Source organism: Drosophila rhopaloa, unplaced genomic scaffold (genome assembly GCF_018152115.1).
Source record: "Drosophila rhopaloa isolate 14029-0021.01 unplaced genomic scaffold, ASM1815211v1 contig_203, whole genome shotgun sequence".
NCBI classification, from domain to species: domain Eukaryota; kingdom Metazoa; phylum Arthropoda; class Insecta; order Diptera; family Drosophilidae; genus Drosophila; species Drosophila rhopaloa.
The window spans coordinates 329,346-401,434 of NW_025335088.1; the positions used below are offsets into that span (position 1 = coordinate 329,346).

Consider the following 72,089-nt stretch of genomic DNA (forward strand, 5'->3'; position numbering starts at 1 on the left):
CTCATACACAAGGAGTTAAGGAGTTACGCTAGGGTTAGTAAAAATAGAAAAGTTAGCTCAGGCAGAGCTGGCGCTGTCCGTGAACATCAAGTGGCTTAGCGACTCAAGTGGTACGCTAACAGTATTAATGACGTAATAAATAATATAGCAAATCTTAAAGCAAAAGGAATGCAAGTTATAGCCGCGTTATAATTTTGATAGTGCATATATAGGGTTCATAATTAAATTTCTAGAAAAAAGAGTTTTAGTAAGTAATAACCAAGAAATAGTTGAAAGCAAAGGTGTATGTCAAGGTAGTTGTCTGAGTCCCATTCTTTTTATACCCTTGCAGAGGGTATTATAATTTTGGTCAAAAGTGTGCAACGCAGTGAAGGAGACATCTCCAACCCTATAAAGTATATATATTCTTGATCAGGATCACCTCCTGAGTTGATATAGCCATGTCCGTCTGTCCGTCTGTTCGTCTGTCTGTTTCTACGCAAACTAGTCTCTCAGTTTTAAAGCTATCGAATTGAAACTTTGCACACACCCTTCTTTCCTTTGCACGCAGTATATATGTCGGAACGGCCGGGATCGGCCAACTATATCCTATAGCCGCCATATAACTGATTGATCGGAAATGCCATAACTTTGGTGTTTTTAATGTTAGGAAGTTGGGATTTTATATGGGTTTTATATTTGGCCAATCAATCCGACCTACCAAACTTCATAAGGATCGGCCGACTATATCCTATAGCTGCTATATAACTGAACGATTGGAAATGCCATAACTTTGGTGTTTTTAAAGTTAGGAAGTTGGGATTTTGTATGAGTATTAAGAATGCATCATATGAATAATTTTGGAGAATATAATTTACAGAGTATTCTGCAAGGGTATATCAACTTCGGCTCCGCCCGAAGTTAGCTTTCTTTTCTTGTTAATATTTATACTATAGTTTTTCATTCCATCAATGACGAAAACTGTATACTCTTTCAGTATGCAGATGATTTCTTTTTAGTGTGTTATGATAGACAGTTTGCAAAAGCTAGAGATATTTTAGAACTTAAAATAATTGCTTTCAATAACTTATGCAATATCAACAATCTTACTTTTAATTCCAATAAATCATCAATCATACATTTCAATAAAAGAAGACAGCCTGCAAACATAGTCTGTGATAATATTGCAATATCAGAAGTAGAAAAAATCAACTATTTAGGTAGAATTATTAAGGCTAATAATTCCTCAGCCAATCATATTGATCAGATTATTTCCAAAGCCAATAAAACTAATATATTTCTGCAAATGCTCAGTGGTTGTCATTTTGGTGTTCACCCAAATAAATCGCTTTTATTTTATAAAGCCTTTGTACGCTCTAAATTAGAGTATTCATGTTCATCATTTGCTAATATTTCTACTGTTGTTTCTAAAAAGATAAAAGTGCATATAAATTTTTATTTGCGACGTGCTCTATGTCATCAACTCCTATAAATATAATTTATAATTTAGCGTCTGAACTCCCCCGGAGTTCAGACAAAAATTTATAACTGCTAAAGAGTTAGCCAAAACTTTTGCATACGATTTACCTGTAGCCTCTTTTGTCTAACTCTTTTATTGCTAACAAGAAAGGAAAGCTAACTTCGGGCGGAGCCGAAGTTGATATACCCTTGCAGAATACTCTGTAAATTATATTCTCCAAAATTATTCATATGATGCATTCTTAATACTCATAAAAAATCCCAACTTTCTAACTTTAAAAACACCAAAGTTATGGCATTTGCAATCGGCAGCTATATGATATAGTCGGCCGATCCTTATGAAATTTGATAGGTCGGATTGATTGTCCAAAAATAAAACGCATAGAAAATCCCAACTTCCTAAAGTAACAAACACCAAAGTTATGGCATTTCCGATCAACCAGTTATATGGCAGCTATAGGATATAGTCGGCCGATCCTTATGAAATTTGGTACGTCGGATTGATTAATCAAAAATAAAAAACCAATAGAAAATCCCAGCTTCCTAACTTTACAAACATCAAAGTTATGGCATTTCCGATTTATATGGCAGCTATAGGATATAGTCGGCCGATCCCGGCCGTTCCGACATATATACTGCGTGCAAAGGAAAGAAGGGTGTGGGCAAAGTTTCAGTTCGATATCTTTAAAACTGATAGACTAGTTTGCGTAGAAACAGACAGACGGACAGACAGACGGACAGACGGACATGGCTATATCAACTCAGGAGGTGATCCTGATCAAGAATATATATACTTTATAGGGTCGGAGATGTCTCCTTCACTGCGTTGCACACTTTTGACCAAAATTATAATACCCTCTGCAAGGGTATAAAAACACAAGCTATGCTAGAATATATTCGGAATTTAAATACATCTTTGACGCCATCGTGCCTTTGGACACAGACTTTTTAAAGTCTCTTGTTTAAATAAAAAATCAGCAAATGCTACCCTAATAAATTCGCTTATCCAGGAAAAAAATTAATTATCTATTGTCCAAAAAATTTTAATTATTTTATACTGACGGCTCTGTAAATGAAAATTTTACAGGTTGCGCTCTTGTTCATAAAAGCTCAGAAGCCATTAAAAGTTTTTTTTACAAACAAAAAATGATCTTCACTCACAGCTGAATTAATCGTCATAGATAAAGCATTGATAACCAATACTTTAAAATTGCTATTTTAACTGATAGTCTCAATGGGGTTTTATCGTTGAAAAAATCTCATCCAGATAACTACATCGCTAAGCGAATCATAAAAAAAAACGAATCCCAACTTCCTTACTTTACAAACACCAAAGTTATCGCATTTCCGATCAATCAGTTATAAGGCAGCTATAGGCTATAGTCGGCCGATCCCGGCCGATCCCGGTCGTTCCGACTTATATACTGCGTGCAAAGGAAAGAAGGGTGTGTGCAAAGTTTCAATTCGATATCTATAAAACTGAGAGACTAGTTCGCGTAGAAACAGACAGACGGATAGACAGGCCAGCCAGCCTTGCGAATCAATGCTTCACGGCAGTCCCGCAAGCCTGGATTTCATATATATATTTATTTGGTCTATGTATGTAATTTATGAATAAAAAAAAAAAAGAATATATATACTTTATAGGGACGGAGATGTCTCCTTCACTGCGTTGCACATTTTTTGACCAAAATTATAATACCCTCTGCAAGGGTATAAAAAGCGATTTTTATTTTAATATATAACGGAGTCTTTATTGGTAAAGTTCTTTTAAGTTAGATCCCCAATCTTAAACTGATTTTACAAAATGCATTATTCTTATAACTAAGGCTTCTACCGGTGACAGCGCGCGATCAGCGAAAGTGGACTTTGATTAGATAATTTTCATTGGTCAAAACTGTGGCCTGATGGGATGGTTTCTAGGCTGCATCTTTTGTTTAATTAATTTGGATTGGCCAAAGTTTTTATGCTGACGAATCGGTTCTCAGGCTGGACCCTTTGTTTAAAGGTCTGAATATTGTTTATGTCTGCCGTCGTCGATAAAGGCGTTTAAAGTGTTTATAATTCGGGTGCCGCCGATCGAAGGCGTGAGAAAGATTTATGTCTGAGGGGTTAAATGTTTATGTCGGATTGATTTGAATAACTGCAATAGTAGGCTCTGGACGTATGTTATTGACAATTGGAATAATGGGTATCTCTGGATATACAGGTTGTATGTTGGGTGTGGAAGCTAGGGTATTTGCGTATACGTCACTTATATACAATCAAATTCACATGGAATGGGAAAATGAATATAATTATACTGCAGCGGAAGGGGTAAAGGTTTCACTCGCCTTTTTCCATATGTTACTTCAAAGCCTTGGTTTAAGGATACAAAATGTGACCTCAATCGGTTAAAAATTAAGCAAATCAACCGTCTGTTGAGCGGTCATGGCTTTGACAAATGCTAACAATAATCTATGCGACACATGCAACGTACCAGAAGATGCATCTCACCTTATTTTTAATTGTCACTAAAGCCTAGTATTCAGATCGACAAACGAGTATGCTAGCGTAAAAACTTTAATCTTTCCAGTGTGACCAACATTTCGAGAGTTCATCAGATTTAAGCGTGCTACGGTCTTACTGTCAATCAGCTCTGTTTCCAAGCAGCTGGGTTCGTTGACAAGCAGTTAAAATTCAAATATCGTATTTGCAGGAAAGAGCCTTTAAAAGATATTATCAAATACCTTGGCAAGACAAGTCTGCCGCTGTACAAAGAAATAAAAAACAAAACAATTTAAATTTAACAGTTGTTTTTTTTTAATTTACTGATAATTATTTGCCAATTTAAAGTTCATAGCTGCACTTTTATTGTGTTTTTTCGTACATTCTTGACCTTAAAAACATTTTGCTCTGACAAGAGGCAACCCAGATAGTATTAATGTTATTTTGTCCTCACATGTAAACTCCTGCAATCGACTTTTGCGAGTCTTTTGAGTTTTTCCCTCCATTTTTTATAATGTTCAGTGAGAGGCGCACGCCAAAAGATTAAATCTTTTCGCTAGGGTTCACCCAAAGTTCATTTCCGCAGATGGAATTTTCTGGTATTTTTTTCGTCGATCTGTGGACCGACGTGAAAAAAAGGGCCGACGAAAAGTGAACGCCAGCTGTTTGCCTCTCGCTCTCTCTCATGACTGGCGTACGGTTATCGTCGATCTGGATACTAGGCTTTACTCATTAAACATCATCACTAAAACTTATCAACATGTTTAATTGAACCAATCATTCGATACTCTTACTCATTAAACATCATCACTAAAATTCATCAACTTGTTTAATACAAACAATCATTCGATATTCATCGCCTACAATTGTTTTCACCACGCACGAGGAGGCCAAATAATTCTCTCAGCTGCTCGAGGTTGAGAGTAACTTAATACCAAAAAAAAAAAAAACAAGAAAGGAAAGCTAACTTCGGGCGGAGCCGAAGTTTATATACCCTTGCAGAATACTCTGTAAATTATATTCTCCAAAATTATTGATATGATGCATTCTTAATACTCATAAAAAATCACAACTTCCTAACTTTAAAAACACCAAAGTTATGGCATTTCCAATCGTTCAGTTATATGACAGCTATAGGATATAGTCGGCCGATCCTTATGAAATATGGTAGATCGGATTGATTGGCCAAATATAAAACCCATAGGAAATCCCAGCTTCCTAACTTTACAAACACCAAAGTTATGGCATTTCCGATCGTTCAGTTATATGGCAGCTATAGGATATAGTCGGCCGATCCTTATGAAATTTGGTAGGTCGGATTGATTGGCCAAATATAAAACCCATAGTAAATCCCAGCTTCCTAACTTTACAAACACCAAAGTTATGGCATTTCCGATCAATCAGTTATATGGCAGCTATAGGATATAGTCGGCCGATCCTTATGAAATTTGGTAGGTCGGATTGATTGGCCAAATATAAAACCCATAGAAAATTTCAACTTCCTAACTTTACAAACACCAAAGTTATGGCATTTCCGATCAATCAGTTATATGGCAGCTATAGGATATAGTCGGCCGATCCCGGCCGTTCCGACATATATACTGCGTGCAAAGGAAAGAAGGGTGTGTGCAAAGTTTCAACTCGATAGCTTTAAAACTGAGAGACTAGTTTGCGTAGAAACAGACAGACGGACAGACGGACAGACGGACATGGCTATATCAACTCAGGAGGTGATCCTGATCAAGAATATATATACTTTATAGGGTCGGAGATGTCTCCTTCACTGCGTTGCACACTTTTGACCAAAATTATAATACCCTCTGCAAGGGTATAAAAACTTGCAAAGCTTGTCCGGCTTTTTTATTTCGCCTTCAACACCCTTACGACTCCGCCGGGATGCGGTAGAGGACGCTGTCCGCCGTTTGCTGACTCCGGGCACAACGACTGCCGGGCTAATTTCCTTGGTGACGGCAATGGCGGCAGTTCCGGCGGTGCCTGTGGCGACGGCGGCGGCAAAGACTGTGGTGGTGGTGGCGAAGACTGTGGCGGCAAAGACTGTGGTGGTGGTGGCGAAGACTGTGGTGGCGGAGACTGCGGCGGCGGCGGTGGCGGTGGCGGTGGCGGTGGCGGCGGTGTTAACTGCGGAGACTGCTGCGGCGGCGGCGATGACTGCTCCTGTGGGTCCGGCTGCGCCCATAATAAGGCCTCTTCGGCCTCTGCCTGGTCCAGCCGTTTCTGCCACTCTCTGGCCGCGGCGGCTGCCCATGCCACCGCCCGCTGGGCGAACACCATCCGCACAACGTCGGAGAAAAACTGTCGAAAAAAATCCGCCGAGAAAATCCGTCGAAGCTCCTCCGGCCTGCCCGACGGCGTCTCGTCGCCCAACCGGATCCGCCCGAATCCGGCTGCGGCCCTCCGGATCCTCCGGAACGACAACCTACAGAGCGATGCCTTCGGTCTCGGCTTCCTGGCCTGCCAGCCGGACGCCGGCCTCATCCTCCGATGCCAACTTGACGTCGGTAATGCGTCCCTCGTCTTCCGTCTCCAGGGCAGGTGACGGGGATCGCAACACCATCGGGGACGCCAGCAGCTGGATTGCGGAACCTCCATTTCGCCGCTGGCTGTTGCCCAGTGCCGCTTCCCCCTACCTCTCCCCTTGACGACTTACTGCTGCAGCTTGCGTTCATTTTGGCGACTTGAATTGAATAGAACCGTCTTGTGCCGGTTTCCGTGCCTCCTTTTTTCCGTTGTCCGCGGTGGCCTTTGGACTCTCCCTTGCTACTGGGCTCCGACGGGTCCTCTCTTCTGTGTGCGTTACCCGGTAACGATATCCGCATCCTATGACCCTCCCTCTCCTGTTCTCCTAATGCATCTGTGTGCGTTCGATACCACGTATCGTCCTCTCCCTCTTTTTGGATGAGGTACTGTGTGCCCCCGCTGAGTTCAGCTTCGCTTTCCGGGTCTGGCCACCAATGCTTTGCGGTTTTAACTGCCTAATGTGGGCGGTTTTTTCCTTGCCTGTATTTCAATGCCGCAAATTGCATATCACTGCCGAATTACAATTTATTATTTTAAACGGCCCATCGTATTTTGGTGCCAATTTCGCCGCAAATCCTTCTGCTGCCTTGGACAGATGGTGTTCTTTGGCCCAGACTGTGTCCCCGATGTTTGGTGTCCATGGGCGTCTACGGAGATTGTGGTGGCGTGCCTGATCCTGCGCTGCCTTTTCCATGTTCCGCCTCACCAGCTCGAAGATTTTCTTCAGCTTCTGTGCGTTTTCGGCCGGAGTTTGAGTTTGCCTTCCGGTGCCGATTGTTTCTTCGTCGTACAGTTGGGTAACCTGGGCTCTCTTCCTTGGGTGACGAAAGCTGGCGAATATCCCGTGGATTCAGCCTCGCTTGTATTCACGGCCAACTGCAATTCTGGCCATTTTTCGTCCCAAGACCTCCGGTCTGCCCCGGTGAATTGGGCGATCATTGTTGGCTCTCTCCATCGGGTTTTCTTGGGGCGTGTATGGGGCCGTGAACTGGTGTCGGACGCCTAACTCACCCAGGAATTTTTTTAACGCCGACGAAATCTCATTAAACATCATCACTAAAATTCATCAACTTGTTTAATACAAACAATCATTCGATATTCATCGCCTACAATTGTTTTCACCACGCACGAGGAGGCCAAATAATTCTCTCAGCTGCTCGAGGTTGAGAGTAACTTAATACAAAAAAAAAAAAAAAAACTTGCAAAGCTTGTCCGGCTTTTTTATTTCGCCTTCAACACCCTTACGACTCCGCCGGGATGCGGTAGCGGACGCTGTCCGCCGTTTGCTGACTCCGGGCACAACGACTGCCGGGCTAATTTCCTTGGTGACGGCAATGGCGGCAGTTCCGGCGGTGCCTGTGGCGACGGCGGCGGCAAAGACTGTGGTGGTGGTGGCGAAGACTGTGGCGGCAAAGACTGTGGTGGTGATGGCGAAGACTGTGGTGGCGGAGACTGCGGCGGCGGCGGTGGCGGTGGCGGTGGCGGTGGCGGTGGCGGTGGCGGTGGCGGTGGCGGTGGCGGTGGCGGTGGCGGCGGTGTTAACTGCGGAGACTGCTGCGGCGGCGGCGATGACTGCTCCTGTGGGTCCGGCTGCGCCCATAATAAGGCCTCTTCGGCCTCTGCCTGGTCCAGCCGTTTCTGCCACTCTCTGGCCGCGGCGGCTGCCCATGCCACCGCCCGCTGGGCGAACACCATCCGCACAACATCGGAGAAAATCTGTCGAAAAAATCCGCCGAGAAAATCCGTCGAAGCTCCTCCGGCCTGCCCGACGGCGTCTCGTCGCCCAACCGGTCCCGCCCGAATCCGGCTGCGGCCCTCCGGATCCTCCGGAACGACAACCTACAGAGCGATGCCTTCGGTCTCGGCTTCCTGGCCTGCCAGCCGGACGCCGGCCTTATCCTCCGATGCCAACTTGACGTCGGTAATGCGTCCCTCGTCTTCCGTCTCCAGGGCAGGTGACGGGGATCGCAACACCATCGGGGACGCCAGCAGCTGGATTGCGGAACCTCCATTTCGCCGCTGGCTGTTGCCCAGTGCCGCTTCCCCCTACCTCTCCCCTTGACGACTTACTGCTGCAGCTTGCGTTCATTTTGGCGACTTGAATTGAATAGAACCGTCTTGTGCCGGTTTCCGTGCCTCCTTTTTCCGTTGTCCGCGGTGGCATTTGGACTCTCCCTTGCTACTGGGCTCCGACGGGTCCTCTCTTCTGTGTGCGTTACCCGGTAACGATATCCGCATCCTATGACCCTCCCTCTCCTGTTCTCCTAATGCATCTCCCTCTTTTTGGATGAGGTACTGTGTGCCCCCGCTGAGTTCAGCTTCGCTTTCCGGGTCTGGCCACCAATGCTTTGCGGTTTTAACTGCCTAATGTGGGCGGTTTTTTCCTTGCCTGTATTTCAATGCCGCAAATTGCATATCACTGCCGAATTACAATTTATTATTTTAAACGGCCCATCGTATTTTGGTGCCAATTTCGCCGCAAATCCTTCTGCTGCCTTGGACAGATGGTGTTCTTTGGCCCAGACTGTGTCCCCGATGTTTGGTGTCCATGGGCGTCGACGGAGATTGTGGTGGCGTGCCTGATCCTGCGCTGCCTTTTCCATGTTCCGCCTCACCAGCTCGAAGATTTTCTTCAGCTTCTGTGCGTTTTCGGCCGGAGTTTGAGTTTGCCTTCCGGTGCCGATTGTTTCTTCGTCGTACAGTTGGGTAACCTGGGCTCTCTTCCTTGGGTGACGAAAGCTGGCGAATATCCCGTGGATTCAGCCTCGCTTGTATTCACGGCCAACTGCAATTCTGGCCATTTTTCGTCCCAAGACCTCCGGTCTGCCCCGGTGAATTGGGCGATCATTGTTGGCTCTCTCCATCGGGTTTTCTTGGGGCGTGTATGGGGCCGTGAACTGGTGTCGGACGCCTAACTCACCCAGGAATTTTTTTAACGCCGACGAAATCTGCGCATACGATGGCCCACGGCTCCTCCGGTACTTGTTAGCATTTTTCCGGCCGCCTGTAGTTGGCTTGGCTTATACCGCAGGCAGCTCTCGCAGTTTTGCACATATTTCCTTATGTCGCGGTGCATTCCCGGCCAATGGTATCTGGCTGCAACCCTGGCGATTGTCTTCCGACTGCCTATGTGACCGGCTGTCGGTAAGTCGTGGTTCTCCGGTTGGGCTCTCGATGCTATTCAACCACTTCAGTGCCATGTGATCCGTTATCACTTTGAAGTGGTAGCCCTCCAAGTATGGCCTTAACTTCTGTATGGCCCACACGATTGCCAGGCATTCCTTCTCAGTCGCTGAGAAATTTCTCTCTGATTCATTCAGGGACCGGCTGGAATACGAGCTCACCCTCTCGTCTTGGTAGGAACTGTGTGTGAGAATAGAATCGATCTGCAGCACAAACGTCTTCGAAAAATCGGGGCACGTTAAGATTGGGTCTGCGATTAACCTGGCCTTGACGGCTTCAAAAGCCTGTTGATGGTTATCTGTCCACTCCCATTTTGTGCTCTTTCGGAGCAGGCTGTTCAACGGTTGGACCAACGTTGCAAAATCTGGCACAAAACGCCTGTACCACGACGCCAGCTCCTTAACGTTAGCCGGGGGTTTTATTAATGCAATAGCCGATACCTTCTATGGGTCTGTTCCGATGCCTTGGTCTGTTACGCGAGCCCCAAGTATTGCAGCTCATTTCTGAAAAACTTGCACTTTTCAGCGTTAACTTTTAGGTGGCTGCCAACCTCCTGAACACTTCCCTTACGTTTTCCATGTGCTCTTCTAGCGTCCGTCCGATGACGATAATGTCGTCCTGATACGCGAAAGCGTACGTGGATCAATGATTCCACTATTGCCACCGACAGTTTCTCCTCCAGCCATCCTCCTCGTCTATCCTTTGCCGGTATCGACGCTCTGTGTCCTGCGCACTCGACTTCGGCCCCGATTCTGGTGAGGAAATTCCATCCCAACACCAGGGCGTCGATCAGTCAGCAGAACGTAAGCCGTTGATTTCGGCATTCCTTAGCCCAGTGATCTGGACCCCCGCCTCTGCGGCAGGCCTGGGTAGGATTCGCTACGTATCCGCCGTGATTGTTTGTTGGTTCGTGGCCGCACGGCGTATTTCTTGGTTGTGCGTCCGGGTCCTCATGGCACCACCTGCACACCGCACCCTGGTCTGTTCTTGGCCTTGGTACTGGATGGCTCTGCACTTGCTACTTACGGGGATTGTCGTCTGCCAGCGCCATCAAGGTGTCCAAATGTCGACATTCGTACGGGCGAATGAACATTCGGAGTGCCGGCGTGCTGCTTTCTTTTATCCTTTCCAGGGTTTCCTTGGTCGACATATTTTAGTGGCCGCATCAGGGTCTGCATGTAAACCATGAAATCTTTAAAACTTTCTCCGTAGGCTTGCTTCCTTTGTCTGACCTGGTCCGCCAGCTTCGCCATGTATTTTCGGGGAAGGAAGTAATTTTGGAAGCTGTAGATAAAGTCTCCCGAGGTCTCCCAGTGCCGATTGTTGGCGATGAACCACTTCAAGGCTCTACCTTGTAGTAGCTCCGGTATTGCTCGTGGGATCAGGTTTATGTCGAGACCGTAAGTCACGACTGACCACTCTACTTGCTCCAAAAATTCCAAGGGCTTGTCGTTTCCGTCGTAGCGGAAATTCAACTCCCGGACTTGCTTGGCTACCTTTGCGTAGTCCTGAGTGTGCGTCCCGGTGCTCTCCTTCCTTTCATGGCTACTCTCCCGCTGACGGCCGATGCTACCAAGTCTTCGATGTCCGGCTACTCTGCCGTCTGGTCTACGAAGTCTCCCAGAGTCTTCCTCATCGACTCGACTGAGCCCTCAAGTTCTACTCCCAGAACTTGGCTCACCTCGTCGAGGACTTCCCCATCTCGGAACTTTTTGTTTTCTTGGTCAGGACATTCACTCTTGTGCGCCAGATGTAACGACCTTATTCTTAGTTTTGTTCCACCAAATTTATATTGAGTGACTGTCCGTGACCAAAGGATAACGCCAGAAAGGATTAGGTTAGTGCTTAAATATAGCCTTATTGCTACTGTTTTGCTGCCCGTTGTCGCTGTCTTCTGCTGCGTTGCTCCTGGCTTGCTGCTGCGTCGCTCCTGGCTTGCCGCTGCGTCGCTCCTGGCTTACTGCTGCGTCGCTCCTAGCCTGCTATTGCGTTGCTTCGGCTTGCTGCTCCGGGTGACTGAGATCGGGACGGCTTCACCAAAACCCTGGTTGTTATGAGACCTCTCTACCGGGGCCGGCAAGGTGTATCGCCTAGCAGGTGAAACCAAGTTTCGCCTTATCGCCTAGCCACCTTTATCGCCTGGCTCCCGGAGTTCAGCCTGGACTTTGTCGGCAAGGTCTATCGCCTAGCAGGTAGAACAAAGTTCTCCCTTATCGTCTAACCACCTTTATCGCCTGACACCGCGCAAGGACTCCCTAAGTTTGATTTGACCCGACCTACCACCGTTGGATCTCAGCGTTGCAGCCTCAGCCTTGTAGACTTGTCGTCGCTCGGCGTCTCGACTTTGCGATCTTGATCTTGGGCACTTCGGTTTCGATTTACTTATTCCGCGTTCACGCACTCGCTCTGATTCTCGCACTCGTACTGTCCCGAGTTGCGCTTGCGCCGTCCTTTTATAGGCGCTGTAGGTGCCGTTATTTCATTCGCCGAGCTCGGGTCCAAGGTTTACTGAAGTACTGGACACGGTGTGTCCTCTTTATCCGGGTCCGAATTCAGCCAATTAACCGTATGACCTCGTTGCCCTTGCCGGGCGCGGGTCTAAGGTCCATCGAGGTACCGTTAATTCACGGTGTGTCCTCTTTAGGTGGGTCCGAAGTCCGCCAATTTACTGTATGATTTCGTTGCCCTTGCCATATGAGGGTCCAAGGTCCGAATATTTCCCGTTTGACCTGGATGCCCTTCATTTCTCGGGCTTTCCCGCCTCCTCCGCTGTTACTAAGCCGATCTCCTGCATCGGGATTTGTGGGGAGTTTAAGACTCCTCACAATTCAAATAAATATGCCACCGGCTGATAGCACATTTTGTCAATTTTGGGTGGCGCTGCGGCTGCCGAAGAACTGTGCCAACATTAAGAGTTAAGAGCAAGTAGCAAATCCACCACGCTATTAGTTATTTCGCTGAAATATGAAATATTTTTAAAAAATGCAGTGCCGTCATAATTAGCACTTACAAATTTTTAGTAACTTCTAAAACAATGGGGCGCCAAATAAGTTTCCCAGTTTGGTGCCGACATATACTGTCCGATAGCTGACGTCTAGCAGGACTCTCAAAAGTTTGGGGGCGTTATAATGGGTTTGGCCAAACTTTAAATAAACTAGCGCAGCGTAGGGATAACTAAAATCTGCATGCTAGATCCCAAAAACTCTAGCTCTTGCAATTGTCAAGATCTCGACGTTCATATTGACCTCGTACTGGACCGCCAGTTGGACAAGGCAAGATCGACTCAATTTCTGATCCTGATTTCTTTTGCTTAACTTTTACAAAATAAAATTAATGACAGAAAATTTGATTTTGGAAAAGAGTGCAGGGTATGTAAGGTCATTTGTATGTTTTTTACTTGCGAAGAAATATGTAAAAGTGGTAAAATAAATAGAGCATGTCCCAACGCAAACCTATGCATTTGTATTTTTTGACGTTAAGTATTTATATTTTTATTTGTTTCCTCACAGTCCACAAGTTTCCTATTATTAAAACTTAAGTAACGAATATACTATAGGTTTTGTCGGTTAGAATAATCATAAATAACATTTAAGGTAAGATAACAATTATACATTTGTTAAAAACATAATTACTAATAAAATTTATAAAATTTTAAAATACCGATAATAATATATTCTTGAAGGTTTTATCTTAAAATTGGATGCGTAATACCACTGAGAGAGTACAGTATTTAGAATTTCAACACATTTATTGGACTATATTGAACCTTAAGAATTTGAGCCTAAGCCTTACTACCTCAAATATTTTAAAATAAAAACTACACTCAGTTTCTACACATTTTGTTAATTTACAAGTCAATATCTAACGTGTCAGAAGTAAGAAGCATGGGCTCACTGTTTCTGTCATCTACTAATGAGGAAAGTGAGTCGTTTATCATAACCGCAGATATATCAACTGAACTATGCTGATCTTCGTCTACTGTACCAAGTGATCTATGGGAAGATGACAGTAGTGGATTGCTATCGCAATGATCAAGCCTACTAAACTCAGAGCTTTGAACTGAGTCAGATAAGCCATGGATATCACGTATACTGGGATGGTGGCAATGATTTGGATGACCCTCGTGTGTAGGTAAATGGTGCTGAATATAGCAAGAAGTACTACAATTTATACTGCAACAATCATCTGCTCCTAAACTAGACTTGTCCCTAAAAAGACCTGATTCAGCTTCCGAGACTTTCTTTGGTTCAAAACTTTCACAATTCAATTGATTTGCAGACGGCGATTGCGGTGCAGATTGCATGTGGCTATGTGAAGACAACATCGGGTCCCCGCCTTGTACTGGGTGCTTGCAATCCTCCATGAGTTCATCGATCTGATTCATTCCCATATTGACATCACTACTGTGTATAACTTGTACCTTTATAAATTAATTACGAAATTAGTATGAAAAATTTATATTTGATTTAAGATTACTTTTTTTTCAACGGGTAGGTCAAAAACTGATCGACGGCTTCGAGAAACGGATGGCGACAGACTTGTACTTTTAAGATATGCGTTAGCTTGAGAAGGCGCTGATACAGATGTTAAATGGTAGTCTGATATAGAAATTCCGTTTGACTTCGCCTGTAATTCCAATTCCTAGAAATAATTATATTTAAAGTTATAGAATCTTCTTGCTTTACTTTTATTTTACCCTTATTCGAGAAACTAGTTTTCGATTTTGCAACTCCACTTGACGTTGACGACACTCATTTTGTCTTAACCGCGTCACCTCATGTTTCAAGCATTTTATATAGTCTACAGAGGACTTCAAGATTGTCCCTTTGTTTGGACGAATATCTCGAACAACTTCGTAAAAGGCATCACTGCCTTTTGGCAAAAGAGTACCAAGCTCTTTGATCCTGTCATTAATATTAAAACGTCGCCTACGCTCAACTGAAATTAATGAAATGTAAGGGTTAACTAATAAAAAAAAAAATGGATTTGGAAAACTTACTCATATTGTGGTTATCCTTCTTTTGCCTGTCTTTTGCCAAGGCATTTATTTCAGCATCAGTTAAATTTTGAGGCTCCTGCTTAATTGAAAGCTCCGAATTGAAGTTCTTATCAAAGTTAAACGAATCATTTTGCAATATATCATCGAAAAGGTCATCTGGCTAAAACCAAAACATTTTGAATTTACAAAAAATAATTTAAATTGGCATAAAAAAGTCTGTAGCCACAGATTAGCATAGTACTCAGATCGACAAACGAGTTCGCTAGCGGAAAAACTTCAATCTTCCCAGTGTGAATGCATTTTCGAGAGTTCATCAGAATTAAGCGTGCTGCGGTCGTACTGTCGATCAGCTGGGTTTGTTGACAAGCAGTTAAAATTCAAAAATCGTATTTGCGGGAGAGGGCCTTTAAAAGATATTATCAACTACCTTGGCAAGACAAGTCTGTACATTTATTGCATAGCGTCGGCAGTCTGGTAAAATTAACTTTGGATGAACGTTCGTTAGGCCCTAGCGAAAAGATTAAAAAATTTTAAAATGTATTTTTTTGGGGTGTCTGTTGTCAGAGCAGAGTGTTTCTTAGGTCAAAAATGGACGGAAAAACACAACAAAAACCCAGAAAAATCGCCTGCAAGAACTTAGGCCTACTATGATCCCTAAATCACCAAATAATTATCAGTAATTAAAAAAAAAACAACTTTTAAATTTAAGTTATATTGTTTTCTAATTTCTTTATATAGTGGCATTCATGTCTTGCCAAAGTAGTTGAGCTGATTGCCAGCTGATTGGCAGTAAGACCATAGCACGCTCACAACTGATGAACTCTCAAAAATGCTATCTCACTGAAAAGATTAAAATTTTCGGCTGGAGAACTCGTTTTTCGATCTGAGTACAAGGCCTAACATTTAAACAACTCCAACGGTTTCACAGAGAGTTGTTCAAGTTGAATGCTATTTCAATAAATTTTTATTAGCTCGTACTAACTTTTAGGAATGTTTAACCAATTATTTTCTGAAGAAACAAATACTTTTTTTGCCCTTGAATAACTCCTTTAAATAATTTAATCAAAATCGGTTGATGCTTTTAAAAATCTGACCATATTTTTAGTGACCCTAAATATACTTACATCGCTGTCAAAAGACGGTAGCTGTAAATAAAAAAAATATTAATTTTTTAAAATAGCACGTCACTTGATTAAAACTTGACTGGCTAACTGGATTTATTTTAAAAAAACTTAGGGTTGTTAAACATAACGCAATTTCGTCAAAAACATAACTGCGTGATGATTAATACACTGCTTTACAGACCATAGCCGCGTGCTTTCAACCCGGGTTTGTAAAATAATCCACAAAAGAAAACTGTTATAAATTTTGAATCAAACCTAAACATTAACACAATAAAATTAATAAATGCTAATGAATGTTTTCCGATAACAACAAAAAGTGAAAGCAGTTAGTGAAGTAATATTGATCGTTTTATCAAAGATAAGTAATAATTCATACAAAAAAGTTCGCCTTTTAAATATAAAAGAGTTCAAAAGAATTGGTAATGTAGTTTTAAATAAGCGCGTTGCAATTTTTAATGCTGCCTACTTGGCCTCTGGAACAGTCGCAAAAATATAATTTATTAAACTACATATTTTATATATATATTATTTATAATTTGTATAACCTCAACTTCTATTTAGCCAGTGTCTACCGAAAACATGTCGAGAACTGTACAGCTGATGTACAGCTCACAAAATAATTTTTAAAAAAATATATCTAATATAAATTAAATTAAGATTCTTGTAAAACAGTTTAAAATTTTTCTCTTTGTAAACTGAGTAGTAAAACCTATTCATCAAGACAGAAATATATAGCTTGAATATCTTTTTATACCCTTGCAGAGGGTATTATAATTTTGGTCAAAAGTGTGCAACGCAGTGAAGGAGACATCTCCGACCCTATAAAGTATTCTTGATCAGGATCGCATCCTGAGTTGATATAAGTATGTCCGTCTGTCTGTTTCTACGCGAACTAAAGATATCGATATCCTATAGCTGTCATATAACTGAACGATCGGAAATTTGGTGTTTGTAAAGTTAGGAAGTTGGGATTTTCTATGGGTTTCATATTTGGCCAATCAATATGACCTACCAAATTTCATAAGAATCGGCCGACTATATCATATAGCTGCCATATAACTGAACGATTGAAAATGCCATAACTTTGATGATTTTAAAGTTAGGAAGTTGGGATTTTTTATGAGTATTAAGAATGCATCATATGAATAGTTTTGGAGAATATAATTTACACAATATTCAGCAAGGGTATATTAACTTCGGCTCCGCCCGAAGTTAGCTTTCCTTTCTTGTTTTACATTAGCTTCTTATTGGAACAATAAAATTTATATTTTTTAAGGCCCGTTCTCTCGTCCTTATAGTAAAAACAGGTTTCAAAGTCTTTAAGTCTCGAAAACCACAAAATGTATGTTAACTTATGATAACAAAGAAGAAAGGTCACAAAAACAAGATAGTGTTCATTTTGTTTAGTGTAAAAAACATGGTTACAGAAAATTTCCAGATATAATTGGAGTATACCAATATAATCAGAGATAAAAATACAGTTTCACAATAAAAAAATTATATTAGTAATTTTTGTTTTAAGTATTAAACTCTTACAAAATTATTATTAATTAATGAGGTATTACTTTTTAAATTTTGAGTCTATAAACATTTTTGCGTTGTCACGTAACTTTAACACTGCATTTCTAGTTCGACATTTTATTTTGGAAGATATCCTTTTTAATTTTTTAAGGTAAAGCCTAGTAGTCAGATCGACGAAATCTGTTCATCAGCTATGAGAGAGAGCGAGATGCAAACAGCTGGCGAACAATTTTCTCCAGGCTCTTTTGTCACCTCCGTACTCAGATAGACGAAAAATACCAGAAAATTTAATAGCGTTGCCAGTCTGGTAAAATGAACTTTGAGTGAACGTTCGTCAGGCCCGAATAGATTAAAAATTTAATTATTTGGGGTGTCTGTTGTCAGAGCAGAGTATTTCTTAGGTCAAAAATGAACGGAAAAACACAACAAAAACCCAGAAAAATCGCCTGTAAGAACTTAGGGCAGCTATGATCTCTAAATTACCAAATAATTATCAGTTATTAAAAAAAACAACTATTCAACTCAAATAATATTGTTTTCTAATTTCTTTGTTATGCGGCAGACATGCCAAAGTAGTTGAGAACATCCTTTCAAGGCTGTTTCCCACAAATAAAATTGTTGAATTTTAACTGCTTGTTAACAATCCCAGCTGATTGACAATACGACCGTAGCGCGCTCAATACTGAAGCATTTCAAAAATTCTGTAACACTGGAAAGATTAAAGTTTTTGGCGAACTCTTTTTTCGATCTGAGTACTAGGCTTAATATTACTCTTAATCGTATGACTGTTTTGTGGTATAGTTTTTTGCCAATTTTGTAGTATTTTTGTGGCTAAATCTTTTATAGAGCTGCTACCTGTTATAAAAATAATGCTTATACTAACCTCCGAAGCACTTGTTGCAACCGAGCTTAAACTTGGCGAAATGGGTGCTGAAGTAGACTGCAACGAGCTTGTTGTACTGCAAAGCCTTATTGAGTTAATAATTCCTGAAGATGCACGCATGGCAGAAGAACTTTGACTTGAATTAGCTTTAGCAAATCCCAACTGGGTGTTTTTTTGTGAAACAACTGATTCTCCAGAAATTTGGTTTATACGTCCCAATAAAATTGGGTCATTGGGATTTATGTTATCACTTCCTTGAAAATTGTCACCAAAATGTGAAATTGTCATTATGTCATCGGAATGCATTGATATTTTGGCAGTAGCAGCTGTGTCACACGCAAAACTGTTAGTACGACCCAACGGAACGCTGACGCTTTTCTCTAAGGATGAACTCTGAAGATTCCCAGTCGACGCAGAGTTATTTGTCAGTTTCATCTACGGTTTTAAAAATATGTATATTAATATCATTTATATTCCAGTCAACTAAATTAAAGGACTTACTTCGCTGTTATGACAGCCCCAAATAGAGGGCTTAAATGATTCGCTAAGATATTGTCTTACTTGATTCTTTTGCTTTTGAATAACGTGATACCTAGTCGGGTTTTCAAGAACTGTACTGACCTGTAATTTATTTTCGTACAATATTTTGTTCAAACCGGATGATATTGTTTACCTGCAGCACTTGGGGTGGCACATCTACGCCAATACTTTGAAGAGGAACTTTAAGTTTAACTCCAGTTGACGAATCAATTAAATTATCCATTTGCACTAATTGTGACATTTGTTCTAAACTAGATGACCCACTGCCACAAGCACTCGTACTACCGCTGTCGATGAATTCAGATTCCATGGATCCCTGTCCACTGCCAAACAATAGATGCATTTTTGGGTCTGGCGAATCCAGTGTCTGTTGCTGTATGATCATTTGTTGTTGTTGTTGATGTTGTTCCCGTTGTAACTGAAGTTTCAGTTGCGTCCGTGAAGTAGGAGTGGCAGTTTTGAATGTCGGTCTGTTAGTTAGAAATTTAAAAGTTTACATTTTTTCAAGTATTTTGCGCAAATTGAAAATAATTCTGTGATAAAAAGGTCAATACCTACCCACCCGAAAGTGGAGGTAAACCCACAATGCGCGGCTCTCTTGTTTCGGCAATGCCAATTTCACCTAAATCAACAATACTCGGATCCATTTCAAGAATCATTTCTAAATCTTTGTCAATACCAACTGTCACCCGAATATTTGTTGTAGCCATAGGCATATATTCACAATCACTTGATCGCGGTACCGATAACGGATATACAACATCAATATTATCAGTTTCAGACGTGGTCGGAGGTTCCTCGCCGACTTCAATAGCCATCAAACTGCACATATTGGGCTGATTGACTACTAAATCTTCATTTTCACTAGTTTCAATATGTGACATCTGTAAGGTCTGAACACGCCTTAGAAAATCTTGAAATTCCAGGACGTGCTTATCTGTAGTTGACGGTACCATCTTTTCCTTGTCCATTCTTACTTCTGTTGCTAAAATATTTTGGCTTGACAACAATGTTTCATCTTTTTTTTCCTCAATTTTGCTTGGAATACTCTTTCTGCTCCAGTAGGAAAACATTTTTTTTAACAATTAAGAAATTGTTCAGACTATTACAAAGACCTTGATCTTGGATCTAGCTAGAAAATGTGAAAACAGGGCCTGTTGTACGCATGCTTTCGCAAAATAATATACACTAATGATGCGAAAAATATAAGGTTCCATAAATTTGGATCTAGTTATAGCTCGCTCTCTAAGACAATGTGCGGTACATAAGTAAGAACTTAAATAAATGGCATATGCAGGCATTAGTTATTTTTCAAACTCTAAAAATAAATATAGAAAAAAAGTATGTTCGTCCTATAGTTTCATTGACAACTTTCTAACTTAATCGTTGAGCGAAAAATACTGCTAAATACATACCACCTCGCAATTTTGTATTCATTTAATACAAATACCAAATACTTTGCATTTATAACAGTAAACAACAAAATTCATATGTGTGCAAGCTTATTTTATACGGAGTACATTTAAATATACCTTTCAGCATACACATATGTACATTTATGTATATAGATTAAACAGGGTGAGATAAAAATCCCTCATAATAACTTACATATAAGTTTCTAGAAATGTTATGATTTATAGTTTATGCGGAGAACAAATTTTAAATTTTTTAAGTGGTAAGATACAAATTGCTCATAATAAGATACAAATTTGTAGAAATTGATAATAATTTATAGCATATGCGGAGAACAAATTTATAATTTAATTTGAGAGGTGAGAAACAAATTTTTTATAATAACATACAAATTTGTAGAAATTAATTTATTTATTTATAATTTATAATTTATAATTTATAATTTATAATTTATAATTTATAATTTATAATTTATAATTTATAATTTATAATTTATAATTTATAATTTATAATTTATAATTTATAATTTATAATTTATAATTTATAATTTATAATTTATAATTTATAATTTATAATTTATAATTTATAATTTATAATTTATAATTTATAATTTATAATTTATAATTTATAATTTATAATTTATAATTTATAATTTATAATTTATAATTTATAATTTATAATTTATAATTTATAATTTATAATTTATAATTTATAATTTATAATTTATAATTTATAATTTATAATTTATAATTTATAATTTATAATTTATAATTTATAATTTATAATTTATAATTTATAATTTATAATTTATAATTTATAATTTATAATTTATAATTTATAATTTATAATTTATAATTTATAATTTATAATTTATAATTTATAATTTATAATTTATAATTTATAATTTATAATTTATAATTTATAATTTATAATTTATAATTTATAATTTATAATTTATAATTTATAATTTATAATTTATAATTTATAATTTATAATTTATAATTTATAATTTATAATTTATAATTTATAATTTATAATTTATAATTTATAATTTATAATTTATAATTTATAATTTATAATTTATAATTTATAATTTATAATTTATAATTTATAATTTATAATTTATAATTTATAATTTATAATTTATAATTTATAATTTATAATTTATAATTTATAATTTATAATTTATAATTTAGGCTCTCCTGAAAAGTTGCCATTTCAAAGTCGGTGAACACGATCCTGCAAAATCTACTAAACGAATCGTTTTGAAATTTTGAACACTTTTTCTTTACCTAAATCCTCAGACACTGAGGATTTATAATTTATAATTTTTTTTTTTCTGAATGCTCAACATTTGAAGAATACTGCGTAAAAATGTTTGATTGATCGGAGTTAAACTTCTGAAGTTATGGACAGTTAAACGTAGGTAAGTTAGCTCGTTTTGTATTCGATTTTCGAGAGTCCAAAACTTTAATAGGCTCTCCTGAAAAGTTGCCATTTCAAAGTCGGTGAACACGATCCTGCAAAATCTACTGACCGAATCGTTTTGAAATTTTGCACACTTTTTCTTTACCTAAATCCTCAGGCACTGACGTCGAGTTTTTTTTACTGATTATTTTTCATTTTATAATAACTAATATATCGAATTTTAGGCTAAAATCACATTTTTGACTTCCGAGTGGTACCAAAAATCCAAAAATTGAATAAAAAAAACTGTAAAAAAATCTTAACTAATAAAAAACTTTTTTTTAATTTTTTCTGATGATCCAGTAACGAGATATGCTGTTCACCGCAAAACCTTTTTTCTTGGAGGCGGCTACGGAGCTTGGCTGTGAACGGCTCATTTATTTTTTTTTTCGATGAAAATTTGTGGAAACATATTTTAAATGTTGCTTTGATACGCTTATAGAATAATTAATCTGACATTAACCTTATCGTGTGACAAAATTCATGAAAATTGGCCTTTTTTTGGCCGAATGAACCATACCCCCGAATCAACTATACCATACCTACTGATTAAATAAAAAATCAGTACAAAGGATATCCGTTTCAATGATTGGACTATCCCAAGTGTAAACGGTTTTTGGGAGTAATCGAGTTCACCCAGCTATCGATAAGAAACTCGTGTTAGTATGCCTGAGCAAATACGTTCTGTAATGTTGTAAGGAATCAAATTGTTCTGGTGAACGCTGCTTTGCTCCCAGATGTGGTGATATTTGTATGAGACATGGATATTTTGTTGATGCTTTCAAGTTAATGCCTACATATAAGTTAATGTATGTTAATATACATATGTTCATAGATACCCAATAACTTTAATGAGCAGTGTACATTTGTATTTCATATATGTAGATATTGATGTACATGTACATATCCCTGAATTTCGGGTTTGCGTTGTTTTTGTATGCGTCTGTACATGCTAACAATCATGCATCCATGGGTATCTACATATGCGCAAACATACATACATATGTACATATGATCGTCTGATAAGATAATAAAATAGCGCTAATCATACTTCAAATAATATCATCGTGCCCGCACACACATATATGTATGTATGTATTTTAATATATCTGTAAACATATGTACACATATCGGTTATGAAAATATAAATTAACATGCGCTTACGCATTGACAACGTACATAGATGGTGCATATGTAGTTAATTTTTTAATCTATACTGTTACAATAAACTTACATTTCATCAGATCGTAAACAGCGAGTTGACGACTTTAATTTGTAGAATTCCACATTTTCAGAACTGCCTGCTACAGTAACATTTGGTAGAAAATCCATATTTTCGTTATCGTTTAGCAGACTTATATTCAAATCGAACTCCATATCAAAGCCCAAATCAATTCCAGACTCCGTCATATTTGCAGTTGAAATGGTTCCTATTCCTATTTAATTTTTTATTTAAAATGTTATATTTTCAACAATTAGTTAATTTTTAACACTTTAACTACTTCTCAAATCCACGCACATATGTATGCACGCGTCATTGCAGCCGTACAGGCGGATCCACAGATGAATACCTAAAATTTCATAACATGTCTAGAGCTTTTAATAGTGGTGAGAAAATGCCAGTAAGTGATCTCAAAAATATCGTGCTTTTAATAGCGGTGAGTATAATGTCAGTAAGTAATCGCAAGCAATATTGTGTATATAAAGTAAACTAAAAACGAGAACGGATGCTAACTTCGGCAAGTCGAAATTTTGATGTCACACTGAAATTTGATGACAGAGTGGACTGCGCGAATAACAGCTATCAATAAGATATGGATCCGAAAAATTTCATAACCATCATTTACGCCAAAAATAGCTACGCGAAATTCTTTGAAAACAATACAATTTTTTTTTAAATTTTACTGATCGTTTGCATGGAAGCTACATATAGGACTACATGTATAGTCGCTTAAAATTTTTTAACCTGAATAGTGTACACATTTCAAAAATTCGAGGTGATAATTTTATGTTGATAGGCGTAGAACTGGTCGTAAGTATGGTAGATATATGCCACCTATTGTCATCCGATTTTGATAAAGCTAAAAATATTGGTTACAAAAATGTAATAATAGTATATTAGACAAATACAGCGAGAAACGATCCAAACGACGAAGACCAAATTTCCTACTCCCGAGGCTGCACACACAATGACATGGATCCCAAGCATTTTATTCTTAAGCCTAGTATCCTGATCGACGAAAACCGTATGCCAGTCATGAGAGAGAGCGAGAGGCAAACAGCTGGCGTTCACTTTTCGTCGGGCCTTTTTTTCACGTCGGTCTCCTGATCGACAAAAAAAAATACCAGAAAATTCCATGGCGTTGCCAGTCTGCGGAAATGAACTTTGGGTGAACCCTAGCGGAAAGATTAAAAAATTTAATCTTTTGGCGTGCGCTTCTCACTGAACATTATAAGAAATGGAGGGAAAAACTCAAAAAACTCACAAAAGTCGATTGCAGGTGTTTACATGTGAGGACAAAATAACATTAATACTATCTGGGGTGCCTCTTGTCAGAGCAAAATGTTTTTTAGGTCCAGAATGTACGAAAAAACACAATAATAGTGCAGCTATGAACTTTAAATTAGCAAATAACTATCAGTAAATTAAAAAAACAACTGTTAAATTTAAATTGTTTTGTTTTTTAATTTCTTTGTACAGTGGCAGACTTGTCTTGCCAAGGTATTTGATAATATTTCTTAAAGGCTCTTTCCCGCAAATACGATATTTGAATTTTAACTGCTTGTCAACAAACCCAGCTGATTGACAGTACGACCGTAGCACGCTTAAATCTGATGAACTCTCCAAATTTTGGTCACACTGGAAAGATTAAAGTTTTTACGCCAGCGTAATCGTTTGTCGATCTGGATACTAGGCTTTAGAATCAAAATAATAATACCTTTTGCAAGGAAATATATGTAAATTTTTTAAAGCATTTCAGTTTTTTACACAAGTTTATAATTACTGGGCTTATAGGTACAATAAATACATAACTCTTTTTTAAAGAAAGATATAGGTATTCAAGATTATGAAAATATTACTTAACCTAATTACATTTCCAAGTCTTACGCTTAGAAGCAGATAGGTGGTACATATGTACATGTTGCTGGGTCCACACTGCCGCCTGGTGTTATTGAGTTAGAATAGTACTCATATCGACGAAAACCGAACGCCAGTCATGAAAGAGAGCGAGAAGCAAACAGCTGGCGTATACTTTTCGTGAAGGTTTTTTTTCACCTCGGTCCTCAGATCGACGAAAAAAATACAAGAAAATTGCTTAGCGTTGCCAGTCTGCGGAAACGAACTTTGAGAGAACCCTAGCGAAAAGATAAAAAAATGTAATCTTTTGGCGTGCGCTTCTCAAACACTTTAAAAAATTGAGGAAAAAAATTAAAAAACCCGCAAAAGTCGATTGCAGGAATTTACATGTGAGGACAAAATAACATTAATACTATCTGTGGTGCCTCTTGTCAGAGCAAAATGTTTCTTTGGTCAAAAATTTACGAAAAAACACAATAAAAGTGCAGCTTTGTATGAGCTTTAATTTAGCAAATAATTATCAGTAAATTAAAAAAAAAACAACTGTTAAATTTAAATTGTATTGTTTTTTAATTTATTTGTACACCGGCAGACTTGTCTTGCCAAGGTAGTTGATATTTCTCAAAAAAGTTCTCTCTGGGTTCCGATTAACAGATTATTCGGAAACCCGAGCTGATTTAATTTGAATGAAATATGAGAATGGTTCACAGAATCAAAGTCCGTACTTCGATTGAAGTTCCTGTTGTCAGGAAAGAGGTCAAAGATGGACGGAAAAACCTGACACAGAAAAATCGTCTCCACGAATTTAGTGCAGCTATGAACTTAAAATTACCAAATAATTATTAGTGAGTTAAAAAAACAACGGTTCAGTGTAATTGTATTGTTTTTAATTTCGTTGTACACCGGCAGAGTCGCAGTTTTGATGATGATAATTCGGACGGACATACGCTGTTGAATAATATATGTATTGTATAGATTATTTTGTGTATATAAATGTTCCTTATAGGAATTTAATTATCATTATTATATTTTCTTTGGATGGCTTTTTAAGGTAGTCGCTGGTTTTGTAATTTTTAAAAATGTGTTCCTTTAGGTGTGTTGCTGCTGGGCGAGGAATTTTATTTGGTCCAAACTGCTTATTATTATTATTATGTGCTTACGCAGATAGGAGCGTACCTCAAAACGCGTGATTTTGTGACGACTAAGGCCTATTCAGATAACTTAAAATCTTTAAGTTATATCATGGATACCGTAATAAACGACGTAACAGTTAGAATGTTAAGGAGTGTTATAAGGATGTAGAATATTTTTAAAATTTTGGATCAACGATATTCTGTTTAAAAGAAAACCTGAAAATGAGTGAAAAACGTTTTGTTATAGAAGAAATGAAAATATAACCAACGTGTGATCTCAAGTTTAATCTAAAACTTTAATTAATTTCAAAGATCAAATGACAATGGGTTCGTCTTCTAGATTGGGCGCCGGATGTTGTCACTTGGATCGGTTTTGAAGGGTGTGGACGTATTCCATGGATCACGCGTTTTAGAACAGTTATCTTAACGATGATAGCAGTTGCGCTCCAGAAACACCTTCACATACTGCAGGGACTCCTCCAACAAGCCGACGAAGTGTGGTGCTCCTTAACGTTGTCCGTTGATCTTCCATAAATTCGTTCAGTGAATACATTTTCAATCTCAGCGAGATTTATAAACTAGATTTTCGAGCGTGCTTGACAAATTTCTAGATGCGAATTCGGGAGATACAAATCAACAACATGGTTTTTACAAAGTCAGCCTGCTAGCCGAAAATGCACATACGAGGGTGGTCCGATAAGTACTTAGCCTGCAAAAAAAAAACGAAAATTTTGGAAAAGTGGCGATTTATTTCTCAACATAATCTCCTTTTAGCTCGATACACTTGACCCAGCGATGCTCAAACTTCTTTAACCCGTCTGAAAAATACGTTTTCTCGAGGTCTGCAAAATAGGCCTCTGCGGCGGCGGCGACCTCCTCATTCGACGCAAATTTCTGTCCAGCGAGTGACTTTTTCAAGTTTGGAAACAAAAAGAAGTCACACGGGGCCAAATCTGGAGAAAATGGTGGATGGGGTAGCAGTTCGTGGCCCAATTCGACCAATTAGGCTTTAGCGAGGGCGGAATCGCCCCAATAATTCGGCATAGACAGCCTTGTGACCGTTTTGCCCTTCTCCAGGTAGTCGATGTAGATCACACCTTGTGAATCCCAAAAAACCTTCCGGCCGATGGGACAGTCTTCGCCTTCTTCGGAGCAGGTTCGCCGGGAGAAGTCCACTTTTTCGACTGATCCTTGGTCTTCTGGTGTGTACCAGTGGATCCATGTTTCGTCACGAAACGACGCAGAAACTCCTTCGGATTGCGCTTAAACAGCGTCAAACACTGCTCTGAAGTGGTCTCAAGGTTGCATTTGTTGTCCGGAATGAGCAAACGCGGCACCCATCGCGCCGACAGCTTTCTCATGCCCAAAATTTCATGCAGGATATGACCCACGCGGTCTTTTGACATGCCTACTGTCTCAGCTATCTCGCGTATCTTCAATCAAGGGTTTGCCAATACGATATCGTGGATTTTTGATTTTGCTGCGCGATTTTCCTTCCAAAAACAAGAATCGAATCACAGACCGGGATTGCTCTTTCTCCGTTTTTCTAAAATCCGCGGACACGTCCGATTCCACACGCAGTCAAAACAAAACTACGAGTCAGATTCGGGTGAAATTTCGACGAGAATGTACTACACGATAGTAAATTTCTCTTGCGATAGTGACGCCATCGGACGGTGAGGCTAAGTACTCATCGGACTGCCCTCGTAGTAACCCAGCTTCCTTCAACTGAAAATTTTAAGGCGGTATCATTTTTAAACTTTGCTATGAAAATGTAAATTTATTTCTGTTTCTGTACTTTTCTATTGATTAGCTTAAAGGATGAAAGTTTCAACACTTTAATGCTGACTATTACCCAATCTTTCTCGTAACTTCCCATGTTTCCATGTCTGTAAACTTATCCAAGAATCTTTATAAATGTAGGGTATGACATTCAAAATGTGCCATGCAAGCACATGCAGGAATCGTATTATCTGTCGATTGTTAGTTATGCTTCACTGTTTTTAAAATTGTTAGGTAAATGTGATCTCGCATTTTAAAGTTAAGCTCGATTCGGAGTTCTACTACCACCCGTCCAAACGAACGGGGGCGTAGCCGTATATCGTACGGCACGAATCGCGAGAATTTAGTCGCGATATATGAAAATAGAGAACAAATTCCGGAGCAAAAGTAAGATCTAATTTTGTGCTAATGAAGTAATTATTAATCCTTTGAAGAGCGACAGAATGTCAAAATTTGAGATGAACGGCACGAACTCCAACAGTAATATCTCTTTCTCTAAATCGCTGAATATATTTCTAAGGAGTAGAACATCTTTGCAGAATTATTGGAACGGCAAAACATAACGTTGTTACGCTCCCGACCTATCACTTTCTCTATGTATTCCGTTCAGAGGTGACTGAAGTCCGCAGTTCATCTGTGTTACGCTCCCGCACTCTCTCTTTTTGTTTCTATCTCGTTTCGAAGTGCCTAACATCAAAGTTAATCGGTGTTTCGCTCCCGCTTTCAATTTTTTGTCCGCTATAGTGCACAGTGGTCCGTGGTCTGTGATAATGGCTTTCTTTTCATTGAAAAATTGTAAGAAAGTTATCTCGGCCGGACAGCAGAGTATTCCATGCCATGTGATAAAATTTATCACGCAAAAAGTCTTGGCTATTCTGGCCTGGTTACCGATGCCATCGATAAAAGGAGTGGCCTACGCTACTATTGCGATGAGTGCATCGTATATGAGAACCAGGCAATATCTATTAGCCGGCTCACAAAAAGCAGCGTTACGGAAGTAGTTCGGAACTGCCATAAAAATATGGACCTGCTCGTGGCGCTTGAATCGCAGCTCACTAGTCGAATGCTAGCTGAGCCCGATTCCCAAAAGCGCACAAAAGGCGCAGTTGGAGGGCAAATTCTAAAGTACCAAAAAAGGTGGCATGTGTTGTACGAAAAACGGTAACTTGTGTTCAAATGACCCAGCTTAAAAATTGTATTTGTTTCACGGCTCGCTCCAGACCTCTTATCAATGGATATTAAATCCGTTACAAAATCCAAGTTGATGATTTGAAGGTCGAACAATTTACATTTTCTTATGCTAGGAAAGTATCATCATTTAAGATTGCTATTCCTTGAGTTCATTTCACGTCTGTGTGTTCCGCCAAATTCTGGCCTGAGGGCATATTTGCAAAAGAGTACGAAGCAAAGAGAAAAAAGAATAGTTCAATCCCTAGCCCCCTCCGCATCCTCTTTTGTCCCAAAAACTATCCTCCTCCTTTCTTCTTTCCTATCAGAGTTATTTAGTAAGCTGACTAAATTGTACTCGGATAGTTTTTCCTTCACATATTATATTATCCGGTTAAAGCCGGATATTCTTAGCTCCAAAATTTTCCCGGGTAAGTACACAATTTGTAGGCTTAATCGTCGGTCCAGACGGGGAGTTGGAGTCTTGATTGCTGTCGACTCAACCCTTTCATCTGAATTACTGACTTTTGAAGAATTTAATGACATCGAATTTGTATGTATTACTTGTTCATATATCCCACCATCATCTTCCCAATTTACGCAAATCACCTTTCCGTTATTCAGCCCATTTCCAAAAAACTTTCAGATCGAGATAAGTTAAAAGTATTAGGTGATTTCAATATACCTAGTGCGACATGGTCTCCAGACGAAAACTCCAATATTTTACTTGCTTGACATTGACCATGTTAAAAACTTCTCAGGACGTTAACTGGTCTATTAAGAACGTCACCAATTACACAACCGGAGGATCCCTATCACCCTAATCTAGATCTAACTGTAGATGCGATCAGAACTGAATAAAAAATCCGAAAAGTCTGTTAAACGAATCCGCTGCTTTCGTAAGGCAAACTTTCATCTTTTAAATACTTTTATATCCGGCTATGACTGGTCCGAATTTTATTCATGCAATAACGTGGCTAAGGCCGTTAATATCTTTTATAATGCATTGAATTCCTTTTTTTTATCTGTGTGTTCCGTTATACTATCCGTCAATTTCAAATAAACCTCCGTGGTTTAATAAAGAGTTGTCACACCTAAAAAATAATAAGTCCAGACTTTTCAATAAATTTAAAATGTGCGGTTCACAATCTGCCTTCTCTCGATGCCTAAGGGCTCTGTCAAATTTTACCGTGCTTAGTGCCCGGTGTTATAAAAGCTATCTGACTTGTTGTAGGGTCCAATTTTCACCAGATCCAAAACAGTTTTATAATTTGGTTAACACTAAGCGTAAGTCAGCCACCATCGCTAACATTTAAAAGAACTACGGCAAAAACTGATCAGGTAATTGACGATCTATTTTCCACGTTTTTCCACACAACATCTTCTGTTTCATCCCGTCCAAATCCGTCTTATTCATATGCCATATCCAAGTTAAACAAAAGTTTTTGTCCGAGGTTAAGCGAAAGCTCCCTTCTCTTGGATCCTCATAAAGGTAAACCAGTCTATTCACCGGGTCCCGACGGAGTTCCGGGCTGCGTTCTTAGATACTGTGCTGAAACTCTGTGTAGACCTCTGCACAAATTATTTACCTTTTATTATTACCTTCATAAGAAAGAAAATAAATCGAATAGAAGCAATTACAGAGGCATATCCAAATTATCCGTCATCCCAAAGCTTTTCGAAAACGTTATTACACCCCACTTGCAAAAAATGTGTAGATCCATGTCAACATGGATTTATAAGGAGAAGATCTAGGACGACAAACCGCTTGGAGCTAAAGTCTTTTGTAATAAATGGCTTCAGAAGGAACAGCTAGACTTATTACGTGGAAACCCATGTGATCTTCTAACATGGATCTTAAGTTACTCAACGAGTCCTCTTTAAAAACTCTATCTCTAATTTTATCCGAGTTACTTCAGGCGTCCCATAAGGAAACTACCTTGACCCACTTCTTTTTACTTTATTTATTAATGATCTCCATCTAGTCTTTTTGAACATGGTGTGATTTGTGAAAATCTTTTGGATTTAAATAGCGCTAAGTGTAAAATAATGCCATTTTTTGGGTGAATACACAATATGCCACGTATATGCTGGGTCTAGAATCACGCATGTTGATGACCTTGGCATCCTTCTTGACCCACAACTTAAGTTTTGTGACCATGTTACTTCCATGGTAAATAAACGCAGGGGAATAATTGGATTTATTAAAGGGTGGTCAAAGAAATTCGATGATCTCTATGTTACAAAGACTCTGTTCATTTCACTAGTCCGTCCAATCCTGGAGTACTGTTCAGCAGTTTGGTGTCCTCAGTGTTGTGTACATATAGACCGGATAGAGTCTGTACAAAATAACTTTTTATTATTTGCTCTACGGGGACATAACTGGAATGCAAGCCTTATTTTACCATCCTACTCTAGTAGACTTCTTCTAATTAATCTAATTCTCATAAACCGTAGACCGTGAAATAAAAAAACTTCGGAGCTTAGCATTTTCGGCTTTTACCGTGTTTCTAAAAAAATTACGTGAATCTGAATTTTGTTCTGTTTTCGATATAAAACAATATATCAGGAGAAGGTTGATTATGGGAAAGCTTAAAAAAATAATATTGGTTTCTCTAGTGGAAGCACAGACGTAAGGGAGGCGGATCTTAATCTTCAGGAAATTGAACTTTGGCTTCAAGGCAATTTATATGAAGATTTACAAGGGCCGACTCCACCTCTCTGGGTAATCTTGGCGGCAGCCCATTAGTTCGCGGCGGGATCCAACTTTATCAAGCTTGCTAGGTAGCTGGCAACTACATGGTGAATGAAGAATAAGAGATCGATTATGATCTACTGGGTGGCAAGAGCGTTCAGCGTGGAGCTGATTTGTCAATAGTTCCAAAAATGTAATTTTTGACATTCAATTTGCGTTTGCAATCTTGTCTCTTCCGTTGTGGATGACTGTTTTTTAGATAAAAAGTTCAAAATATACAATATATACTCGATAACACAACTTGAGATAGAAACAGCAAATGTCATCGGTGAAAAATTATGAGAAAATTTGGGAAGGTAGGTTAATATGCACCGGTAGACGGTGGCCATGGAATAAGTATCTATACAAAAAGCAAAAGGTCTGCTGAGAGGCATATTCGAAGCCAGCTTTTATTTGTTACAAGGGGATAAACTATCCTCGAACATGGCGGTGTTCAAATCTGGAAGTGTAGTGGTATGCTGATGTTAATCCACGATGTCTGGCTACTCTACTCTGACTAGAACCAGTTGACCACCGTAACTTGACACAAGTCTGGTTATTGGAGAGGCCCTTTTGGCAAGAGCTTTATGAAATTTTTTGAAATTTTATTGTTGAAATGTACACAAGTTGCAGGGCAGCGGCTGCACCGTTTTTGTCTTAAAGTTACCTTTATTTGTAAATAAAAAAACAGTCGTTTTCCACGGAACTATTGACCTATCGATAACTTTTCTTTTGCCAGCTAGCATTTATTGAAATAGCATTTTTGTGCTTATTTCCCAGACAGTTATACTGAAGTGTGAGTAAATAGACATACATATGACAATTCTAATGAGAAATGACTAATTTAAATTGAAAGAACCAAAAACAAAATATCATTTTAGTTATCTAAAAATCGATTATTATCAATCGCTAATAAACTATAAGATAAGAACTAAAATAATATTTTGTTTTTGGTTCTTTCAATTTAATTTAGTCATTTCTCATTGGAATTGTCATATGTCTATTTTACTCACGCTACAGTATAACTATAAGATAAATAATATAAACTATAAGATAATAACTAAAATAATATTGTACTACCGGGGCCGAAAAAAATCCACATAATTTCGAGAAATCGAGACCAATTAAATCATCAATTAATAAAATCGTAGCTAAACCTTATTATCAAACAAATATTTATAATATGGCTGGCAAAAATTTTTCCGATCTTAATAAATAAATACAATTTTAACAGAAAATATATTGAATATATGTTTTTTAAAAACTTTAGGTGGCAAACGCGCATTTAAATTGTTAAACAAAAAAGGCGTGCCTATCGATATTTTACGACCCAAACAAATACATTTCTGGTTTTATCGACACAGTTTTCTTTCTATAAATTTATGTAAACTACAATTATTTTCTGTAAACGCAAGAAAGAGGACATTAATAAATCTACAAAACATATATGCGAAAGTCCTTTACATTAACTCAAGTGAATAAGTGTAGTATGAAAGCGGCGTGCATTGTATATTAAGGAAATGTAATATACATATGTATATTCGAATACAGCAGTACCATTATTCTTATTTACCAGCAATCAAATTGCATTCATATGTAAATATTTTTTTAATTGATTTTGTAAAGTTTTATACATATGTATCAATTTGCTTATGTATGTGAGTAAATGTTTAGGCATGTACGGTACACCTACATATGTATCCACACACCATTATCTGGTGGCCTGAAAATTTAAGTACACTTTGTTCTAAAGCTTCAAATGAAATTTTTTTAACTGTTCAGAGATTGCTTAGTTTATTTTATTTTTTGTAAGTTATCTATATATATAATTATATATTCTTTTTATGTATTTTAGACGTATAAGCCAGTCGCAATATGGATAAAAAGATCTCATCAACATCGCAGCCCCGCATTTTGAAAAAGAAGCACTTCAGAGTAAAGCATCAAAAAGTTAAACTGTTTAGAGCCAATGAACCGATTTTAAGTGTGTTTATGTGGGGAATAAATCACACTGTATGTTAATAAATTTTAAATAAATAGCAAATATCAACAAATTTTAAATAATTACAGATTAATGAATTAAGTCATGTAAACATACCTGTAATGCTGCTGCCAGATGACTTTCGTGCTTATTCAAAAATCAAGGTGGATAACCACCTATTCAATAAGTAAGAATATATATATGTACATAGTTTAGGGATATAATAATTTATTGATGTTATTTACTTTTAAAGAGAAAACATGCCGTCACATTTCAAAGTAAAAGAATATTGCCCCCTCGTGTTTCGGAATTTGCGTGAAAGATTTGGAGTTGATGATGTTGACTACCGCGAGTCGTTAACTCGTTCACAACCCATACAAATAGACTCGTCTGGAAAGTCAGGGGCACAATTTTATCAAAGCTATGATAGGTTTTTTATAATTAAAAGTCTAACATCTGAAGAAATTGAACGTATGCACGCATTTTTAAAGCAATATCACCCGGTGAGTAAAGTTCAATTTTAATTATCAGAAATAATATAATATTCAAATTGATAGTACGTTGTTGAGAGACATGGAAAAACACTTTTACCGCAATACTTGGGAATGTATCGAATCACTGTAGAAAGCGTCCAGTATTACTTCGTTGTCATGAGGAATGTTTTTAGCTCCCACTTGACAATTCACAAGTATGAAATATGTTGAAAGTTATGCTTCTGATATATATATCAAAACATTTATTTTATAGAAAGTTTGATTTAAAAGGTAGTACCGTGGATCGGGAAGCATCGGAGAAGGAACTTGAAAAACATTTGCCGACTTACAAGGATAATGATTTCATAAAACAAAAAGTGAAATTGGACATTGGAAAAGAAGCTAAAGAAAAACTGATGGACACCTTAAACAACGATGTGGATGTAAGCAATATTATTTTACCTTTATCTCATATGCCTCTAAGCACTCATCGTCTACAAATGTACATGAACAGATAATTATCATTAAGGATACGAAAGTTCAAGTTGAACCTAATGTAGAAATTTCGCCTACAATTTACGAAAAACAGATATCAGTCAAATACCAAAGTAAACATCGCGATGCTTATATCGGGAAGTCGTTTCCAATACAAATAAAACATACGGATTTTGTATAAAATTTGATAAGTTAATGTTTAAATTTCAAAAGTAATCATTTTTCAAACTTAATATACGGAAGGCAACTTAATAATGATTTAATTTTTTACTTGTCTTTTATTAGTTTTGAAGCTTTTTTAAATACCATTCCTTCCAAAATCAATGATAATAAAAGAAGCAAACCCTTTCAGCAAAAAAACAATGTATCCATTGAAGCGACTACAGTTATATTGTTATTCGTATGCCTTGAAACACTGGTGCTATGCCGATTTTTCAGTATTTTTTTTAAGATTTTTACTCATTCGAATGACTTTAAAACTGCGGAACTAGATTGTGTAGAAACGGACCTGTCACACTTTTTAACAAATAATATGTAACAAATATGTGTCTGTTAGTTATTGCAAACCGCAGACGAATAGCCTACATGGTAATCCTTTATTTTGTTGAATCCATAAACTCATTTTCATATAGCTGTTGACGAAGTTGCACATCATGGACTATTCATTATTGGTTGGCGTACATGACTGTGTGCGTGCGGAGGAGGAAGCCTTACAAGGAGATAATATTCCAGCTGCCGGTCGCAGTGAGAACAGCGAGAGCGAGGAATGCGATAGCGGCGAACGGTAAATACAAATAATTAAATTTAAACTCAGTTATTATTCAGTATTTCTTGTTTTCTTAGCTGGACGTATAACACGCCACCAGATTCTCCAAGAGGTGCACAGTATAAAGAAGTTGTTTACGAAGTTGATATATATGACATTCCAAGTATTGAAGGTAAGCTTAGATTAGAATTTATCCATTCACTAGAAATGATATAGTAGATTGATATGCAATTCACTACGTAATTAAATATAAATTTTTCTTGTCTATTTGTGTCCCAATGAGAACAGAAGTGAAAAAAATCGAATTCGGATGGCCTACGATCACATAAAACATATGCAACAGATTTCCGACCCTTTAAATTATATATATTCTTGATCAGAATCGTTAGCTTAGTCGATCTAGGAATGCCCCTCTGTCTGTTCGTATGAACGTCTAGATTTTTGGTCAGTAATAGCACTTACCATACAACATATAGACTGGTCCTTTCTTACAACGAAAATGGACACAAAAATTTCTTAGCGGTCATGAAACAATAACATATAACATAGCTGTTCTTGTTTCTATCCGCCCTAAAATGCAATCGTCGGTAGGATATGCAGGCACCATCCGCTCCCAGAACAACAACCAAAGCTGATTTGGTTTCTTAACCACTTAAATGTAGTCGGTGTTTTAAGTGACACCGACTGCGATATGTCCTGTTTCTATCTCAGTAAATTGATTTCTATTAATTGGAATACATACATATATGCAAAACATTTTACTGCTACCACTGATTTGAATTTGTAAACAAAAATGAAATTTATGCTGAAATATTAAAAAATAAATTATTATTATTATTATTATTATTATTTATTTATCTTCCTAGCGCTAAAGTTAACAATTTAACTTAAAATAAAGCACTAGTCACAAAACAAAGTTTACAATCTTACAGAAAGTTTTACAGAATTACTTAAACATATTTGCAAGTTTTGATTATTATCCGTAGTACAATTTTGAAATCTTATCTATAGTTAGTTCTTGGATTTATAATTAGTTGTGTGTGGTTGTGAGTGTGGGTTAGTTATTTTTTAACATTAATAATAATTCTTTCCGAAACTGTCTAGCACTTCTTGTATTCTTTAAACTGTGTGGTAAATTATTCCAAAGCTTAACAGGCCATGCAAAGAAGTGATTTTCACTTGAGGAATAGTTGATTCTTGCGGGAATTATATTATTCGTTCTGGCTGATTGTGCAAAGTTGAGAAACGAAAACAAGTAATTTGGTTCCTTGGTCGTGACTATTTTGTGAAGGAGAATCAGTGTCCTAAATTCAACTAATGTGGAAAAGTCTAGTCCAAAGATTTGTTTAGCATGACTTGAAATTGAATCGTGTGGTTTAATATTGAAAATAAATCTTGCTATATTGTTGTATGCTACGGTTAATTTATTCCTACTTATTGAGTCACATTTTCCAAATATTTCAATGCAGTATAATAGTGAAGGGATTATAATCGACTTTGCTAATACCATTTTACTATGGGTTGGTAAAATACTCTGGATCAGTTTTAAGTGACGTAGTTGACAATACGTCTTACCAACTATATAGTTAATATGATTGGACCACGAAAGAGTGCTGTTGAACACAATTCCGAGGTTGTTAGCTCGATTTACGTATTCAATCTCATCAGTATCAACCTTGAGCCTTTGCAATGGTGCGTTTATTTCTTTTTTAAAAATTATCAAACATTTGGATTTATTTGAAGACCGTTATTCATTGCCCAATTGCTAACTAGTTTATGTTCACTATTACTGACATCAATACATTCAGATATACAGCTATATGGACGACTCACATACATTTGCATATCGTCAGCATACATCTGGACTTCACAATTAGACAAGACATTTGGAAGATCGTTCACATATATCGAAAACAGTAATGGTCCAAGGACCGACCCTTGGGGGACACCACGCTTAGTAAATAAAAAGTCTGAGGTCTCAGACTCCGTTACAACACATTGAGATCGGCCCATTAGGTATGTTCTTACCAAGCTTGTAGCTGGGTTTGAAAAATTATATAGTTTTTCTAACTTAGTACACAGAATAAAATGATCGACAGTGTCGAAATCCTTGCTATAGTCTAGCAGTGTTAGAAATGTAACTTGCCTGTCATCCGTTTTCATGCGAATATCCTCTGATATCCATGTTGTCGTGTATTCAACAGTGAATTATCGTGAAGATACAAATTAATTTGTGTGGAGACTAGGCGCTCAAATGCTTTGGATAGAAAGGAAAGTATGGATTTCGGTCTATATTCACCCTTTATTTTTGGTATAGGAAGTACTTTGGCTGTCTTCCAGCATGTTGGAAATGTAGAAGATGTTATTGCTGTATTAAAAATGTGTGTTGTATATGGAAGTAGCTTGGGGACAAGGATTAGTAAAAATTTTGGATGTATATTATCGAGACCCATTGCACTTGATTTTATATTTAACATGGACTGTAGGACATCACACTGACTCACACAAACAAAACTAAAGCTAGTATCACAGTTGTTGTTTGGCAATGTGTTCAGGTACGGGTTGTTAGTTTGATCAGGTACTAAAGGTTGAGATTTCACAAATTTAATATTTAATTCATTAGCATTAATATGGCAAGCTGTCTCTTGTCGTTGTTTTCCTACTCCACTACTACTACTACTGATATCGGACGTGAACCAAGTTTCGGAAACACAGATGACATCGACTTTTGAATTTTTGAATAGGTACCTGAACTCATCGATTTTATTAGTCAGACTTTGCGCATTTATGTGACATATTTTCAGACCATTAGTTTGTTTACAAAGAATTCTGATCAATGCATGGCTGTTAAAGTTTTGATTAGGCTCGATTGCAGACATAAGTAAACGAAGTATAAGTATTTTGAAGTGCTAAGACCTGGAACACACACGCAGTACCACACATAATATAATAAAAGTACAAATTGCAATTGAAAGTAAATATAAATATAACTAATAATACCTTAAAATGAACATTTAGAACATTTAGATGAACTGCATTAACGAAATAAATTAGGTGTCGCTCCATCCTTCCTAGAGTCAGTTTCAGCAGGTGTCTCATGACGATCAGGATTAATGTCGGTAAGGGCCTTCATGTTATCAATACATAGGACCTGATCACTGCCCGTCTTCTTTACGTGGACCATTGCTTGACGAGTGAAGACAGCCGATAGGACCTTCTGACGCTTCATGTGCATGGCTGCTTTAAAAATCCATAGTTGGTTTTAGTCAGCTGTTCGTTCAGATAGATTGGAGTGGGCGAATCTATGCCAACATAAACTGGCTTTTCGTTTCACGCCGTAGTGCACCCACGGTACGCATTAGGTTAGCCTTGTCCTCAATAATTTTTAACAAAATGGCGCCTTCAGAAAGCGAAAGTATCAATTTTTGACAAAAATTCACGACATCAATTGTTTATAAAATGAAAAATATTTATTGTAAAAGAAAAACCTTCGATTAATCACTAAACTATATTATTAAGAAGCTTCTGTTAAAATCTGAGACCGATCGGTTCAGCCGTTTTCGAGAAATCTTGCTCACCGACTTTAAAATCATAGTTTTGAGAAAAACGCATTCAATTTCGACGGTCCGCTTTCAGTCGCTCCGACACATGCATGTAAATTTTAATATAACTTGGGAAATATTCATCGGATCACCCTGAAATTTTTTCAGGGTACTCTTAAATAAATATACTTTACGAAAATGCAATAAAAACAAAATCGATTTTTCAAAATCCTAAGTGGATGTAACCCCTTAAGGTTAAAGCAAAGGGTGTGAAACAATGCCCTCACATCCTCGCCTTGATTAAATGGTACCTCATGAAGGCGGATATCACAAGCTACCCTTTCATTTTGCTGCAGCTCAGATGCCGACTTTAGGCGATTGACTTGGTCTCGCAAGGCCCGGATTTCCGCAACCTCACTCTCCAAACGCTAACTTATAATATTCTTCTTTTTATCATTAACCCAATAGTGAATACGCCCATATTGTTAGGGTACTCATTATGAAAAGTAGTTAAAGACAAAATATTCTTGCTGCATCGAATTGAAATAAACGCACACTTGCACCCCTGTATACGAATGCATGAACACGCATACATATAAAGCCCAAGTCAAGGTTCCAGGCTCAACCTTCTTCAAAATGCGCGTCTCTGCGACTGAACGACCGAACTCGTGCGAGCATCAAAATGAGAATAAGAATGAGAGCGCAAAAAACCCGGAGCACACGAATTGTCCGGGGCCTGCCGCTAAGGGCCGTGGGGCCTCCCGCAATTTTTGTGTCCATTTTCGTTGTATGAAATGACCAGTCTATATGTTGTATGGTTAGTGGTAATAGCTAGAGTTGGGATTAAGCATGCAAAAATTAAGAAGAGATCGGTTTACGGGTGTTATGTATTTATTTAATCAATATGTATCAACATACCACAAATTTTGCAATTCCAACGATTCTTTCAGACATTTTTAAGAAATAAAGTTTAACATGAAAATTTCCGGAACGCTATCAGGACCGCTAGATGGCGCTTTTTTACAACGCGACAATACATTTTTAAGCCGTCTGTTGGGGCACATTTCAATTTTGCGACCCTATAAAGTATTTATATTGTGATCTGCATCACTAATTGACATAGCCATGTCCATCTTTCCTTTTTTTCTATACCGGTTTCGTATTTTTTAATATGTACACTAATTAAGTTATGCCGAACGAGTTAAATTTAATTAAGCATCTATAACAAGATATATATATATTTTTTTTGCCAATTGATAAACTCTTGACTAGCATGTTATAGTATATAAAAATAAAGCAGAGTTGTCTACCACCACTCTTTTGTGATAGAAAACGAAACCGCAAATTTATTGTTAAAACATTTTTGTATAAATTTTATTCCAGAAAAACGTGAAATCTACTTTATAGCTATTATTGACGTTCTTACTCAATACGGTGTAAAAAAGCAGGTAATTGTTTTTTTCAAATAATATCTTGATTTCTTAGTTCAACTGGCATTATATGACATATATTTATTTTCAGGCGGCTAAAGCAGCCAAAACCGTTAAATATGGCAGTAATGTTGATGGTATATCGACATGTGACCCTGACCAATATGCCAAACGATTCCTGGAATTTATGGATAAAGCTATAGAATAAAGTATTATAACCATATTGTATTTGCCACATTCAAAATGTCAAAACCATATTTAAATAAGATAAAAGAAATATAAGATATCATTTCGAAGCTTCTGGAGGATGTTTATTTTCCGAGACATACGTTTTTGATGAAATTTCTTCATCAGGGTACTAATAAAAAAACAATAACTCGAATAGTTTTTGAATTAATTTTTCCCAAATACAACAAAACGGTTTATTTAAGTTTTTGGGATTTTCTCCAGATGAGTGTCAGTGGATTTCCAGACTCTTTTGTATATGCAATTTTACTAATTTGGTTAACGATTAGATTTAGAAGAAAACAAGAGAGAACGCTATAGTCGGGTGCCACGACTATCAGATACCCGTTACTCAGGTAAAGGGAGTGCGAGGGAGATGGAGATAGAAACTTTGATCACGCATAACTTTTTAACGAATGGTCCGATTTGAAAAATTTCTTCAACATTTCGATAGGTATTGATAAACACAATAAAACTGCATTTTTACTTTTCCGAAATATTTAAATTTTTAAAATCGTATATAAGCGATTGTGGGCGTTAAAGGGGGCGTGGCACCTTTTTGAAACAAACTTGCGCTGCGTAGGAACTCCTAGAATCTGCATGCAAAATGCCAATCTTCTAGCTTTTATAGTTTCCGAGATCTCAGCGTTCATACGGACAGACAGACGGACATGGCTATATCGACTCGGCTAGTGACCCTGATCAAGAATATATATACTCTATAGGGTCGGAAACGCTTCCTTCTAGCTGTTACATACTTTTGCACGAATACAATAAAAAAAGTAAAAGGGTATACTCTACGAGTAACGGGTATAATAATATTTATATTTACCTAATATCCTGTGAGGAGTTAAAACTCCCCACAAATCCCGACGGAGAGCGGGCTAGCAACAGCGAAGGAGGCGAAAATGAGGTAGGAGTCAAACGGAAATTGCATCCACACAAAGGAAAATTGACCTTTTTTCCAATTGGAAGCGATTGGGGCCCCAAGTGGCCCCAATAAGTCTTAGCAAATCAGTTTAAAGTTATTAGAATTTAATAAAAATGCATATTAATATTGTTAATCAGTGGCTTTGGCTCTGCGTGCGTTCCCAGTTTTCTTACTGATTGCTTTATATATAGAGGTAATTAGTATTCTTCTTTAACATTGTGCCAAGGGCCGGCAAGGTGAGGTGTACAGGTTATTAATACATCGATTATTTTCGTTAACAATGTAAACATAAAATTAGTGGACTGTATTTATACCCGTTACTCGTAGAGTAAAAGGGTATATTGTATTCGTGCAAAAGTATGTAACAGGTAGAAGGAAGCGTTTCCGACCCCATAAAGTATATATATTCTTGTTCAGGATCACTAGCCGAGTCGATCTAGCCATGTCCGTCTGTCTGTCCGTATGAACGCTGAGATCTCGGAAACTATAAAAGCTAGAAGATTGGCATTTTGCATGTAGATTTTAGGAGTTCCAAGATTGTTTCAAAATGGTGCCACGCCCCCTCTGACGCTCACAAGCCACAAGCTGTGGCCACAGTTTTGATGCTATTATGAAAATTTTAATTGATATGTATTTGTTTCGTCAATACCTATCGATTGGCCTAATAAAAGTTTGTCACGCACACTCTAACGCCCAAAAACCCATTAAACGATTGATAATTTGAACTTTTTGTCCTTTTTTCCTGTGGTCACTATAATTCACATTATGTTAAAAAAAAAAAAAACACAAGAAGGCATATTTATATTAAGTTGTTTAGCTGAGTAACGGGTATCTAATAGTCGAGGCACTCGACTATAGCGTTCTCTCTTGTTTTTAATTCGATATAGGTATTTATTTATTTGATTTTAACTTACAGGGGTGGTCAAAAGTATTTGCACAAATTACACGTACTTACTCATAAGAAATGTGCAAATACTTTTGACCACCCCTGTATTATAGGACCCCTCGCAACGGTCCGGCGAATGTAATGGCTTGCAATCGATGCCTTGTAGCACATTTTCTTATGGCATATATTACCATGATTATTGTTATTATTAAACCGATTCCTAAAGATGCATGTCCGGGAATATGATGAAAATGCAAATCTTTGAATTTAATTTGACTTTCTTTTAAATATTTAATTTCTTTATTTAGGCGTGCAATCTCAACAGTATGATTAATATAATCCAATTTCAATGGATCCCAAACAACCTTTGGAATTTGACTAATATCTCCTACATACGATGATAATAAAACTTCTTCACTTTCAGATTTAATAATATGATGGGCAAAATCTTATCATCCGTTCTAGCAGTACAATCAGGCGCAATACTTAGAATTCCTTGCGTTGGTAAATCAAGTAACTGAATTTGTGCATTCGTACACTGTACTCTTATCTTGGAATTAAAGGAAATCTTAAACAACCAACTACTTTTCTTTTTAGTCTTGTCCAATAAGATGAAGAATCTATTTCTGTTTTGTATATAGAGTTTGAAACTCTGTTTGGCTTAAGTGGTTGCACTTCACAAGAATTGTCATTCGCAGAATTCCAAGGCCGACTTCCTTTGCAAATTCTCTTATTTTGCTGCCATCTTTGGCACTGTCTTAAAGTTGATTCGGGCATTACGTGATAAGAATCGATTTCAAAGTTATAAATTAAATATTCCGAAGATATATGAACCATAATCATTCTGTCTTCGTTCTGTATTGGTAAAGGAATAATTCTAAAAAGCTTAGATGGATGTCTACCTAAACAGAGGAATTTTAGCATTTATAATCAACTTATTTTCGATAAATAATCCCCTAGCTGTCAAAAGCGCATAGACTTCCTTAAGCTCAGTACCTGTCTTTTTCCCTGGAAGAACTAATGTTTCGGAAAGGCTACCTTGAATTTTGGGATATCTCATTTTGTAATGGATTTGATTTAAGGATGTTTGTGTTTAATCTGCCATGATTAATGTCAATTAATAAACTTATAATAGCTGCCTGCACCCTTTCACCTTCTTCAATCAATGCGTTAAGTTGTTTGGTTATCATAAAGAAATTAATCGACTCCTTATAAACATACTAACTTTTTTTAAGAACTTCAGTCATATTTAAACTTTCTTTAAGAACTTCAGTCATATTTTCAATTCTAGTATGCATATTCTTAAAGTTATCGTTAATGTCTTCAGTCGTTTTCTCTAATAAATTTGTAGTGGAATCTACCATTGAAGTTTGCTTCTGAACTAACTCATTTAAATTGTGGTGATTGTCGAATAGATTTCTCATATTTTCTTCTAGTTGCTTCCTATCATCCTCATCCATTATTCCATATAAAATGTGATATAATGAACCCATGTATTCGAAAGGAGCACGTTTGCTTCTTGATCTCTTTTGCATCATGAAAAGATTATTATTTTTCTTAAGTTCTATTAATTGATTTTGCATATTATCTAAAACGATATTGCATTGATCCTCAAAGCTATGAAGCTTCCCGCAAACAATTCTCATTTTTTGAATTAGCACATTACTTTTCTGAATTATGTGAAAATAGACATCCATATTATAGTAAATCACCAGGCTCCATGATGCGCTTATAATTTCTACATCTCCTAGCGGATCTAAGTATATGGCAGCCGTGTTATTTATATTTTGAATGCTAAATGATTTATTCTCGTCTTTTATTGTTGCTGCTCCTGACACTTGACAGAACATTGTAAGCAATAGCATTGCCATGACAGTGCCTAATTTAGAGAATCTAGGTGAAACCCTTTATATACCCTTGCAGAGGGTATTATAATTTTGGTCTAAAGTGTGCAACGCAGTGAAGGAGACATCTCCGACCCTATAAAGTATATATATTCTTGATCAGGATCGCCTCCTGAGTTGATATAGCCATGTCCGTCTGTCCGTCTGTCTGTTTCTACGCGACCTAGTCTCTCAGTTTTAAAGATATCGAATTGAAACTTTGCACACACCCTTCTTTCCTTTGCACGCAGTGTATAAGTCGGAACGGCCGGGATCGGCCGACTATATCCTATAGCTGCCATATAACTGAACGATCGGTAATGCCATAACTTTGGTGTTTGTAAAGTTAGGAAGTTGGGATTTTCTATGGGTTTTATATTTGGCCAATCAATCCGACATACCAATTCATACCATTTCATAGGGATCGGCCGACTATATCCTATAGCTGCCATATAACTGAACGGTTGGAAGTGCCATAACTTTGGTCTTTTTAAAGTTAGGAATTTGGGATTTTTTTTAGTATTAAGAATGCATCATATGAATAATTTTGGAGAATATAATTTACAGAATATTCTGCAAGGGTATATCAACTTCGGCTCCGCCCGAAGTTAGCTTTCCTTTCTTGTTTTGTTTTCAACTGCCCTTTCCATAACATCCTCTGCTTGTTTTACACCAATTAAAGGTACGATTTTTGTTATCGGTCTTTTACATGAAGCTTTTCGGGTCTTAGCATTTACAACTGCCACTTTATCATCTGTACCTTCTTCTTCCAATTCCCAAAATCTTTTCAAGTCCTTGCACTCTATCGCGGTTGCAACTATAGTGTTAATTCCTTTTGATTTGGTGCATCCAAGCACTATCCAACCACAGTCTGTGTGTTGAGGCACCGATGTTAATAACGGACGAAGCAGTTTTAGGGATACAAATTTATGTAGCGGTCTTTATTTAAATCAAACTTTTAAATTATAATAGAGAGCTTTAAAAAACTTTGTGTTGCTGCCTCGCTGGTTTTTTCTCAAGTGGCGTCTTTTACGTAGAGTTACCACATCATACTTTGTTGGTGCTGCCATATCCACTAAGTGGCCAATTCGATTTGGCGGCAGGCTTGACAATTTAAATTACGGCGGCAACATTCCCCCCCCGTGAAGGTCCTTCGGATGTTCACTTTCCTTAAATCCGACGTCCAAGACTCCTATTTTGGCGACTGGGCGGATCATAGTTCCTTTTGGTGTCCAAATGGTAGCTCTGCGAACTTGCCCATCCTTGGCTGTTATTACGTCACTAATACGCCCCTTTGGTCACAGGTTCCTCGGTAGTTGATCAACAATGACGAGGACTACATCACCAACGGCGATTGGGAGGCTTTTAGTGAACCATTTGCTGCGCCTAGTTAGTGTTGGTGTATATTCCTTTACCCATCGTTTCCAAAACTTATCAGCAAAGATCGGTGTTGTGATCTGCTATTGGTTTGTAGCCGCTCGATGAGCCTAATAGCAAGTGATTTGGGGTAAGGGCGTCATCGTCTGCTGAATCTAGGGATACAAAGGTTAATGGTCTGGAATTGATGATGGTTTCAGCTTCCATGAGAGCCGTTCGGAGTGTTTCATCATTGAAATTATTCGCCGGGCAAATTGATTTTAGTATAGTCTTTACTGATCGGACTGGTCGCTCCCACGCTCCTCCCATGTGGGGTGCAGCTGGTGGGTTAAAACGCCACTTTATAGCTTCATACTGTACTGTAATATCATTAAAGTCTATTTTCCTGAGCTCCTGTACTACCTTCTCTGTGGCTTTGAAGTTGGTTCCGTTGTCGGAGAAAATTTCTTTAGGGGTTCCACGGAGCGCCATAAAGTTTTTTAGACACATTATACATGAGCTTACGTCGAGTTTATGTGCTACTTCTAGGTGTACAGCTCTAAGGGTAAGGCATGTAAATAGAACTCCCCAGCGCTTTTCCTTGTGTCTACCAACATTTACCAATATCGGGCCAAAATAGTCCACCCCAGTATAGGTGAAGGGTCTTTCAAAGCATGCGAGTCTGGCTGCTGGTATCGGTGCCATTTGGGGCACTTGTGGCGACGAATTGGAGTTTTTGCATTTTTGACATGCCTTTCGAACATTTTTGTACAAGACTCGCAGACGTGCTATGTAGAATTGGCTTCGAATTAAGTTGATGGTCGTCTCGTGGAGCATATGGTGAGATTTCTCGTGGTAATCCTTCGTGACCAAAAAGGCAATCCTACATTTCTTGGGCAATACAAAGGCGTCTTCTTGTGGATTCAAGCGATCTGCTCTGCCTTGTACACGTATGATCTCTTTTGCATCTAGGTAGACATTTAGGCCAATTAATGGGCTGGATTTATCTATAGTTAAATTGGACTTCAGGGCGCTGATCTCATTCGAATATACTTTTGCCTGAGACTGTTTAAATATCCATGACTTTGCAGCGTTTATAATTTCAGAGTTGAGTGTTTTTGGTAGCGCTTTTCCGCAGCATTTTGCGCGCAGCTTTTGGATGTAAAGGATAAAGGTCGCTACAGCACTGTACAGACGTTTCCAGTCTGAAAAATAATCCACTGCAAAATTAAAATGATCAAGTTTTCTTACAAGGAAGACATGTTTACGAAGTTCAGATTGATCAGTACAGATGTTAAATTCGACTCTTTGGCATGGCTATTCGGCTTCCGGCTGTCCCAAAAATTGTGGGCCATTGATCCATCTAGATGCATCAGGAGTCTTGAAGAATTTCGTAGCTAAGTCAGCGATGTTATCCTTTGTCTGAGCCCAGCGCCACTGGTTGCGGTTGGTGTTGTCTACGATCTCGCAAACTCGATGCATGACGAATGACTGAAACTTTCGGGGGTCCATAGTTAGCCATTGAAGAACGGTTTTAGAATCGGACCAGTATGTTGTTGTATCAATTTTCAGTCCTCGAGTGTTCATTATCTTCTTTGCCAATCCTACTCCCTACTGCGTGGAATGGAGAGGGGCTTCAAAGGCGCGACCTTACATTTGGCGGCTACTAATACAGTTTCGTTGTCGTCTCCTCGCTTTATAAGGAGGTAGGAAACAGCCGCGTAGGCGTCTTCACTTGCATCCACGAATGTATGCAAGTCAATCCGATCTGCATTCGGCAACAGTTTGGAATAGCATCGAGGAAACTTCAGTTCTCCTGCGTGTAGTAGAACGGTCTTCCATTGGGTCCAAAGGGCGAGTTGTGTATTTGGCAGTTCTTCGTCCCAAGTTATTTCATTGCGCCACACCTTTTGCAGTAGTATTTTTAGACCGACGGTGTAGCAAGATAAAAGGCCAAGGGGATCGAACACGGACATCAGTACTTGAAGAGCTTCTCGTTTTGTTGGGGCTGTATCACCATTCAAGACGTCTCGTTTCAATCTCGCAAATCTGAAAATGTATCTAAAAACGTCACTGGTAGGATCCCAATACATACCAAGCACCTTTTCAGGACCTCCCAGGTCTTTGGAATTTTGGATGTCGATTTGGCGCTCTCCGAAATGCTGAAGAACTGCGGTAGAGTTGGAAATCCAATTTCTGATGATGAATCCGCCTTTGGAGTGGATATCTTTGACTTCAGACGCAACTTTAATGGCTTCATCGTCGTCCTTGTAGCTGTCTATGAGATCGTCTACGTAGTGAGCTTGTGTTATGGATTCATAAGCACGCCTATTTGAATTCTTGAATTCATATGCATTTTTGTCTCGTACATGGTGAGCAATGCAAGGAGCGCAGCAAATTCCGAAAGTCATTGCGCGCATGACAAAAATCCTTGGTTCCTGACAATTTTTGGTAAGCCATAGAAATCGTTGTACATGTCTATCGCTTTCTTGAATAGTTAACTGATGAAAAATTTCGGCGATACGACCGACTCTAAATGACATAAGAATATCAGTCAATGGGTGCAGATAATCGGGTCCATTCAGCATAAAATCATTAAGCGATTTTCCGTGGCTTTTTGAAGCAGCATCCCATACTAGCCTTATTTTATTTGGCTTGTTGGGATTTAGGGCAATGAAAATTGGGAGATACCATACTCGATCTTGCTTGGCAGCTACATCCTGGGTAGGAGTTCGACTGCGTAGCCTTTTACTATGAGATTGTCGATTTGTCGTTGTATTTGATCGAACAGGTCAGGGTCCTTGTTAGTTTTAGCTCGTAGGCAATTGAGGCGTTTTAATGCAGTAGAATAGCTTTCTGGCAAGGTGACCTCCTTATCGCGCCAAAGCAAACCAACTTCATAATGGCCGTTAATTTTTTTACAAGTATCTTCAAGAATACCTATAGCCTTTTTAACGTTTTCAGAGTGGAGCTCCCGCGGTGCGATAGGGTTTACATTGAAGCTTTCCTTCACAGCTCTTTCGATTTCTGGCCAGTTACAGTCACAGTGGTGAAAGGAGACGTGACGGTTTGAATTGCTTGATCCTTGAATGCTCCATCCCAGTAAACACTTTGAGGCTATAGGAGCGTTGTGTCTTCCTTGACGAATCTTCCGAGGTACTGCCAAAGTCCAGTTGAGCATTGAAGTATGACTGTAATGGCAGTCCTTGCAAGTGTGAATATTGGTTGCATAGTTTGTTGACATCGACGCTTTGCTTTGGTAAAGCCAGGTTTTCAACTGAGCGTACGTTGTTTAGCCACCTTTTTTGACTTCCCGCTTCTGATATTTGAATGTGAGCCTTGGTAGATGTTTCCTCCATGCGAGTGGTTTTCGCTAGTCCATTGTAGGCATAGTGGTTCCAGTGTTGAGGAAACTTTAAGGACCCGCAAAATATTTTCGTCAATTAGCGTGACAGATGAGCCCTCATCCAAAAAGGCAAAGGTGTTGAAAGTTACTCCGTTTCCATATAGAGTGACTGGCATGATTCGGAAGTATTGTTCTTCACGGCCGCTATCCTTATGGTGGGCACTGACGAGTTCTGGCTTTGGTGCATCTCTGTGCGGAAATGGGTGGTGCTTGGACTGACAATTGTCTATGCCACAGTCACGACTTGAAAAGCATTTGCGACGATGAAACTTTAGGCACCTGTAGCACGCTTTAGTCTCGTTAATTATGCGCTGCCGTTCTTCAGTAGTAAGCATATTAAATTTCTGACACTGGGCAGCTTGATGTTCAGTGGACTTACACATCGCACATGTGAGGCTTGAAGCTGCTTCTTGATCTGATTTATAATCATCATCGTTATCCATTCCTTGGTTTACAGTGCTGGTCCTTGAACTTGGTACGGCTATAACGGTCGATGCTGCCTCTGCTAATTTATACAACCAGTCGCTGAATGACTTAACAACTGGTATGTCGTTACAGCGGGGGTGTAAGGCCCAGTTCAGTTTTTGTTGCGTGGGCAGCTTATCAACAAGCTCGCGCAGGAGCATTGGGTTGTCAAGATGAGAGGTCATGTTGCAGCCCTCCATAGTTGCGCATGCATTGCGTACTGCCATAGCGAAATCGTTGAGAGATTCCAATCTGTTATTGTGTACGTTGACCTTCCTGATTTTGTCAATCAAACGGTCAAGAATATATTCTGGGCGCCCGAAAAAGGTTTTCAGGGTGTTGATAACTTCTGGAACTAGCGCTGGAAGTGGTAACTTATCACGCACCAATTCATAGGCTTTTCCTTTGAGGCACTTCTGGAGTCGAAGCATGTTTTCAGCGTTTGAGAAGCCGGCTACTGCGCAGCTATTTTCGTACATGCTGATGAAGATTGGCCAGTCCTCTGCGTTGCCATTGAATGTAGGCAGATCCGGAGGTAGCACTTGTCTGGCGGCTAGCTGGGATGCAGTTGATCCAATTGATATTGATGGAAGTGACATAGCGTGTGCTCCCTGTGCTTGGGAGAGCAATATATATTTTTGCTCGATGTACTTCTTATCAGGTCCGCGTGATTCTTCCAGCATTGCTAACATCAAGTTATTTGGACATGGTGTGATTGTATTGGTGGGATTCGTGTTCAGGCTTACACTGGTTTGCAATTTCGGGATTTCCAAATTGAATGGATTGTCCTTTTCCAGTTGATGTTGCAGTCCGCTTGTTGAAGCCGCATCTGTTTCAGCTGCGCAATAGTACTATTCACTCCAGCACAGACAAAGTGGTACCACTGTTTGCAATTATCGCACTGTACCCAATTTTGGATACCATCAGAGGCACGGGTCTTTTTGCAAGTCCCACAGACTGTGGTGTCCTTTTCCAGGGTCATTTTATTAATTCACTCAAATGTTTGGATGGTTTATATTAAGCTCTATTCGGCGCGATGTATTTCAGCGTGGCTTCTTACACATACATTCCTTTTACACTTTTGTGTATTTAGGTAAATATGTATGGGAGTGCCTTTGTGAATTTCGCAATTAATTCCGAATATGAAGTGCGTAGTTAAAGTTTTTTAAAGAAATGTTGAGGCACCGATGTTAATAATGGACGAAGCAGTTTTAGGGATACAAATTTATGTAGCGGTCTTTATTTAAATAAAACTTTTAAATTATAATAGAGAGCTTTAAAAAACTTTGTGTTGCTGCCTCGCTGGTTTTTTCTCAAGTGGCGTCTTTTACGTAGAGTTACCACATCATACTTTGTTGGTGCTGCCATATCCACTAAGTGGCCAATTCGATTTGGCGGCAGGCTTGACAATTTAAATTACGGCGGCAACATTCCCCCCCGTGAAGGTCCTTCGGATGTTCACTTTCCTTAAATCCGACGTCCAAGACTCCTATTTTGGCGACTGGGCGGATCATAGTTCCTTTTGGTGTCCAAATGGTAGCTCTGCGAACTTGCCCATCCTTGGCTGTTATTACGTCACTAATACGCCCCTTTGGTCACAGGTTCCTCGGTAGTTGATCAACAATGACGAGGACTACATCACCAACGGCGATTGGGAGGCTTTTAGTGAACCATTTGCTGCGCCTAGTTAGTGTTGGTGTATATTCCTTTACCCATCGTTTCCAAAACTTATCAGCAAAGATCGGTGTTGTGATCTGCTATTGGTTTGTAGCCGCTCGATGAGCCTAATAGCAAGTGATTTGGGGTAAGGGCGTCATCGTCTGCTGAATCTAGGGATACAAAGGTTAATGGTCTGGAATTGATGATGGTTTCAGCTTCCATGAGAGCCGTTCGGAGTGTTTCATCATTGAAATTATTCGCCGGGCAAATTGATTTTAGTATAGTCTTTACTGATCGGACTGGTCGCTCCCACGCTCCTCCCATGTGGGGTGCAGCTGGTGGGTTAAAACGCCACTTTATAGCTTCATACTGTACTGTAATATCATTAAAGTCTATTTTCCTGAGCTCCTGTACTACCTTCTCTGTGGCTTTGAAGTTGGTTCCGTTGTCGGAGAAAATTTCTTTAGGGGTTCCACGGAGCGCCATAAAGTTTTTTAGACACATTATGCATGAGCTTACGTCGAGTTTATATGCTACTTCTATTTGTACAGCTCTATGGGTAAGTCATGTAAATAGAATTCCCCAGCGCTTTTCCTTGTGCCACCCCAGTACAGGTGAAGGGCCTTTCAAAGCATGCGAGTCTGGCTGCTGGTATCGGTGCCATTTGGGACACTTGTGGCGACGATTTGGAGTTATTGTATTTTTGACATGCCTTTCGAACATTTTTGTACAAGACTCGCAGACGTGCTATGTAGAATTGGCTTCGAATTAAGTTGATGGTCGTCTCGTGGAGCATATGGTGAGATTTCTCGTGGTAATCCTTCGTGACCAAAAAGGCAATCCTACATTTCTTGGGCAATACAAAGGCGTCTTCTTGTGGATTCAAGCGATCTGCTCTGCCTTGTACACGTATGATCTCTTTTGCATCTAGGTAGACATTTAGGCCAATTAATGGGCTGGATTTATCTATAGTTAAATTGGACTTCAGGGCGCTGATCTCATTCGAATATACTTTTGCCTGAGACTGTTTAAATATCCATGACTTTGCAGCGTTTATAATTTCAGAGTTGAGTGTTTTTGGTAGCGCTTTTCCGCAGCATTTTGCGCGCAGCTTTTGGATGTAAAGGATAAAGGTCGCTACAGCACTGTACAGACGTTTCCAGTCTGAAAAATAATCCACTGCAAAATTAAAATGATCAAGTTTTCTTACAAGGAAGACATGTTTACGAAGTTCAGATTGATCAGTACAGATGTTAAATTCGACTCTTTGGCATGGCTATTCGGCTTCCGGCTGTCCCAAAAATTGTGGGCCATTGATCCATCTAGATGCATCAGGAGTCTTGAAGAATTTCGTAGCTAAGTCAGCGATGTTATCCTTTGTCTGAGCCCAGCGCCACTGGTTGCGGTTGGTGTTGTCTACGATCTCGCAAACTCGATGCATGACGAATGACTGAAACTTTCGGGGGTCCATAGTTAGCCATTGAAGAACGGTTTTAGAATCGGACCAGTATGTTGTTGTATCAATTTTCAGTCCTCGAGTGTTCATTATCTTCTTTGCCAATCCTACTCCCTACTGCGTGGAATGGAGAGGGGCTTCAAAGGCGCGACCTTACATTTGGCGGCTACTAATACAGTTTCGTTGTCGTCTCCTCGCTTTATAAGGAGGTAGGAAACAGCCGCGTAGGCGTCTTCACTTGCATCCACGAATGTATGCAAGTCAATCCGATCTGCATTCGGCAACAGTTTGGAATAGCATCGAGGAAACTTCAGTTCTCCTGCGTGTAGTAGAACGGTCTTCCATTGGGTCCAAAGGGCGAGTTGTGTATTTGGCAGTTCTTCGTCCCAAGTTATTTCATTGCGCCACACCTTTTGCAGTAGTATTTTTAGACCGACGGTGTAGCAAGATAAAAGGCCAAGGGGATCGAACACGGACATCAGTACTTGAAGAGCTTCTCGTTTTGTTGGGGCTGTATCACCATTCAAGACGTCTCGTTTCAATCTCGCAAATCTGAAAATGTATCTAAAAACGTCACTGGTAGGATCCCAATACATACCAAGCACCTTTTCAGGACCTCCCAGGTCTTTGGAATTTTGGATGTCGATTTGGCGCTCTCCGAAATGCTGAAGAACTGCGGTAGAGTTGGAAATCCAATTTCTGATGATGAATCCGCCTTTGGAGTGGATATCTTTGACTTCAGACGCAACTTTAATGGCTTCATCGTCGTCCTTGTAGCTGTCTATGAGATCGTCTACGTAGTGAGCTTGTGTTATGGATTCATAAGCACGCCTATTTGAATTCTTGAATTCATATGCATTTTTGTCTCGTACATGGTGAGCAATGCAAGGAGCGCAGCAAATTCCGAAAGTCATTGCGCGCATGACAAAAATCCTTGGTTCCTGACAATTTTTGGTAAGCCATAGAAATCGTTGTACATGTCTATCGCTTTCTTGAATAGTTAACTGATGAAAAATTTCGGCGATACGACCGACTCTAAATGACATAAGAATATCAGTCAATGGGTGCAGATAATCGGGTCCATTCAGCATAAAATCATTAAGCGATTTTCCGTGGCTTTTTGAAGCAGCATCCCATACTAGCCTTATTTTATTTGGCTTGTTGGGATTTAGGGCAATGAAAATTGGGAGATACCATACTCGATCTTGCTTGGCAGCTACATCCTGGGTAGGAGTTCGACTGCGTAGCCTTTCACTAAGAGATTGTCGATTTGTCGTTGTATTTGATCGAACAGGTCAGGGTCCTTGTTAGTTTTAGCTCGTAGGCAATTGAGGCGTTTTAATGCAGTAGAATAGCTTTCTGGCAAGGTGACCTCCTTATCGCGCCAAAGCAAACCAACTTCATAATGGCCGTTAATTTTTTTACAAGTATCTTCAAGAATACCTATAGCCTTTTTATCGTTTTCAGAGTGGAGCTCCCGCGGTGCGATAGGGTTTACATTGAAGCTTTCCTTCACAGCTCTTTCGATTTCTGGCCAGTTACAGTCACAGTGGTGAAAGGAGACGTGACGGTTTGAATTGCTTGATCCTTGAATGCTCCATCCCAGTAAACACTTTGAGGCTATAGGAGCGTTGTGTCTTCCTTGACGAATCTTCCGAGGTACTGCCAAAGTCCAGTTGAGCATTGAAGTATGACTGTAATGGCAGTCCTTGCAAGTGTGAATATTGGTTGCATAGTTTGTTGACATCGACGCTTTGCTTTGGTAAAGCCAGGTTTTCAACTGAGCGTACGTTGTTTAGCCACCTTTTTTGACTTCCCGCTTCTGATATTTGAATGTGAGCCTTGGTAGATGTTTCCTCCATGCGAGTGGTTTTCGCTAGTCCATTGTAGGCATAGTGGTTCCAGTGTTGAGGAAACTTTAAGGACCCGCAAAATATTTTCGTCAATTAGCGTGACAGATGAGCCCTCATCCAAAAAGGCAAAGGTGTTGAAAGTTACTCCGTTTCCATATAGAGTGACTGGCATGATTCGGAAGTATTGTTCTTCACGGCCGCTATCCTTATGGTGGGCACTGACGAGTTCTGGCTTTGGTGCATCTCTGTGCGGAAATGGGTGGTGCTTGGACTGACAATTGTCTATGCCACAGTCACGACTTGAAAAGCATTTGCGACGATGAAACTTTAGGCACCTGTAGCACGCTTTAGTCTCGTTAATTATGCGCTGCCGTTCTTCAGTAGTAAGCATATTAAATTTCTGACACTGGGCAGCTTGATGTTCAGTGGACTTACACATCGCACATGTGAGGCTTGAAGCTGCTTCTTGATCTGATTTATAATCATCATCGTTATCCATTCCTTGGTTTACAGTGCTGGTCCTTGAACTTGGTACGGCTATAACGGTCGATGCTGCCTCTGCTAATTTATACAACCAGTCGCTGAATGACTTAACAACTGGTATGTCGTTACAGCGGGGGTGTAAGGCCCAGTTCAGTTTTTGTTGCGTGGGCAGCTTATCAACAAGCTCGCGCAGGAGCATTGGGTTGTCAAGATGAGAGGTCATGTTGCAGCCCTCCATAGTTGCGCATGCATTGCGTACTGCCATAGCGAAATCGTTGAGAGATTCCAATCTGTTATTGTGTACGTTGACCTTCCTGATTTTGTCAATCAAACGGTCAAGAATATATTCTGGGCGCCCGAAAAAGGTTTTCAGGGTGTTGATAACTTCTGGAACTAGCGCTGGAAGTGGTAACTTATCACGCACCAATTCATAGGCTTTTCCTTTGAGGCACTTCTGGAGTCGAAGCATGTTTTCAGCGTTTGAGAAGCCGGCTACTGCGCAGCTATTTTCGTACATGCTGATGAAGATTGGCCAGTCCTCTGCGTTGCCATTGAATGTAGGCAGATCCGGAGGTAGCACTTGTCTGGCGGCTAGCTGGGATGCAGTTGATCCAATTGATATTGATGGAAGTGACATAGCGTGTGCTCCCTGTGCTTGGGAGAGCAATATATATTTTTGCTCGATGTACTTCTTATCAGGTCCGCGTGATTCTTCCAGCATTGCTAACATCAAGTTATTTGGACATGGTGTGATTGTATTGGTGGGATTCGTGTTCAGGCTTACACTGGTTTGCAATTTCGGGATTTCCAAATTGAATGGATTGTCCTTTTCCAGTTGATGTTGCAGTCCGCTTGTTGAAGCCGCATCTGTTTCAGCTGCGCAATAGTACTATTCACTCCAGCACAGACAAAGTGGTACCACTGTTTGCAATTATCGCACTGTACCCAATTTTGGATACCATCAGAGGCACGGGTCTTTTTGCAAGTCCCACAGACTGTGGTGTCCTTTTCCAGGGTCATTTTATTGGTTCACTCAAATGTTTGGATGGTTTATATTAAGCTCTATTCGGCGCGATGTATTTCAGCGTGGCTTCTTACACATACATTCCTTTTACACTTTTGTGTATTTAGGTAAATATGTATGGGAGTGCCTTTGTGAATTTCGCAATTAATTCCGAATATGAAGTGCGTAGTTAAAGTTTTTTAAAGAAATGTTGAGGCACCGATGTTAATAATGGACGAAGCAGTTTTAGGGATACAAATTTATGTAGCGGTCTTTATTTAAATAAAACTTTTAAATTATAATAGAGAGCTTTAAAAATCTTTGTGTTGCTGCCTCGCTGATTTTTTCTCAAGTGGCGTTTTTACGTAGAGTTACCACATCATACTCTGTTGGTGCTGCCATATCCACTAAGTGGCCAATTCGATTTGGCGGCAGGCTTGACAATTTAAATTACGGCGGTAACACTGTGTTTTGACCAAGAAGACCGTCTATCTTTATTACTCCTTTCTGAAGAATTTTAGCATATAAATCGGCTCCTATAATTAAGTCCACTCGACCTGGCTTGTTAAACTCGGGATCGGCTAATGGGTAGTTTTGCCACCTCGTTTTATTAATGTTTAATGAGCGCATTGGCAATGACTTCAATAATTTTGGGAGGACAATTGCCTCCACTAATTAATTACTAATTAATTTTTCCTTTCTTTTAACGGTTTCAATGTTTAGTTTTATTTTATGCTTTCTCCGATATCATCGTACTCTGAGATCCACTGTCAATCAGCGCTCTGAGTTTTTCGAAGCCTCCACTAGCTGATTTCACATGAATCAATGCTGTGGCCAATAAGACTTGTTCCGTCGTCCTACACGTAGTCACTTGTTCTCTATTATAGTTAATGTGGAGAAGCGTGTGGTGCGGTTTCTTGCAATTTTTTTTTTTTTTTTTTTTAACTTTGTTTTTATTTATTGAATCTTCTCTTTATTTTGAGACTAACAATAAGTTTACAAATCTTAACATTAAAATTTAACTAACAGTATAATAAGACTGCATTCTGGTTGCGCGTGCCTCAAGTCGGTCGCTGGGTGGGTAAGTCATTGCGACGAAGACGTGATTGGTTGATCAACCTTGTAAGACCTCTCGCCAGGTGGTTAGGGTGCAACGATAGCTTGGTAAAGTACTTTTCCTTCTGTTCTGCGATCACTTCTTTGACTGGTAGAATGTTTAAGTCGCGATGTATGTTTTCGTTGCGAACGTACCACGGTGCCCCGGTGATTGTTCTCAAGATCTTCGACTGAGCTCGCTGGACTATGTCAATATTGCTATTGCTGGCATTCCCCCATAACTGAGAGCCGTACATCTATATAGGTTTTAGTTTCTTGCAATTCAAGCAAAGAATTTCATTAGCGCACTTATTATTGCTTGAATGCTTTAGACACTTTAAACAAATGTGTCTTTTCTTTGCCCAGTCATTTCTTTCTGCTGGTTTCACTCCCTTAAATTTATAACATTGTGTTATATTATGGGTTGGTAAATTACAACAAGAACAATTTTCTTTGCTGCTTTTGATTTAAAATTCTTTTCTCAAAGGTTTATTTTCCTGTGGAAAAGAGGAAATGGAGCAGAGTCTTTGCTCTAAAAACTCCATGACATCAGGAAGTGCTTGAATTTCCTTTGTCTTTTTAACATGACTCTCATATAAATTTAGAGAATCCTTGTTAAATTTTCGAAGTATTATGTGGGCAAAAACTGTGTAGGATTTCTACCGAAATTTGTTTGCTGAAAATATTTTGTTGCGTGCCGCAAGTACAGAACCAGTGGCAAAAGTCGCCGCAATAAGTACAGAACAAATTGGTCTGCGGAGAAGTGAATACGTCAAGATTTCGTATTTTCGTACTAATTTTATTGAGCATGGATCCGGGCTTATATACATGATTCGGGTTTAGAATGATATTTACTTAGGTCTAGTTTAGATAAAATGGACAAAAAGGTTTACAGCAATAATAGCCTAAATAAGCAATTACATCTACCCGATGGTCGGGTTAAAATTTCCCAAGGGTTATGACAGATGGTGTGAAGGCACGTCCGTCGGCTGGGTGCATATGGTTTATGACCCGTTATCACATGCAGATGTGCACAGACCAAGATATCAGCTACATATTTATTTTGGTCAAAGTAGCTATCAGCAACGAACGAATTTCTGCTAAGTCGAAATGGTACATACTCCCGGCCGTTGAACTAATGTTCAACAATCGTTAATTTTGATCGTGAAGGGCTGGATCGAAGAACCGTCTCTATTTACAGTTGTGGTCGGCATCTGATTGAGCTGAAGGTTATTTCTAGGTTTTCCCCATTTCTTTATAACATGAGTAATGACAATGATTATTATAAAAAGTAATGCAATATAAATATCAATATGATGATGTTCAATAGTCTTAAGATTATGTGGTAATTTAAAACTATTGGGAGGAAAGAGTTGCGCTTCTCGTTGATACAACTCTTTGTATTTAAGGTTTGGGTCTTCCTTCGAACTTGTAGAGGTAGATCTTGTTGAATTCAGTCGTAGATTTTCAGTGAGTTCACCTTCTCCAAAGCGAGCATACGATGTACGTAATTCGGTTTCGAGCACATCTTGACTTGTAACTGTCATTAAGGAATTTCGAATGGTGCATCCAGGTTTTGCAATCATAAATCCTGAACCCTTTAAATTTATATTAGAGGTTCCGTCTAAGCAAACTGCAGATAATGTTAGCGTGGATCTTGTTGTAAAGATCCATTGATTTCTGGCATGTGTTCTTAACCAGACAAAAGGTCTTTCTGCCTTTATTAAGTTGCAAGAAGAATCCGTTTTATTATGAAACATTTGCATTTCACAGCTAGTTTCCGAAGAAAACATTTCTTGTTTGTTATAACATATAAAATCATCTATTGCTCTTTCTTGACAAGCTTTAAAATCATTTTCCGACATCTCTAAGTATTCATATCGATGACTGCTGATTGCGATATATGGTGTCTGAATTGCAAACATACTGATTCCATCTTCAGTCAAAAATGGAATTGGTGTCAATCTATAGATGTCCAAAATCTGAGTAGACACCAAAGGCAATTTTACTTTGATGATAACATGCTCCTTTATGATGGTTCCCTCAGCTCTCATCATCTGGTATGCCTTTAAAATATTATCAGGAGAGACTGGAAGCGTTTGTCCAGGCTTCAAATGGTTGCGTATTTGTTCTAACTGATCCTTTAATTGCCTTGGTGACAGCAACATTGGGCTTATTGTGTTATGCCGAATATCTGTTAAAACGTTTACGATCTCTGTTTGCAATCGTTGCAGACTAGAAGCTAATAGAGATAGTTGAGTCGCAAGTGTTATATACCATGAAAATTTATTAAATGTACTTGCAGTACCAGTAGTTTCTGCAATATAATTTTCTATTGATTTTAACCGCTTGGAGTTTGAGATTTCATCCCTTTTGATGACATTGATTGTAGAGTCAATCAAAGACGTTTGATTTCTCAGCAACGTAAGTAAATGCTTCTCATTAGCTTTAACCTTTGAGATCGTTTGCACCATTTTATCCGCGTACGTGGAGTCTAATACACCAAAAAGACTATTGGCAATATTTCCAACGATGTCCAACGGTGCTCGATGTGTTTAAAATGCTGATACATGCTTGTACATGCCTCTGTTTCGGGAAACTGTTTGCATACGTGTCCAATTTTTGTAATGCCCATTGAAAGGGTACTCATATCCTTCCAGTAAGGTCGCAAATTGTAGTAGACAATTAAAGTCCAATCCGTTTTAGCAAGTTGGCTCTTTCCAATCTTTTCAAAAAATATTCCTGGCTTTGAGGCAAATTGGGTAATGTTGATTGATTGTGCTGCTACTAAGGGTAGCAGAAGAAGCATAACAAATAATGTCATTGTCAGCGAAGGCAATGCTGAATTTTTAGGCCTCTTTGCTTTTCTTTCATCAGGGTGATTCTCACCTTCCTCTTCGTCAGCTGGATGCTGGTGGAGAGGCTCCTCCTCTGGGAATAATGGGGCGACATGCTGAATATCTCGTTTAAATATTCCTTTACTCGTTTTTACTTCTACAACCCTGACAAAATTATCTTTGCCATGGATTGTCTTAACTATTCGTCCCATTGGCCATTGCAGAACTGGAGTATTATCCTCCTTTATCAGCACTAAAGCTTCTTCCTTTACGTTTGACGAAGATCTTCTCCATTTTTGGCGATGCTGAAGTTGTTGTAAATAATCATTTGACCATTGAGTCCAAAACGCATGCTTTAATTTTGATACGGCTTGCCATCTCTGCCCCAATGATTTTGGTTGCTGAGATGGCTCACTGACTGCCTGTGCGGTTAACGGTTCTCCAATAAGAAAGTGACCAGGGGTAAGTGCCATAACATCATTTGGATCGCTTGACATCGGAACCAAGAGTCTTGAATTCATGATAGCTTCTATTTCCACTATCACAGTTTCTAATTCCTCGTACGTCAAATTAGCTGTAGAAACATTTTTTTCTAATAAATGTTTAGCTGATTTTACAGCCGCTTCCCAAAGTCCTCCAAAATGAGGTGCTCTTGGTGGAATAAACTTGAAATTGACGCCTTTATTATTACAAGTCTCCACTAAAGACTTTCTGGCCTTGTCTGAAAAGATAGCCTCTTCCAAATTCCTGAAGCTCATTCCTGGCACCAACAAAATTGGTAGCATTGTCGCAGTGTAAGGTCTGACATTTTCCTGGACGACTTATGAATCGACGAAGAGCTGCCAAGAATGCTTCCGTGGTTAAATCGCTAACCAGTTCCAAATGTACGGCTTTAGTCGCAAAGCAACAAAATATTGCTATGTAAGCAGGATGTGGCTTCTTTCCACGAATTTTGTAATGAATCTTAAAGGGTCCACAATAGTCAACTCCAGAATTAAGAAACGGTCGAGCTTGTGTGACCCTCAGTGGTGGTAGCTGTCCCATTATTTGCTCCATTAATTTTGGCTTAGCTTTTGTGCATTTGACGCATTTTAAAATGACATTTCGAGCTATGGTTTTTTGCCTTTATCGCCCAATATGTTTGCCTTGATGTGGCTAGTAGAGCTTGAGCACCACAATGCATATTTTCTTTGTGGATTTTTTCAAACACTAGTTTTACTACAGGATCATTATATGGCAATAGAATGGGATGTTTTGCATCGAATGAAAGTTCAGATGCTTCCAATCTGCCTCCAACTCGAATGAGATCATCCTGATCCAAGAAGGGTGTTAACGCGCTGAGATTGCAATTTCGTCCTACTTTACGTGATTTCTTTAAATATTTGATTTCAGCGCTAAAATTGTTCTTATTCTTCAAATTTAACCGATGCCGTTGTTTCTGATGATTTATTTTTAAAGCGCATGATGTAGGCTACAATTCTTAATAGCTTCTCGAACGAATTGCCATGGTTTATACCATAAAGCCTGTTTAGGTCAGTGGCCCACTGCATTGGCGCTGGACACTGAGCTCTCCGAGCTTTCGCTCTCGCCCCTCTTGCGCTCCCTCGCTCGCCTCTCGCAACGTCCGCGCTCCAGAGTGCGAACTTCGGGTTTCGCATCCGAACTCCTCGGACGGCCGCTGCCGATCTCCCGCTCTCGCTTGAACGGAGTAAAGCGGGCGGGAGCGCGGTTTTAGTTTTAAGTTTTAATTAGTCTCTTGTATGCAGCTGAACGAAATACATTGAAATATACCACGACGCCCCCGACTTCGTAATTTTTTCTCGTCTTCCATTATGTTTGCGCCGTGGGAATCTTTGCTGTGCCTCAAGTGTTTTTTGTGGAAGGATCGCCCCCTACAAACATTTTGGTCCATTCGAACCGGATAAGGATATCCGTCTGCCATTCGACCAGCAGCTCCTGTGATTTCTTCCGCAAAAAAGATAAGTACGAGCATTTTCCGACTCCCTCTCGCTGCCGGTCTTTAGCAGTGGTTCGAACATTAAATTTCGTTCACACTGCAGTAAGATTTTTTTCGTGTCAACTCCACGTCCGAGTTTTCTCGACACAACGGCAGTCGAGAAATTTAACATTCCTTCAATTCCAAAAATTTTCTATCCGTCTCCGCTTTGTGTGCGTCGCCATACTCCTTGCCGTTTTCCTTTCGTTCCCCGTTGTACATCAACTTGCCAACGGTCAAGGTATACATATGTGCATCCAGACATACACATACACGCGCGTGACAACTTGTGTACATAGTGCAGTGCAATTCTGCCTCCAAAAAAATACGACAAAAGGTGAAATTGTGTGGTGGAAAATAAAAAGGCATAACTAATATCAGCCACTCGGTGTGAAGTAATTTCGGGAGTTTCCCTGTTCGCCGTACAATCCGCCGCTGTCGAGATATTTTTTTGCCTTGTGTTTTTTTTTCCCTCCACATAATTTTATCTGTTCCGTCACTTCAAATAAAGTCCACTCTTCGACGCTCTACTGTACCGATATACACTTACACATAAACGCATGCCACCGCAGCGGCCGTGTTGTTATTGTTGCTGTTTTTTTTCTTCCCTCTCTCTACCGCGCCCTCACGCATGCACTGCGCTGCCGACCGGCATAACCCAGTGAACGCTTCCCCCGAACCAAAGCCAAGGTTTTTTAATTCCACCATTCCGGCTCCGAGAAAAAAATAAGTAGTTATAATTATAATTATTATTTAATTATACAAATTATTAATTCATAATTATAATTACTTTTTAATTATAAATATTATTTAATTATTTCCAAAAGCAAAGTAATTAATTTATTTAATGGATTAATTAATTTATTTTTATTGCGGTTTACCGGATTTTTTTTTGCAATCAAAAATATTTTCCAAACCCAAAAAAAAAAAATAAATAAATAAAAACCTTAATACAATAAAATTATTTGGCAACACTAACTAAGGGAAAAATTAAAATAAACAAAAAACAAGAAAGGAAAGCTAACTTCGGGCGGAGCCGAAGTTGATATACCCTTGCAGAATTCTCTATAATAATATTCTCCAAAATTATTCCTATGATGCATTCTTAATACTCATAAAAAATCCAAACTTCCTAACTTTAAAAACACCAAAGTTATGGCATTTCGAATCGTTCAGTTATATGGCAGCTATAGGATATAGTCGGCCGATCCTTATGAAATTTGGTACGTCGGATTGATTGGCCAAATATAATACCCATAGAGAGTCCCAACTTCCTAACTTAACAAACAGCAGAGTTATGGCATTTCCGATCAATCAGTTATATGGCAGCTATAGGATATAGTCGGCCGATCCCGGCCGTTCCGACTTATATACTGCGTGCAAAGGAAAGAAGGGTGTGTGCAAAGTTTCAATTCGATAGCTTTAAAACTGAGAGAAACAGACAGACGGACAGACGGACAGACAGACGGACATGGCTATATCAACTCAGGAGGTGATCCTGATCAAGAATATATATACTTTATAGGGTCGGAGATGCCTCCTTCACTGCGTTGCACACTTTGGACCAAAATTATAATACCCTCTGCAAGGGTATAAAAACAGAAGTCAACAAAGGGAGTAACAAGATATACAAATATATAAACAATCAATACAGTTTCATCGATTTCCAAATATTTTCTTCCGATTCTTCTCGTTGTTTATGGCACTGTGCTTTCTACTCCGCACAAATTAACAGTGTGACCGTTCTCTGTGGCAAGATATACAAATATATAAACAATCAATACAGTTTCATCGATTTCCAAATATTTTCTTCCGATTCTTCTCGTTGTTTATGGCACTGTGCTTTCTACTCCGCACAAATTAACAGTGTGACCGTTCTCTGTGGCTTTCTTTTCTTTTGCGTGCGTTCATTGGCAGCGACGACCAACTCGTTGGCGACTCAGATCGCTCCGAGAGCTTAACGGTGAATATTCTCACGTTCTGAACGAGACGCCCCTTGCTCAGGTCAGTCGACAAGAGCTGATCCGCAAAGTTCGAGTCCAAGAATGCCCACGGGAGACGACAAGAAACCGAGGTCGATCCCATCTATCCGTTTGGACAGGTCCCAATCCGCGACTCCGCGGCCGTCTCAATTAACACCAAAGGCGGCCATTGCCATTCCAAGGGCAAAAAGCGACGAGTCCGTCGAGACTATCTCCGGTCCCCCGTCAAGGCTTTCTCGGTCGGTGTCCAAGATGGCTCAAACTGCGATCGACATCGCCCTCAAAAAGTTTAATGCCACAACAGACCGGGTTAGCCAACTTCAAGCGGATATTCATACTCCGAGCGCCGCTGAACCAGAACGACTTTCCCCTGGCATGTGCCAAGTCCATCGGGACCAAATCCGGGCCTTGTGGGAAAAGGTGGAGAAGAGCTATGAAAGTGGCTAAAATCTTCTTTCCGCGTCCACCGACAGTACGGCCACCTCGACAGTGCTTGAATCCAAGTACAGTTACTGCTACTCCGTATATTCGAGATGTTTGGTCCAACTTCAGGACATAATCGTCTTTGACTTTCAAAGTGAACGGTCGTGTTTTTTTTCTGCGCTTCGAATTTTGTATTTTGTTTTCGTTTATTCCCATCGGTGGGTTTTATAAAAACAACATTAAATTTTCTTTCGGTTATTTAAACATAAATTTAAACTCCGTTCGCTTCGCGAGTGCACTTTGTATTGATACTAATAAATTGTTTTAGTTTTTCGTTATTCTTATCTGTGTTTTCTATCCTATTTATATCCACGCTGTTTCTCTTTTGTGCATGCACTTTAACTTATTTACGCTCCCGCTCTCTTGCTCTCTTTGCTTTTGAAAGTTCTAAGCGTGCAGTTTCTGCGCTCTTGCGGTACTTATAACTGCTCGCTTATAAATTTCAATTTCGCTTTCTTGGTACAGTGGTAAATAAATAAAATGAATAATAAAAATTTAGTCTGCTTCTGCAAAAAATGCAGCCTCGTAATCAGGGCTGACCAGTCTAATATGACTTGCTGGCTGTGTGAAAATATGGTGCACACCAAGTGCGCCGGTTTTACTGGCCGGACAAGTGATGACCTTTCAAAGGGGCCCAATTTGCAGTTTTGTTGTGACGCTTGTGTCGAGGTTGCGAACGAGATGAAATCGTTCATGCGCCAAACTAAAGGCGGCCTGATGGGACTGATTAGCTGTTTCCAGAGCATTCCGGCGGATCAGCAGCTGATTTCAGCAAACCATCAAATGTTGCTAAGATCAGCAGCTAAAAAAGATTCGGTATCCGAACAATCCGTTACAGAATGCATGCAACCAGGGACTTCTAAGAATTCCGATTTGTCCGTAGTGGTTTCACAATTAGTGGATCCACCTATCTCTCAGAATGTAGCATCACCACCACAAGGGACTACTGAGGCCGGACACCGGCTCAAGTTGGTTTAGCAGAAACAATGTCTACTCCACCAAAATCCCTTTTAGTGGTTCCACTAAAGAAACAAATTTTCTTTTCTCGGCTTTCCCCTGATCAAACATCTTCTGATGTATTGTCTTATATACAAGACAAAACTAAAGCCGATTGTAATAGTGTAAAGGTGGAAAAGTTTAAGTTTTCTTATGCTAGAGACATTTCATCTTTCAAGATAACTGTCCCTAACGAGCTTTTTGAAGCCATATGCTCGGGCGACTTTTGGCCGGATAATATGGTTGTAAAAGAGTTCGAGGCTAAGATAAAAAAGAAGGGGCCTGTAGGAGTAAAACTTCCTAGTCGAGGCCAAACCAGTGTACCAATTTCAAAAAACTAACTTCTAACCTCCTTCTTTCCTATCAGAATGCAAGAGGTTTGCGTAGCAAACTCACTAAATTGTATTCTGATAGCCTTTCCTTTGCATCTCATATTATTGTGTTCACAGAAACCTGGTTAAAGCCGGAGATCTTTAGCTCCGAAGTTTTTCCAGGTAAGTACACAATATATAGGTATGACCGTCCCTCTAGAAGGGGAGGTGGAGTCTTAATTGGAGTTGATTCAAACTTCCCGTCTGAGTAGTTATTTTTTGATGAATTTAATACCATTAAATTTATTTGTGTAAAGTTATCGCTTCCTGGTAACTTTATATACATAACTTGCTCTTATATTCCGCCGTTGTCTGAACTTCCTGATTATTTAAATTACCTATCCGTTATTAAGTCCGTTGCAAATAAGCTTTCCGATAGGGATCAGTTGATAGTTCTAGGTGATTTTAATATACCTGGAGTTACTTGGTCCACTGAGGATGGATCGAATGTCTTACTACCTATAGCACAACATGATTTTATTGATGGCCTGCTTGACATATCTCTATCTCAAGTAAACCATGTTCGAAATTCATTAGGTCGCCTACTTGATTTGTGTTTTGTATCGAATCCTGAAGGTGTGTTTCTGTCCAGAGTAGCACCACTCACGCAACCTGAAGATCCATATCACCCAACAATCGAACTTTCATTTGATACGGGTGGAGTTATAGAATTATTAAATCAGAAAAATCCAAACGAATACATTGTTTTCGCAAGGCAGACTTTCTGAGGCTTAATAATTTTATTTCTGGCTTTAATTGGTCTGATCTTTACTTATGCAATAATATGTCCGATGCAGTTAATGTTTTTTATACTGCAATAAACTCATTTTTTAATTCTTGTGTTCCGTGGTACTATCCGTCAACTTCCAGTAAATCACCTTGGTTTAGCAAAGAGTTGACACACTTAAGAAATGTAAAGTCCAGACTTTTTAGGAAATATAAAAATACCGGTTCTCAATCTGTTTTTACTAGATATCTAAGTGCTCGGTCAAGATTTACCGTGCTTAATGCTCAGTGTTATAATAGTTACTTAAACCGTTGTAAAATCCAGTTCTCTCAGGACCCGAAACAGTTTTATAATTTTGTTAACACCAAGCGTAAATCTAATTCTTTTCCTTCCTCGCTGTCGTTCGAAAACATGACGGGAACCACAGATCAGGCAATAGCCGATATATTAGCCCAATTTTTTCAAACGACTTACTCTACTATAGATTATTCATCTCAGCCTTATTCTTACACCATGCCCAAGTCAAACCTCATATTCTGTCCCACTTTAACAGAAAGCTCTCTTCTTTTGGATCTTCTTCGTATTAAGCCTGTTCATTCGCCAGGGCCCGAGGTATTCCTGGGTGCGTGCCTAGGTATTGCGCTAAGGCCCTGTGCAAACCTCTTCACAAGTTGTTTACCTTATCTCTAGAAACGTCCCAATTCCCAAATATTTGGAAGGAATCCTTTGTTATTCCTCTTTTCAAAAAAGGTAACAAGTTAGAAGCCAGTAACTACAGAGGTATTTCTAAGTTGTCAGCTATTTCTAAGCTTTTTGAAAAAATTATTACTCCTCATTTGCAGCACTTTTGCAGATCAATTATTTCTCCGTGTCAACACGGATTTATTAAACGTAGATCCACAATTACAAACCTTCTAGAGCTCACTACATTTGTGATAAAAGGCTTCAATAGTAGTTTTCAAACAGATGTCATTTACACTGACTTTAGTAAAGCATTTGACTCTGTAAATCACTTACTTCTTATTCATAAACTTGACCTTTTAGGTTTTCCAGTTGATCTGCTTAAATGGATTTCAAGTTATCTAAATGGCAGGTCACAAAGGGTCCTTTTTAAAAATTCAATTTCTGAAATTCTCCGTGTTACCTCCGGTGTCCCACAAGGGAGCCATCTGGGTCCGTTACTTTTTACATTATTTATTAACGATCTTCCCTCAATTATAAGTCATTCTCGCGTACTTATGTACGCAGATGATGTTAAGTTGTGCCTGCAGTATAAGGACATTTCCTGCCATTTAGACTTGCAATCCGATCTAGATAATTTTCAAAACTGGTGCCGAGATAATTTACTAAATTTAAACGGCTCCAAGTGCAAGCTGATGACTTTTTATCGGGCCAATCCGATATACGCGACTTACACGTTAAGTGGCAGCTCTTTGGATAGAATAACTCTAGTAAACGATCTTGGCGTTCTCTTGGACCCTAAACTAAAATTTTCTAATCACATTTCGTCCATGGTTAATAAAGCCAGAGGAGTGCTTGGATTTATTAAAAGGCGGTCAATCTTATCTTACCTTCTTATTCTAGTAGACTTCTTTTGATTAATTTACCATCCCTAGCCAACCGTAGAACGATGCTTGGTACTATCTTATACATGGTGATATTGACTGCCCCGACTTGTTAAGTCGGCTAAACTTTTCTGTGCCAAGTAGATTAACTAGAAATTATATTCCCCTAATTTTAAATCATTGTACAGGGTTGCCCATATTCGACGGACCCATCTGACGACGCCATAACTTTTGACAGAGATGCCAGATCGCTTAATGACATACCGCGTTTGAAGCGTCAGTCCAAGCAGATTTTTACCATGGAACAATACACGCCACGCGAGCGCTCTGAAATAGTTGAAATTTACATTCAACAGAACAAGTCAATTGTGAAAACTGAAGAAATTGTTTCCGGGCCGTTTGATGTCGAAAAGTGGTGATTTGGACTGGCCACCGCGTTCGCCCGATTTGACGCCGCCTGACTTCTTCTTGTGGGGATATTTGAAGTCAAAGGTTTACGTTAACAAGCCAAGGACCCTAGAAGAGCTCAAGGACAACATTCGTGAAGAAATAGCCGCTATTCCGGCCGAAATGTTGGCGAAAACGATGAAAAATGCTGCAAAAAGGGCACAATACGCCATCAACGCCAGAGGCGGCCATTTGAAAGATATCATATTCAAAAATTGATGTAAACAAATCTACTTGGAACAAATTAAATGATTAAGATTGCCAACCGCCAAATTTTTATTTTTTTCTTTGATTTTTAAAAAAAAAACATGGGTCCGTCGAATATGGGCAACCCTGTAGATCTAACTATGCCTTGCATGAGCCTTTCAGAGTATTATGTTCTGACTATAATAGACTTTTTCCTGTAATATCAAATCTTGACTCTCTGCCGCTCCGAAAACGATTAATACTTGCTTCATTGGCACAAGATTGATCTAACTATTACTTTTTTCCCCGGACCTTTACCTTTATTTTCCTATCTCGCGTCTATCCTATCGCGAATCGTGCCGTACGATACACGGCTGCGCCCCTCGGTCGGTTGGGCGGGTAAGTGGGCCGTGGAACTCCGCGCGAAAAAAAAAAAAAAAAAAATAGACAAGGCCGCCTCCCAGCCCATTCAGGCTGCTGTCAGTGTTCCAACACCGCCGTCTACGGGCTGTCGTTTGCCACCAGTCGACACCGAAGTTTTCGCTGGTGATTACCTGCGTTGGCCCACCTTCAGAGATCTTTTTACCGCGATATACATACACAACTCGCGTCTTACACCGGTAGACAAGTTGTTCCACTTATTGTCCAAAACAAGTGGCGATGCGCACGCCATTGTTTCCAAAGCCCCGCTGACCAACGAAGGGTTTATCTCCGCGTGGCGAAGCCACACCGACCGCTTCGAAAATCGGCGGTTATTAGTCAATAGCCAGCTAAAAATCCTCTTCAACATTCAGGCAGTACTCCAAGAGTCCGGAGCCGCTGTGAAGGAGCTGCAAGGGACAATCCAAAGTTGCCTGACAGCCTTAGAGATGTCCTCTATTCAAGTCGAGACTTGGGATTGTCTCCTGGTTTACATGGTTTCTTTAAAGCTTCCCAAAATCACGCTTTCGATGTGGGAGCAATCCATTCACAACAAGGCTGAGATTCCAACATGGAATGAGTTAGACTCGTTCTTGACAGAGCGTCATCGCACTCTGGAGGCTATCGATGACATCAGGCCTAGCAGTTCGGGTCAGGTTCCGCCAAGGTCGACACCTGCGAGCGCCCCAGCGCGTAGGCTTAATTCCTACGAGGCCAGAGTGACTCCAGCCCCAAGAGGGTGCGATCTCTGCTCCAGAGAGAATCATCCTGTTCGCATATGTCCGCGCTTCCTTGAGATGGATGTAAATGGTCGCTCCGACTACATTAAGAAAAAGCAGCTTTGCCTGAACTGTTTTGAACGAGGGCACTTGCAACGGGATTGCACTAGCGCCCATAGCTGCTTCACGTGCCACAGCCGTCATCACACCCTCCTGCACCGCGGTAATCCATTCGCGGCCGCTCCAAGTCCGTCTGCGCCATCCAGGTCTCGACCCGCGCCTACTACAAGAGGCACGAGCCCCACAGAGGATCATTCTGATGTGCAAGTGTGCTTCGCTTCCGGCTCAAGAGCCGTCTTACTGGGCACAGCCCTCATTAACATTTGCCATTTAGGGTGCAATTTCCAGGCGCGTGCCCTAATCGACTCTGGTTCCGAGGCAACCTTTATTACGGAGAGACTTTTCAACCTCGTCAAACTTCCATTCAAGACTATCCAGGCCCAAGTCTCTGGTCTTAATCAAACCGTTGCCGCTCAGACCACGAAACTCTGTCATTTTTCTATTCGATCGCCTTCCAGACCCGGGCTGCATTTAGAAACTTCAGCTGGCCGGGAATCTGCCTTCGTATCCAGTCCCTCGAGACCTTCTTAAGGGAATTCCTGACATCCCCCTTGCAGATCCCAAGTTCTTCGAGAGCTCCCAAATCGATGTCTTGATAGGAGCCGATATTCTTCCGTCCATCCTCCTCGGCAACGCCAGGGCTAACATTTGCGGTTCACTTCTCGGCCAGGAAACCCTTTTTTGGATGGGTGTTGACAGGCCCCATATCTCCAGCGGCCCCCCGCAATTTGTCCGCCCTCTCCAATCGAGTTACCTGCGGACTCGACGACTCGTTGGATCATCTCCTTACCAAATTCTGGGAGGTGGAGGAAGTGCCCACACAGATAGTCCCCGAGTCTGATTCCGTCTGCGAACACAATTTTGTCCAGACTACAAGAAGGGACAATCGTGGCAAATACGTTGTGATGCTCCCCTTGCGCGATCCCGAGCATAATGGTTCCGAGCTCGCATCTTCACGATCCTTTGCTCTGGCTCAATTTCTGCGTAATGAGCAGCGCCTAAAAAGAGATCCTCCCATGAAGGCCCGGTATGACTCTGTAATCCAAGAATACCTCGACTTAGGTCACATGGCCGAGGTCCCTTTGACGAGCAGTTCCGCCACGTACTACCTTCCACATCACGCCGTTCTTAAGCCCGAGAGCACAACCACTAAAGTGCGGGTGGTTTTCAACGCCTCTAGCCCTTCCGCAAACGGGACCAGTCTGAATGACATACTTTACGCGGGCCCGGTCTTACAATCCGACCTCACGATTCAAATCCTGAAGTGGCGATACTTTAGGTTCGTTTTCAACGCCGACATCGAGAAGATGTATCGGCAAATTTGGGTAGACCCCCAGCATACTCCTTTGCAGCGTATTCTATTCCGCAATTCCGATGGGGAAATCCGCGACTACGAGTTGAAAACAGTCACCTTCGGGGTCAATTGTGCCCCGTTCCTAGCGATCCGTGTCCTGCAACAGCTCGCCGACGACGAAGAGTCGAGGTATCCGCAGGCGAGTCGGATTATCCGACAGTTCATGTACGTTGACGACGTACTCGCGGGGGCAGACTCCAAAACCGAAGCGCAAGCGGCTATCCGCGAGCTCCAGGAAGCCCTGGATTCAGCAGGATTCCCCCTTAGAAAATGGACATCCAATAGCAAGGCGATTTTGGCCAACATCCAGAGTGACCATCTCCTTCGCGCGGACTTCCTTGAAATCAACGCAGAGAGCACGGCTAAAACTCTAGGAGTGCGGTGGAAGGCGACGTCTGACGAGTTTTTCTTCATTCCGCCCGAATTGACCTTGTCTTCAACGTTCACAAAGCGTCAAGTCCTATCCCAAATCGCCAAACTATTTGATCCAGCGGGTTGGCTCGCCCCCTTCATAGTCCGAGCAAAGATGTTCATGCAGGACATTTGGCTCCAAAATCTAAGATGGGACGAGGCCCTCCCTCGAGATTTTTGCCAAAGATGGGTTGACTTCCTGGAAAATTACTCCGCTCTTGATCAGATCCACATTCCCCGATGGGTCGCTTTCCGACCACATTTGAAAATTGAGCATCATGGGTTCTGCGACGCCTCGCAGAAGGCGTACGGCGCAGCCCTCTACGTCCGAGTTGAGGCTGGGTCCGCGGTAATGGTGAACTTGCTCACGGCAAAGACACGGGTGGCCCCAGTAAAAACGGTGTCGCTCCCGCGGCTCGAGTTGTGCGGAGCCTTGTTATTGTCCGAAATGGCCAACGCCGTTCTTCCGAAGATGCCCGGGCAGGCGTCCGCCCTGCACTGTTGGACGGACTCTACGATTGTTCTCGCCTGGTTGCATAAGCCAGCGTGCCAATGGACAACGTTCGTGGCAAATCGTGT

At 39.7% G+C, this 72,089-nt stretch overlaps 3 protein-coding genes across 12 annotated transcripts; 1 reads left to right on the forward strand and 2 right to left on the reverse strand.

The window, feature by feature from the left end:
* Nucleotides 1–5,805: 5,805 nt before the first annotated feature.
* Nucleotides 5,806–6,555, reverse strand: LOC123037880 (proline-rich protein 2-like). The gene has a single exon (XM_044460655.1). It carries the CDS (start codon nt 6,553–6,555, stop codon nt 5,806–5,808), a length of 750 nt encoding a protein of 249 aa, XP_044316590.1.
* Nucleotides 6,556–13,125: 6,570 nt separating this feature from the next.
* LOC108038990 lies at nt 13,126–23,234 on the reverse strand. Of its 7 annotated transcripts, none has more exons than XM_044460532.1 (10): nt 23,116–23,234; nt 22,848–23,049; nt 18,867–19,203; nt 18,695–18,814; nt 18,194–18,628; nt 15,790–15,810; nt 14,666–14,825; nt 14,363–14,604; nt 14,143–14,307; nt 13,126–14,086 (listed from the first exon to the last, which is right to left on the reverse strand). In XM_044460532.1, exons 1-10 carry the CDS (start codon nt 23,132–23,134, stop codon nt 13,514–13,516), a joined length of 2,274 nt encoding a protein of 757 aa, XP_044316467.1. In that variant the 5' UTR covers nt 23,135–23,234; the 3' UTR covers nt 13,126–13,513. The 7 variants fall into 7 exon arrangements, 6 of the variants coding, with proteins under 6 accessions (XP_044316467.1, XP_044316468.1, XP_044316469.1 ...); XM_044460533.1 differs by having other exon boundaries at nt 23,133–23,218; XM_044460534.1 differs by having other exon boundaries at nt 23,107–23,157.
* A 9,611-nt stretch (nt 23,235–32,845) lies between these two features.
* Nucleotides 32,846–40,491, forward strand: LOC108039497 (phosphatidylinositol 5-phosphate 4-kinase type-2 beta). 4 transcript variants are annotated; one of them, XM_044460538.1, is made up of 10 exons: nt 32,846–33,030; nt 33,364–33,521; nt 33,579–33,676; nt 33,743–33,992; nt 34,047–34,177; nt 34,237–34,405; nt 35,090–35,241; nt 35,301–35,395; nt 40,149–40,213; nt 40,287–40,491. In XM_044460538.1, the coding sequence occupies exons 2-10, from the start codon at nt 33,384–33,386 to the stop codon at nt 40,401–40,403; spliced, it is 1,215 nt and encodes a 404-aa protein (XP_044316473.1). In that variant the 5' UTR covers nt 32,846–33,030; nt 33,364–33,383; the 3' UTR covers nt 40,404–40,491. The 4 variants fall into 4 exon arrangements, with proteins under 4 accessions (XP_044316473.1, XP_044316471.1, XP_044316474.1 ...); XM_044460536.1 differs by having other exon boundaries at nt 32,847–33,104; XM_044460539.1 differs by having other exon boundaries at nt 32,847–32,982.
* Nucleotides 40,492–72,089: the final 31,598 nt, after the last annotated feature.

Excerpts from the sequence above, each read along its gene's own strand:
- LOC123037880 (XM_044460655.1), bottom strand. The coding sequence starts at position 6,555 with ATGGAGGTTCCGCAATCCAGCTGCTGGCGTCCCCGATGGTGTTGCGAT.
- LOC108038990 (XM_017115885.2), bottom strand. The coding sequence starts at position 19,806 with ATGTTTTCCTACTGGAGCAGAAAGAGTATTCCAAGCAAAATTGAGGAA. Across the intron at positions 19,204-19,291 it reads TTACCTCCACTTTCGGGTGG|ACCGACATTCAAAACTGCCA; the intron begins GTAGGTATTGAC and ends TCTAACTAACAG. Across the intron at positions 15,811-18,193 it reads TTGCAACAAGTGCTTCGGAG|CTACCGTCTTTTGACAGCGA; the intron begins GTTAGTATAAGC and ends TTTTATTTACAG.
- LOC108039497 (XM_044460538.1), top strand. The coding sequence starts at position 33,384 with ATGGATAAAAAGATCTCATCAACATCGCAGCCCCGCATTTTGAAAAAG. Across the intron at positions 33,993-34,046 it reads TTTTAAAGCAATATCACCCG|TACGTTGTTGAGAGACATGG; the intron begins GTGAGTAAAGTT and ends TCAAATTGATAG. Across the intron at positions 40,214-40,286 it reads AATACGGTGTAAAAAAGCAG|GCGGCTAAAGCAGCCAAAAC; the intron begins GTAATTGTTTTT and ends ATTTATTTTCAG.